At 47.5% G+C, this 70,895-nt stretch overlaps 1 protein-coding gene, 1 long non-coding RNA gene and 2 pseudogenes across 3 annotated transcripts; 3 read left to right on the top strand and 1 right to left on the bottom strand.

Moving 5' to 3' along the window:
• The first annotated feature begins 2,456 nt into the window (after nt 1-2,456).
• On the top strand, nt 2,457-10,906 carry LOC149119897 (uncharacterized). Its single transcript, XR_016227191.1, has 3 exons — nt 2,457-2,746; nt 9,472-9,543; nt 10,737-10,906. It is a non-coding gene; the product is annotated as an uncharacterized LOC149119897 (long non-coding RNA).
• Nucleotides 10,907-13,319: 2,413 nt separating this feature from the next.
• On the top strand, nt 13,320-20,507 carry LOC149119896 (coiled-coil domain-containing protein 85C pseudogene; annotated as a pseudogene).
• A 19,554-nt stretch (nt 20,508-40,061) lies between these two features.
• LOC149119895 (uncharacterized) lies at nt 40,062-70,012 on the top strand. Of its 2 annotated transcripts, none has more exons than XM_089323511.1 (3): nt 40,062-40,495; nt 63,967-64,108; nt 67,833-67,987. In XM_089323511.1, exons 1-3 carry the CDS (start codon nt 40,309-40,311, stop codon nt 67,900-67,902), a joined length of 399 nt encoding a protein of 132 aa, XP_089179637.1. In that variant the 5' UTR covers nt 40,062-40,308; the 3' UTR covers nt 67,903-67,987. The 2 variants fall into 2 exon arrangements, with proteins under 2 accessions (XP_089179637.1, XP_089179638.1); XM_089323512.1 differs by lacking the exon at nt 67,833-67,987 and adding an exon at nt 69,770-70,012 and having other exon boundaries at nt 40,067-40,495.
• On the bottom strand, nt 68,116-69,211 carry LOC127485380 (GPI-anchor transamidase component PIGT pseudogene; annotated as a pseudogene).
• Nucleotides 70,013-70,895: the final 883 nt, after the last annotated feature.

Genomic DNA, 70,895 nt, shown 5'->3' with positions numbered 1-70,895 from the left:
GAACCGGTGCCCATGTGGGATGCCAGCACTGCAGGAAGCAGCTTTACCTATGCCACAGCACTGGCCCCTGAATTCATTGTTAATAATATTGAGCTAGGGCCGGCGCCGCGGCTCACTAGGCTAATCCTCCGCCTAGCGGCGCCGGCACACCGGGTTCTAGTCCCGGTCGGGGCGCCGGATTCTGTCCCGGTTGCCCCTCTTCCAGGCCAGCCCTCTGCTGTGGCCAGGGAGTGCAGTGGAGGATGGCCCAGGTGCTTGGGCCCTGCACCCCATGGGAGACCAGGAAAAGCACCTGGCTCCTGGCTCCTGCCATCGGATCAGCGCGGTGCGCCGGCCGCAGCGCGCCGGCCGCGGCGGCCATTGGAGGGTGAACCAACGGCAAAGGAAGACCTTTCTCTCTGTCTCTCTCTCTCACTGTCCACTCTGCCTGTCAAAAAAAAAAAATTGAGCTAATACATGCTAGTGAATTTACTTGATTGGACAGACACAATTTTTAAACTGAAATGCTTTTGCTTCAAAGTCAAGTCAAGTTTTGGTATTGACTTCCAGGAAAATGAAATTTTGTCATTGAATTCATTTACAAGAAAACTTTTAAATATGTTTAGAACAACTTGCTATGTGAATCTACTTTTTCAACTGTAAATTTTATTAAGTCTCTATACAGATCAGGTATTTCTGACAGAAAGTTACCATATGAATTGAGATGTGACAGCAGTGTAAAACAGATACCAGACTTCAGTTATATTGGGGGGGGGGAATAATATAGGAAATCTCAACATTTTTACATTGATTACATATTTTTAATTGTGTTAAATAAAATATTCATGTTTCTTTTACCCTTTTAACTTTTTTTAATTTATTTGTTTTCATTTTTATTCTTACTTGAAAAGTAGCAAAACAGAGAGAGAGAAATCTTGCATCCATTGGTTCACTCCCCAAATGCCCACAACAGCCAGGGGCCCAGAACTCAACCCAGGTCTTCTCACATGGGTGGCAGACCCAAGCACTTAAGCCATCATCTGTTGCCTCCCAAGATGGACATTAACAGGAAACTGGACTACAGGAAACTGAATAACCAAGACTCGAACCAGGCACTCCAATATGGGATGCAGGAGCCCCAACCAGTGATATAACCACTGAGCCATATGTCCACCCCCTCTTTTACTTTGTTTTTTAATGTGGCTCATAGAAAATTTAAAGTACACCTGTGAATCCCATTAGACTTTCTATTGAGCAGCACTGTACTAAACGAGGGCCACATTATTTTGCTCAGGAAGCCCAACCCATAGATTTCTCTTTGTTTTCTTTTTTTCTTTTTTCTTTTTTCTTTTTTCTTTTTTCGACAGGCAGAGTTAGACAGTGAGAGAGAGACAGAGAGAAAGGTCTTCCTTTTTCCGTTGGTTCACCCCACAAATGGCCACTACAGCCAGCGCCTTGCAGCTGAAGCGCTGCACCAATCCAAAGCCAGGAGCCAGGTGCTTCCTCCCGGTCTCCCATGGGGTGCAGGGCCCAAGCACTTGGGCCATCCTCCACTGCACTCCTGGGCCATAGCAGAGAGCTGGACTGGAAGAGGAGCAACCAGGACAGAAATGGCGCCCCGACCGGGACTAGAACCCAGGGTGCCCGCGTCGCAGGTGGAGAGAATTAACCTAGTGAGCCGAGGCGCTGGCCCTATTTTGCTTTTTAGAAAGTTTTCATTTCTTTTTTTATTTGAAGATTTATTTGTTTATTGGAAAGGCAGGGATAGAGAGAGAGAGGAGAGAGATACTTCCATCTGCTGGTTCACCTCCCAAGTGGATGCAAGGAACCGGCGCCCGTATGGATGCTGACACTGCAGGCTGAGGCCCAACCATCTACGCCACAGCGCCTGCCCCGACCATAAGCTACTGACTGGGCCCCAAAACAGTCTTCCTGGCCCTTGTCAAAGACCCGGATGATTTGCTTACTGTGAGAATTAAATGGATTAATCTCTGGGAATGTAAAGTGCATGGGAGGAGATATGGCACGTAGAAAAAGCTGTAGCATACTAGTTACAATAGTAGTTCTTAGTACTATCCTCCAAAAAATTTGTATAAGCACAATTTAAGGGACAAACATGTCAATGGGAGTAATGGCGGGCCCAGATTTAAATGCATACATCACCAACGAAAGAGCAAAACTGCAGAACTGAGGAGCCTCTGAGGTCTTCCAAACAGGCCTGGGACTAGGACAAGCCAGTGAGGCACTTAACCTGGGCGCAAAATTCACTCGGAAGTCAGGAAAACGCAGTATTTTCACCAAGCAGAAACATTCAGACAGGAGCGGCGTCACTGACTTGGGAAACGCAGCAGACGCCAACATGGCTCGGAAAGACGTCATCACTATTCCGGCCCGCGTTCCGCCTCAGCCGCCCAACTGGACAGCCTTGGGTCCGGCCTAACAGCCATGCCACACCTTTGATTTTACTGCAAATCCGGAAGGCGGCCTTTGCGACCTGCGAGGCACTGGGCCGCAGGGCCTGACGGGACGCCCAGGCTGCCCCGCGGCCCTTCCCGAGGTGCCCTGCGGCGGCCGAGCTGGCGCCAGAGCTGAAGCCGTTGCCGCCTCTCCGGAGGTCAGCACAGAAATGCCCTCCGTGGTCCTCACGGAGCCTGAGCATCATTTTATTGTTTCAAACTGGACCGCCGTGGACATCGGCGTCTACAACACCGTGGACTCCGTGGTGATGGCGTTCTACTTGCTGCTGGTCCTGATCGTCGGGCTGGTGGTATGGCGGAACCCCAGGGCGGGTTTGTCCCTTCCGAACCAGGTCCTTAGCCGCATCTCGCATCAGGGCCCTCCGCACCCTGCCCTGTGCCGGACACTCAGCCTAGACCTCGCCACCCCGCCTCTGCCTAACTCTTCTTCCCTTCCCTGCCCCAAGAGTGTGGGCGAAAAGTCGGGTCTGTGCTGAACACGCATAGACTGTTGTCGGTAATCCCTACACTGCACCGTGTGACAGTTTACAGGGCATTTACATAAAATTTAAAGAAAGCAGAGAACGTGTCTAGGTTATGTACAAATTCTAGGCTATTGTGTATAAGGGACTTGGGCATCCTCAGATTTTGCTGCTCTGGGTGATCCCCCCAGGTGCACTTAGGGAACACTGCACTGTTTTTGGAACCGAGGTGCAGAGGGGGTTTAAGTAACAACCAGGAAATGATGGAGTTCAGGTCTGACCTGAGTCACCACTCTGCTTTGCTAGTAGGACTCCAGGGGACATGTGTAACTTGGGACTCTAAATGTTCCTTCAGATTTGATTAAGGAGTGTTTAACATTTTCCACAAGGTTTTCTTAAGAGAGTAGAGACTACCTCTCTTTTACTGCCATTCTTTTTTATTTTAAGATTTATTTATTTATTTATTTATTTATTTGAAAGAGTTACAGAGAGAGAGAGAGACAACTTCCATCTGCTGGTTCACTCCCCAGATGGCTGCAACAGCCAGGGATAGGCAGGAGCCAGGAGCTTCAACCAGGTCTCCCTTGTGGGTGGCAGGGGCCAAAGCATTTGGGCCATCTTCCACTGCTTTTCCCAATCTGTTAGCAGGGATCTGAATGGGAAGTGGAGCAGCCAGGACTCCAATTGGCACCCATATGGAATGTTGGCTTTGCAAGTGGCAGCTTTACCTGCTCTGCCCCAATACCGCCCCCACCACCACCACCACCACTCTTATACCAGAGCTTAACATGCCAGCACACAAAAAGATGTCATTGAACTCTTCTACCCAGGCCCAGATACTGCCCATGTTCCAACATAAAGTTAGGTTAGGTGCTGTGACAGCTTTGAGTGGTGTCACAGGAGCTCCACTGAGCAAAACCCAGGTGCCCTTCTGTAGCCCATGCCTGGCCTGCCTCACCAGGCAGGAGTGGTAGGTGACAGTGCCACCAATGGCTACCACTGGGACAGCTTCTGCCCTGATGACCTTCACTTCGGGGTGTCTCACCAGGTCACGCACAGGATCTTCCCTTGAAGTCCAGTCTTGAGGATTACATCATCACAGTGGACCCACTGCTAGCAGGCAGATACAGTGCAGGAGACATGGACTGCATCCTATTACAGGACTTAAGTACCAGAAGAGAAAACAGGCCCTTCATTCCAAGTAGGAAGGGAAAAGCCAGTTTATTTATCAGATGACTCAAGTGATTTTTTTCCCCCTCACTGGTCACCTTCTAGGTGGCCTAGGCAGGGACTCTGAATAGTGAACAGCTGTTTTGTGGACATCTGTTTGGGGATCCTCCCCTAGTCCTCTTACTGAATTGGGAATCCTACACAACTTGATTTTGGCCCTACATGGAGCCTACATCTGGTCAAGGTCAGAGGACGAGTAAGTCATCTGGTCACTTCCAAAGGAAGCCTGCTGTCCCTTCTGTTCTGGGAGCCCAGAAACATGCATAGATACCCAGAATTCCTTGGTCCCTTTCCTTCTTTATGTTTTCTTTCCCTTGGTTCTTAAAAAAAATAGTATTATTTGAGAGGGAGAGAGAGAGAACGAGTAAGCAAGTGAGCTCCTGACTGCTTAATCACTGCCCAAATGCCTCCAGTGGGCAGGCTGGGCTGAGCTGAAGCCGGGAGCCAGGAACTCAATCTAGGCCCCCCACATGGGTGTCAGGAACCCACACACTTAAGCCATCACCTGCAGCTTCCCAGGGTCTGCATTGTCAGGAAGCTGGAGGCAGAAGTCAAACCAAGGCACTCTGATACGAGGTATGAGCATCTCAACCAGTATCTTTTTTTTTTTTTTGACAGGCAGAGTGGACAGTGAGAGAGAGAGACAGTGAGAAAGGTCTTCCTTTGCCGTTGGTTCACCTTCCAATGGCCGCTGCGGCCGGCGCGCTGCGGCTGGCGCACCGCGCTGATCCGATGTCAGGAGCCAGGTACTTATCCTGGTCTCCCATGGGGTGCAGTGCCCAAGGACCTGGGCCATCTTCCACTGCACTCCCTGGCCACAGCAGAGAGCTTCAACCAGTATCTTAACCACTAGGCTGAATACCTGCCCCCTTGGCTCTTTATAAAAATCATGTATGGTATGATTACTTACACAATATTACCTGCTCACTGTGAGAAGTAAACAATCCATAAATATGGAAAGAATAAGTTATTCTTTCCCCCATCCATCCTCATCCATCTGTAACCAGAGTCCTGTATCCTTCCTTCTCTTTCTCAGTGCTATTGTGAGTTATAGTCTCTCTCACACACACACACACACACACACACACACAAAATGGGATCATTTCATACACATTATGCTTTACCTTACTTTCAGTTAATACGTTATGGAGAGTCTACAAATGAGTAGATACATATGTAGCTCGTGTTTTAATTAGCTGCATAAGAGTCATGCAAACGTGTACCATTCAGTTCTTTCCTACTAATAGACACTTTAGATTGTTGCCAAGTTTGTTTGATGTGTTGGCACAATTAACTTGGGTAGCATAGATTCCAAAAAATGGCAACTTCTGGGTCAGAAGTGTCTCATACACATATAAACACACACACACAGAGACAGACAGACAGAGGCAGACAGACAGACAGAGATTTTGAAAATGTAAAATGTGTGATTGGGGGGACAGTGTATGTTCCCATCTGCTAGTTTACTCCCTAAATTCCTAACAGTGGCTGGGGAGGGTGGGAGAGGCAGGGAACTAGAACTCAATCCAGGTCTCCCAAGTGGCAGGAACCAAACTGCTTGAGCCATCACCACTGGCTCCCAGAATCTTTAATAGCAGGAACGTGAAGTCAGGAGCCGGAGCTGTGGCTCATTCCCAGACACTCTGATGTAGGTTGTGGACATCCTAACTGGTATCTTAACCATAGGCCAACCACTCAGCCCTTTTTTGTGCATTTTTTCATCCCGTTGCTTCACTTGACTTTTGGTAACTTGTCTGTTATTTGAATTGTTAGTATGTTTTTCCCAAACTGTCATTTGTCTAGATCAGTGTTTCTCAAGCGTCAGGGCTAACAGGCATTTGGGGCTAGATATTTAATTCCTTGTGGTGGAGGGTCTGTCAGTGCATTGTAAGATATTTAGAACCTGATCCCTTCCCACTTGTGACTGTCAAAGCTGTCTCCAGATGTTGCCAGATGCTCCCTAAGGGGGTGGGGAAATCACCCCTGGTTGAGAACCACTGATCTTAATAGTGTCTTTTTGATATTAGAAATTTTATTAATTTTGCAGAAGTCAATTATTTTTCTCTTCCTTGTGATCTTCTAGATTTCCTGGCTCAGGAAATTTTTTCCCACTCCAAGATCGCACAAATATTATTCTAAAAATTTTAATAACATTTTTATAGATTTTTAAGTGGTTCAATCTCAGACCCTCTGGAATTTACCTTTATTATATGATAGATGAGAGGTGTTTTAATTTATTTTCTTCCCATTATTAAACAAACCGCCCTCTTCCCACAGGCCAGAAGTGTCCACGTTTGCACAGTTGGGCCTCCTTTCTGAAAACATTCATAAGCTTCTGACTGCTGAGCCCCACAGGGGCTGGGGAGTCTTACTCTGCCACTGGTGCCTTGGCTTTAAAAGATATTAACCCAGGGCATGGGGGCCTTGCACTTTTTTTGTTTGTTTTCTCTTTAATAATTTCAGCCCAGAAATCTTAGAGAAAGTTGGATGCATTTTCCACCCCATCAGCCTGGCTGCTGTGGTGTTGTATTTTCCAGAAAGAGAGCATGGAGGCTCCAACATCAGAATCAGCCCTTTAAGGCACTTTAGGTTGGCTGGAAAGCCCAGGGGGAACATATCAGGCATGGAAAGCCAAGACACTTGGGCAAAAGATGTCCTGCATAATGGACCCCTGTGTGGGTGAGACCCCAGTGGAAAGAAGGGGCCACCAAAGAAGGGTGTACTTTTCTCTGAAGGGAGGAGAGAACTTTGCTGATGGCCTTGCACAGCTAGTGGATCCAAAAGGCTTCCATAGGGGAGGCAGATCATCTCAAGAGCCTTGGGTGACTACTGATATCATACATAAGAGTCATATTTGTTAAATAAACAAGAGTCACTGTGCACTAACTTCCCACAAAGGACTTCTGTCTCACAAAGAGTGGTACCATGAAGCTCAATAGTAAAACTTGTTCTTTTAATATATTAAAAGGAGGATATTATCATGTCTCATAAGTAATAGTTATGTCTGAGAGTTCCAAAAGATCTATCAGCCCTTGTATAGACTGTTGAGGAACACTTCTCTCAGTTTTCTTTATGCCATTCGTTTATTTTTATTTTTATTTCTCAGATAAAACATGGGAGGGAGCAGGAAGCAGGGGAGAATGAGCGGGAAGGTGGGTACAGTGGGAAAAATTACTATGTACATAGTGTTGTATTTATGAGATACATACAAATGATAAATAAATAAATAAATAACATACATACATACATAGAGGAAGAAGTCAGGGGCATGTGCTTAAGTCACCTTCTTCCCCAGAATCTCTCCTTCTTGTTTGGTGCTTTTTAAAATTTTTTCTTTTAAAATTTATTTTATTTATTTGAAATGCTGATTTACACAGAGAGAGGGAAAGACAGAGATGTCTTCCATCACTGGTTCACTCACCAAATGGCTGCAATGGCCAGGGTTGAGCCAGGCCAAAGCCAGGAGCCAAGGGTTTCTTGTAGCTTTCCCACATGGATGCAGGGGCCCAAGGACTGGGCTGTCTTCTGCTGCTTTCCCAGGCCATTAGCAGGGAGCGGTCTTGTAAATGGAGCAGCTGGGACTTGAACTGGTGACTGTATGGGATGCTGGTACAGCAGGTGGTGGCTTAACCCACTACATCACAATGCCAGCCCCTGTTTGGTGCTTTTCCAATGGAAACAGAAAGCAATTTCTTTTGTCTTAAAATATTTTGTAAATTCCTTTTTAAAGTTCTAATGTGCCTCTACCAACACATTATTGATACCTTTCTTTAGAAGATCTTTTGGAGACATAGAGTGTTTGGCCTAAGCCTGGCCCAGTCCCAGCTGTTGTGGGCATTTGGGCCAAAAGATAGGAGCTCTCTCCTTGTCTGTCCCTCTCTTTCTCTCTGCCTTTCAAATGAAATGAATAAATAAATTTTAAAAATCAGCTATGGGGGCTGCCACTGTGGCACAGCAGGTTCAGCTACCACCTGCGACGCTGGCATCCCCTATGAGCACCAGTTTGAGTCCAGGCTGCTCCACATTCCATCCTGCTCCCTGCTAATGCACCCAGGAAGGCAACAGAGGATGGCCCAAGTACTTGTGCCCCTGGCACCCATGTGGAAGGCCTAGATGGAGTTCCAGGCTCCTGGCTTTGGCCTGGCTTCAGGCTGTTGGGGTGGCCACTTAGGGATTAAACTAGCAGATCGAAGATCTTTCTCTGTCTCTAACTTTGCCTTTCAAAAAAAATGAGCTATGCACATAGTACGCCCTGGATAACTGTTTTCTGAGTGGATAAAGTAAGATTAACTTAATATGTGTAGAAGTTACTTGTTTAGTTTAAGGATTTATGACATGAAGAGATTGCCTGCTTAAATGTAGACAGGGATGGGTACAGTGGCATAGTTGGTAAAACTGCCACCTACAGTGCCAGCATCCCATACAGCAGACAGTTCCAGTCCTGGGTGCTCCACCTCCAATCCGGCTCCCTGCTAATGACCTGAGAAAGCAGCAGAAGATGGCCCCAGGACCTGGGCCCCTACACCCACATGGGAGACCTAGAAGAAGCTCCTGGCTCCTGGCTTCAGCCTAGCCCAGCCTCAGAAGTTGTGACCATCTGGGAAATGAACGAGCAGATGGAAGATTCTCTCTCTCTCTCTCTCTCTCTCTCTCTCTAACTCAGCCTTTCAAATAAATACAATAAAACAGAGAAAGAGAGAAAGAAAAAGAAAGAGAGGATAATGCAGACACCTGGTGGTGGCAGTTTTGCTTTTTCTACGGAAAAACAGTTTTATCAACCAGCTGTCCTCTTTAGGTCATAACTCATCTTGGGAAATCCAGGAGAGTCCCAGCATTGTCTTCTGGCCCTAGCAGGTCTGGGAGTCAGAGCTGGGGCCCCTGAATAGAGAACAACTGAACACATTGGAAGGACCATGGCATGGCCATGTAACTTCCCCCCTGGAAGAAGCGAGGTGCGTATTTGGATTTGCCATTCCTGATTGATCTACACACTCAGTAAACTGTTTCCCTCCCAGGCTTTGCCAGAAACCATGGCACTGGCTAATTATTTGGAGAAAGACTTAAAGCAGTTTTGTCCTTAAGGGATGTCGAGGAAGAGACAGGGCCATGCAGTCTTGTAGCTGGAAGAGATTGTATCTCCAGCTCTGCAGCCAGAGGCATGGGTCTCAACTCAGGGGCATGGGTTCTGTCCTTCAAATGAAAGAAGGGAGGTGTGGATTTGCTAAATGAAGGCCATCTCCTTAAGAGACCTGTGTCTTTGGAGCAGTTTAGTCTCTTGTATTCCACTGGGATTTATTATTATTATTATTATTATTGTATTTTAGGCTGTGCTGTTCCGCAGACGTGCGACAATAGGAGACTTCTTCCTGGCTAGCCGAAATCTCACATGGTTCCCGGTGAGCAAGCCTCACATGTGGCATTCCACTCTGGGGGCCACATCTTAGTTGTTTATTACTTTAATTTACATGTTTTTACTTAGAATAATTTTAAGTTGTTAAATCTGAAATGCCATTTAATCAGTAGTTCCCATAACTCTTTTTGTTAAAGATTTTATTTATTTATTTGAGAGGTAGAGATACAGAGAGAGAGGGAGAGACAGAGAGAGAGAGAGAGATCTTTCATCTGCTGGTTCACTCCCCAAATGGCCACAATGGCCAGAGCTGGGCTGGCCAGGAGCCAGGAACTTCTTCCAGGTCTCCCACAAGTATGCAGGGGCCCAAGGACTTGGGCCATCTTCCACTGATCTCTCAGGCCATAAGCAGAGTGCTGGATTGGAAGAGGAGCAGTCAGAACAAGAACCAGTGCCCATATGGGATGCTGGCACCACACGTGGAGACTTAGCCTACTATGCCACAGTGCCAGCCCTTCCCTTAACTCAAGTTTCTTAATTAAATATTTCCATTCGTCAACTCAGTTTAGTTCAATAACCATTTATTAGGTACCCAGTAAGTATAAGGTGCTGTTCTAAGTTTCAAGACACAGACAAAAAATAGGTAACTCCACCCTCTGGAATGGGAGTTAGGTGCATATTGGTCTAATCAGAATACATTAGTCAGTACCGCACAGTGAGTCTGAAAGGAGGTGCGCAGGTAAACTCAGGCTTGCTGGGTGGAGGGAACACTTACTGAGAGATAGGAAAGGTCCTGGAGAGGTGGGGTTGTTTGAGCAGGATTTGGAGGTGGAGTAGCTGTTTTCCAGGTAGATGAAGTGTGAGAGCATTCCAGCAATGGGAGCAAAAGAGGCCAAACATGGAGGTGTGGAATAGCACAGTGCTGACGGTGGGGGCAGGGTAGAAGGCTAGAAATATGTTTTGTTTCTATATTAAATATTTATTTGTTATACAGAATTATTCCATCCAAGAAGAGGGACTCACAGTCCCCACAGCGGTACAAGCAGCTTTCTGTCCATGGGTAGGGGTCAGGGGCATCCTAGGGAGAAAGATGGGAACTGTGCCAAGCCTGAGCCATCTTTACAGTTTATTATTGTTATGTAAAAATCTACACATGGTGTCCACATAAGAATGTAAGGTACAAATAGGAAATTGTGCAAGAACCAAGCCCTTGTTTAATCGTTTATTCTTTGGCCTCAGATGTGAAGTCTTGTGGCACGTGTGCGGTTTTCACATGGGGCAACTTATCCTGCAGAGAAGCCCGGTCTCGGGAGGACAGACTGCCTTCCTTTGAGGGAAGAGGAAAGTGCAGCCATAAACAACCTAAAGAAATGGCCTTCCCCAGTTATCTGGGAGATTTGAGGAAATGCTTTTTCCTGATGTGAGCTTTCTGGTTTAGGCTTTAATTTTTTTTCTTTGTAAACCCAGTTGAGGAAGAGATTAATGTGAGACTCCTACTTTGTTTTTTGTTTGTTTGTTTGTTTGTTTTGAATGAGGACCCTTATCACCAGGATCTCTTCCTGGGCTACAAGACCTCCAGTCTTTTTTTTTTTAAGATGTATTTATTTATTTGAATGTCAGAGTTACAGGGAGAGAGGGTTCCATCTGCTGGTTCACTCCCAAGGTGGCTGCTGGGGCTGAGGCTGGGCCTGGTCAAAGCCAAGAGCCAGGAGCTTCTTCTGGGTCTCCCTCATGGGTGGAAGGAGCCCAAGCACTTGGGCCATTTTCTGCTCCTTTTCCCAGGCACATTAGCAGGGAGCTGGATCGGAAGTGGAGCAGCTGAAACTTGAGCCGGCATTCATATGGTATGATGGCATCACAGGTGGTGGCTTTGTCTGCTATGCCACAACACCAGTCCACTTCTAGTCTTTTGTCTGAACTTGTCTTTGACCGTAAAGTCATGTTTCCAGTACCCAGGAAAATGGGAACCACCATCCTGTGTCTTACACGATTGAGACACTTGAGGGAGTTTTCAATAGTTTAATGATTCCCAGTGTTTACATATCAATTTATTCATTTATTTGCTGTGACTTTTCAATGTAATTATTGCTGAATGAATAGACTGTATTGTAGCATATTTAAAGGAAATTGGAATGAAGTAAACATTTTATCACTCTTCTTTTTGTATTTTTTTTCAACCAGCAGATAGCTGATGGGTATCAGTGGTTCTTGCCAGGAACCCCAGTGACCTCCACAGCACCTATTCCCATGCCCAGTTCTCGGTGCTCCCACCCGGCTCAGATGTAGCTTTAGAAACCCGCAGTCCTTCCCTGTTGGGTTGACCATCACCCTTGCTCACGTCCACCACTGCACCAGCCCCTGCCCACGTCCTGGTCTCCCTAGCCTCTTAATGCTGAAGGTCCCCAGAACTCCTGATCTGACCTCTCCTCTGGAGTCACACTCAGCACTCGGCAGTCTCATCTGTTTCATGACTTCAGACCCCATTCCGTGCTCACAAGTCCCAAATGTGTATCTGAGCCCAGGTCTCCGGCTGGGGCTCAGACTGGTGTGTTGCATGGCCTGTTGGTTGTCTTCAGTTGAAAAGTTTATCAGAAATCTGACCTTGGACAGATCTCCGAGGGAACGCTGGGTTTTCCTCTGCGAATGTTCCCCATCATGTCAATAGCATCTCCATCCTTCTGGTTGCTCAGGTTGACCAACTTGGAGTCGTCCTCAGCCCTTCTTTCATTTCCTCACGTCCAGCACCCTGCCCATCAGGAAATCCTGCAGTTCTGCCTGAGGCTGCTTGGGATCTGACCATTTCCCTGGGTTCCAAGCTGCCACCCTCACTGTGGGATCCCTCCTTCTACCTGTGCGCTTCCACGCCTAGTCTCAACAACATGGCCAAAGAGAAGTTGTTTAAAAAGTCTCAGCAGACCGTGACATTTTTCTGCTTAAAATCCTCCAGAAACTCCCAGGTCACCCTGAATGAAAGTGCAGCAGTTGTAATAAGCTACATTAGGCCACAGCGGATCCACCCCTCCTTCCCTCCTGGGCTTGGCCTCTTAGGAGCTCTCCCCAGCTCTAGTCCATGTCCTTGAACGCTAGGGGCGAGGTCATGGAGACCAAGGACAGGATGGGCAGGATCCCGGCCGTGAATGGGCGCGGCGAGCGCCTGCTGCTGCACAAGGGCATCATGGACATCCTGCAGTCCTACAGGTTCATCAAGAAGCTGGAACACACCTGGAAGGTGCTGTCCACGACGGGGACACCATCTCCGTGCACCGCCCCAGCGTCTACGCCGAGCGCTTCTTCAAGTTCATGAGCAACACGGTCTTCCGGAAGAACTCCCTCAAGTCCTCGCGTCCAAGAAGGGGTGCGGCGCGTTGCTGGCCATGAAGCCCGTGGGCCCCACGGCCGCCTTCTTGGCCAGCCAGATCCCCAGCGAGCGGGAGGACGCGCAGTACGACCTGCGGGGGCCCGCAGCTACCCCAAGCTGGAGGTCGAAGGCCGGCCCGACCTCCTGCCCTGCACGCCGACTGGAAGAAGCCACGACGGCCTCCATCGCCACGACCCTGTCGTCCACCTCGCTGTCCATCTCGGAGCAGTCCCCGTCGGAGACATCTGAGCAACCGCGCGGTACAGGCGGCGCACGCAGTCCTCGGGGCACGACGGCCAGCCCCAGGAGGACCCGCAGCAGGTCACCGTGCAGGTGGAACCCACGTGCAGCGTGGAGATCATCGTCCCCAAGGAGGCGGCCGCGGGGGTGGAGGCCGCCTCGGAGCCCGCCAGCCAGGCCTCGGACGAGGACAGGCCAGCCGCTGACATCTACTTTTAACTTCTATGCACTCCCAGACCCGGAGCTCAGCGCCCGCCGCCGCCCGGAGGCGCTGCCCGGCCCCTGGACGGACGCGGACGGCCGAGCCTCCCAGCGCCCACCACCGCCGAGCGCCGACCCGCGTACCGCTGCTCTGGGTCCTCGCGGAGCGCACGCGCACGGAGATCTCCACACTGCTGGCCCGCCCCCGCCCCATCAGCACCAGCCCGCCTGGGCCAGGTCCCCGGGGGCGGGGGCAGGGGACCACAGGGACCAGGGAGGCCGTGTCCGCAGCCTGGGGTCGTCCAGAACCCGAGTCCAGGGACGCCCCCGGCGACAGACGCCTAGACCCTCTGGGGACCTTGTCTGAGGCTACAGAGCGAGGCCGGTGGGGCGGGGCCTGCCGCCGGGGGCGGGGCCTTTCCAGCGGGGCGTGGTCCGCCGTCTAGGGGCGGTCCTGTCGTCTAGAGGCGGGGCTTCTCTGTCGGGGGCGGCTGAGCCCGGCTCCTGGTAGGCAGCCCGAGGACCCCACTCCCAGATCTGCAAACTCCTTGGTGACACCCCCCCCACTCGCTCCTCCCCGTGGCTGCTAGCACGAGCGGTGGGCGGCGCCCGTACTCCAGTGCTGTACAACCTGGGCGAGCTGGGAACTCCCCGCGCCCCGCGCCCCTGCGCCCCCGCACCTGGCTCAGTGCAATACCCAGTCCCCAGGACCCTGCCACGGTAGTGTCGCCGCAGCCCCTCACCCCCGCCCGCCCCGGCCCCTCTGCTGGTTCAAGTGCATCGCCCGCGCCCACCCTGTCCGAAACCGCAGACCGTCTGCGTCTTGCACATCCTCAGCCCCCGCAGTCTGGGGCGGGACAATGCAGAGCGCGGCTTCCCGGCGGCCGCCTACTCCCCAGCCCTCTTTTTATGCTGAGATGTAATAAACTGGGTATCACTGTCAAAAAAAAAAAAAAAGCCTAAGGGTCTTTGCTCTTTTTTTTCAAGTCAAGAACTTTTTTGTTAAAGAGTTATTTATTTATTCCAAAAGCTGAGTTACAGAGAAAGAGAGAGTCTTCCATCCACTGGTTCACTCCCCAAATGGCTGCAACAGCCAGGGCTGGGCCAGGCCAAAGATAGGAGGCAGGAGCTTCTTCCAGGTCTCCCACGCTATTGCAGGGGCCCAAGGACGTCGGCCATCTTCCACTGCTTTCCCAGGCTACAGCAGAGAGCTGGATCAGAAGTGGAGAAGTGGAGCAGCCAGACACAAACCAGCACCCATATGGGATGCTGGCGCTGTAGGCAGTGGCTTACCCGGCTTTAGCACATCATTATCCCCTGAATGGTGACTTTTTAACTGGCATTTTCATTTAATAATATATGGAGACTGTCTTTCCACACCTATATAAACATAGACAGACACAGGTATTTTATACTTATATGCATGGTATTAAATTATGTAGACATTCCACTATTTATGAACTTATTAGGCAATTTAGATCATATGTAATTTTGTTCTATGACAAATATAGCAAGCATTCTTTTTTTATTTATTTATTTTGAGAGTCATAGTTACAGAAAGAAGGGAAGACACACAGAAATCTTTCATCTGCTGGTTCATTCCGCAGATGGCTGCAATGCCCAGGGCCTGAAGCTAGGAGCCTGGAGTTTCTTCCAGGTTTCCCATGAGGTCACAGGGGACAAACACTTGGGCCAGCTTCCACTGCATTAACAGGGAGCTTGATGGAAAATGCAGCAGCTGGGACATGAATCGGAACCCATATAGGATGCCAGTGTCACTTTCCCGGGACACCACCACACTGGCTCCTAACAGACATTCTTAATAGTATAAATAACTACCATTCTTCACTTATTAATATGCCTCCTCTAAGGCTTTTGCTTTGTTTGTTGCCTTATATTTTCCCCCGCTAAGGTGTTTGATACATTCATATTCTGAACTATGTCTAATTCGTGCATTTTACCTTGGATAGTTACTTTTTAAAAAAAATTCCTTTGTTGTGGCCAGTGCTGTGGCATAGCCAGTAAAGCTGCCACCTACAGGGCCAGCATCCCATAGGGGCACCAGTTTGAGTCCCAGCTGCTCCACTTCTGATTCAGCTCTCTGCTGTGGCCTGGGAAAGCAGTAGAAGATGGCGCAGGTCCTTGGGCCCCTGCACCAGCATTGGACATCCAGAGGAGGCTGTTGGCTCCTGGCTTCAGATCTGCGCAATTGTGGCCATTGCAGCCATCTGGGGAGTGAACCAGTGGTTGGAAGACCTCTCTCTCTCTGTCTGTCTGTCTCTGTCTCTGTCTGTCTGTCTCTCTCTCTGCCTCTCTATAACTCTGCCTTTCAAATAAATAAATGAATCCTTTTTAGAAATTATTTTGTTTAATGCTTTTGTTCTTGTATAACACTGTATCTTGTATTAACATTGTCAGTGCTATGTTCTTTTGTTTTCATTCACCTAAAAGGCTTTGTTGTTTGAAGCCTTTTTAAAATTTGCATTTTCATTTAAAAGGCAGAGGAACAGAGGGAGAGCTCCCACGCACGGACTGACTCCCCAGGCATCCACAACAGCTAGGGCTGGGCCAGGCCAGAACCAAAAGCCAGCAACTCAGTCCACATCTCTCACATGGGGGGTAGAGAAGCAATGACCTAAACCGTCATCTGCTGCCTCCCAAGGTGTGTGTTACCAGGAATCTGGATTGGAAGTGAAACCCGGGGGTCGGCACTGTGGCATAGTGGGTTAAAGCCCTGGCCTGTGGCGCCAGCATCCCATATGGGTGCCGATTCAAGTCCCAGCTGCTTCATTTCCGATCCAGCTCTCAGCTGTGGCCTGGGAGAGCAGCAGAGGATGGCCCAAGTGCTGGGGCCCCTGCACCCACGTGGGAGACCTGGAAGAAACTCCTGGCTCCTGGTTTCAGATTGGCTCAGCTAATTGTGTGGCTCAGCAGTTGTGGCCATTTGGGGAATGAACCAGCAGACGGAAGACCTGTCTTTCCCTCTCTCTGTCTGTAACTCCACCACTCAAATAAATAAATAAAAATCTTAAAAAAAAAGACACCTCGGGGCTGGCACTGTGGCATAGTAGGTAAAGTTGTCACCTGCAGTGCCAGTATCCCACATGGGTGCCGGTTCGAGTCCCAGCTGCTCCATTTCTGATCAAGGTCTCTGCTGTGACCTGGGAAAGCCCCAGAAGATGGCCAAAGCCCTTGGGCTCCTGGCTTTGCATTAGCTCAGCTCTGGCTATTGCAGCCATCTGGCAAGTGAACCAGTGGATGGAAGACCTCTCTTTCTCTCTCTCTGGCTCTACCTCTCTCTGTTACTCTGTCTTTCAAATAAATAAAATAAATCTTAAAAATAAAAAAGTTCTTGAAGGGCTGGTGTCCAGCTCTAATATAAGAGGGGAGCATCCCAAGCAGCATCTTCATTGCTACACTAAATGCCTGCCCCTCAACCTTTCTTTTTTTTTTATTAAGATTTATTTTATTTATTTGAAAGACAGAGTTCCAGAGGGAGGTAGAGACAGAGAGAGGGGTCTTCCATCCACTGGTTCACTCTCCAGATGTCTGCAACTGCTGGAGCTGGGCTGATCCAAAGCCAGGATCCAGGAGCTTCTTCCCGGTATCCCACGTGGGTTCAGTGTCCCAAGGACTTGGGCCATCTTCTACTGCTTTCCCAGGCCATAGCAGGGAGCTGGATCAGAAGTGGAGCAGCCAGGACTCAAACTGGTGCTCATATGGGATGCCGGCACTTCAGGCCAGGGCTTTAACCTGCTGCACCACAGTACTGACCCCTCAACCTTTCTTAATAACTTAGTTTTACATGTGTCTCATATCAAAAGCATAATATTTATTTTTTGTGATTTTTTAAGGTTTTCTTTCTTTTTTTTTCATTTGAAAGGCAGAGTTTCAGAGAGAGAAAAAGATCTTCCATCCACTGGTTCACTCCCCAAATGGCCACATCAGGCAGGGCCGGACCAGGCTGAAGCCAAGAGCCAGAAGGTCCATCTGGGTCTCCTACATGGGTGACAGGGGCCCAGGCACTTAGGCCATCTTCTGCTGCTTTCCCAGGCGCATCGTCAGGGAGCTGCATTCTAAGTGGAACAGCAGGAACTCAATCTAGTGTTCATATGGAATGCTGGCGTTAACAGGCAGCAGCTTAATTCACTGCCACAACACTGGCCCCAAGAGTCGGGTTTGGATTTTTTGCTTGTTTTTGAAATATTTGTTTATCTATTTCAAAGGCAGAGTTACAGAGGGAGAGGGCGAGGGAGGCAGAGACACAGAGAGAGCTCTTCCGTCCACTAGTTCACCCCCCCAAAATGGCCACAATGGCTGGATCTGAGCCGGTCGGGAGCCAGGAGCCAGAAGCTTCTTCTGGATCTCCTACAGGGGTGCAGGGGCCCAGGCACTTAGCCCATTTCCTAAGGGAGCAGGACCAGAAGTGGAGCTGCCAGGACTTGAACCGGCACCCACATGGGATACCAGCATTACAGGCAGCAGCCTCACCTGCTACACCACAACACAGGTGCCAAGTTTTGGTTTTGAATGGAGTGGTTACTTCCACTCCATTCGAAAGTTATTATTGCCTTGGGAGGTATTTTGTTCCTATTTAATGCCTCTGGGAATTTTTTTTTTTTGTAGATCCTCTTTTTTTTTTTTAACTTTTATTTAATGAATATAAATTTCCAAAGTACGATTTATGGATTACAATGGGTTCCCCCACATACCGTCCCTCCCACCCACTATCCTACCCTTTCCCACTCCTTCTCCCCTTCCATTCACATCAAGATTCATTTTCGATTATCTTAATATACAGAAGATCAGCTTAGTATACATTAAGTAAGGATTTCAACAGTTTGCTCTCACACAGAAACATAAAGTGAAAAATAATAGATGATTTTTTTTAAATGATGATGAAATCAGATCAGACCTATTGTCATGTTTAATCCCAGTGAGAGTCAAGTTGGGAGTTGATAATTTCTTTTTTTTTTTTTTTTTTTTTTTTTTACAGAGGATCAGTTTAGTATACACTAAGTAAAGATTTAGACAGTTTGCACCCCCATAAAAACACAAAGTGAAATATATTGTTTGAGTACTCGTTATAGCATTAAATCTCAATACACAGCACATTAAGGACAGAGATCCCACATGAGGAGTAAGTGCACAGTGACTCCTGTTGTTGACTTTACTAGTTGACACTCCTGTCTATGGCATCAGTAATCTCCCTATGCTCCGATCATGAGTTTCCAAGGCTATGGAAGCCCTCTGAGTTCTCCGATTCTTATCTTGTTTAGACAAGCTCATAGTCAAAGTGCAGGTTCTCTCCTCCCCTCAGAGAAAGGTACCTCCTTCTTTGATGACCTGTTCTTTCCACTGGGATCTCACTCGCAGAGATCTTTTGCCAGAGTGTCTTGGCTTTCCATGCCTGAAATACTCTCTGGGAATTTCTTTTATTTTGAATGTGACAGTTGCTGGCTGTAAGAAAACAAATGTTACAGTTCAAGTACAGAACTTGAATTTTTCTCCCTACTTCATCTTTATAACCATAATTCTGGTCCCCAGAAGAATTTTGTTCTATATACTGCCAAATATCTGCATATCTATCCTGCATATCTAAATGTGTCCCAAGTATCATAGACGTGTAGAATTTTAAGGAGATTATGTATTGTATATTATTATTTTTGTCACATAGTAGAGCTACCTTATTTTTGTAATCTACATTGTATTTCATCATATTCATGTTCCTTGTTTTAACTAGTGTCTTACAGATAATCAGGGGGGCTCGGGAGCGGGGCCGGGGGCGGGCCTCCACCTGCTTCTCCCCAGCGTGGTGAGCCCGGCTCAGCGGCCGCTAACGCTGCAGCCGTCCCCGCTCCTGAGTCCCCAGGCACGCGGGCTCCCCGGCGGCCCAGCGGGCGCTGCGTGAGGGCGCGGGAGGTGGCGCGGAGCGGGCCACACGCGCCCCCAGCTGCCCACCGGCCTGCGCGCGGACCGGCCTATCGCAGCCGCGGCGCGGGGAGCGCCGGCCCGGCGAGGGCGATGCCGCGGTGAGGGCCCCGCCATGGCGAAGCCCCGGCGGCGGCGGCGGCGGCGGCGGCGGCGGCGGCGGAGGAGGAGGAGGAGGAGGAGGAGCTGAGCCAGGTGCCGGACGAGGAGCTGCTGCCCTGGAGCAAGGAGGAGCTGGCGCGGCGGCCGAGGCGCATCGAGGGCGAGAGGGTGGGCCTCACGCTGGAGCGCGGCTGCCTGATGCGCGACGTGAACCGGCGGCTGCAGCAGCACCTGCTGGAGATCCGCGGCCTCCAGGACGTGAACCGGCGGCTGCAGGACGACGACCAGGAGCTGCGCCAGCTCTGCTGCTTCCTCGACGACGACCGGCAGAAGGGGCGCACGCCGGCGCCGTGTGGCACGAGGTGGCCCGCTCGCAGCAGAAGCTGCGGGAGCTCGAGGTGCGCCAGGAGGCCCTGCTGCGCGAGAACCTGGAGCGCGAGGAGCTGGTGCTGCTGCGGGGCGAGCGGCGGCGCGGGCTCCCGCAGCTCCATCGACAGCCAGGCCAGCCTGAGCGGGCCGCTGGCGGGCGGCGCGGCGGGCGCGGGGACCCGCGACACGGGCGACGGAGCAGCACCTGTGGTGCTGGCAGCGGCGGCAGCCCGGACCAGCACCGCCACCACCACGTCCCACCCGCGCTGCTGCCTCCCGGGCGCTCAAGGCCGGAGTCACGCGCCGGTCCCTGGACGGTCTCTCGGCGCCGCCGCATCACCGCAGCATCCCCAGTGGCTTGCACGATCCATCGTCCACCTACGTCAGGCAGCGGGAGTGCAAGGTGAAGCTGCTGGAGGGTGACAAACTCCTGGCACCCTCGGGCCCCGGAGAGTTCCGGACACTGCGGAAAGGCTCCCCAGCTCGCCGCCCTGCCGCCGCCCTACCAGGACGCCCTGCCGAATGGCCCGACCTGCCCTGTGCCTGAGCTGCCCTCGCCTGCCTCCTCCGGCTACAGCTCTGCCGGACAGAAGCCCGAGGCTGTTGTGCATGCGATGAAGATCCTGGAGGTGCACGAGAACCTGGACCGGCAGCTCCAGGACTGCTGCGAGGAGGACATGAGCGAGAAGGAGAAGGCCATCGGCCGCGAGATGTGCAACGTGGTCTGGAGGAAGCTGGGAGACGCCGCCAGCTCCAAGCCCTCCATCCGGCAGCATCTGGCTGGCAACCAGTTCAAGGGGCCCTTGTAGGGCCGCTCCTCCCCAGCCGTGGACTGGCAGGCCTGGAGCCCAGATGCAGCCTTCCTACCTGGGGGCGCACTGAGCATAGCATGCGGCGTGCCCCGCCTGGCCAGCCTCCATCTCCCACCTCACTCACCAGCAAATCCCAAGACGAGAAGCTGCCAACCTGTCTGTCTCTGGGCCCCAAGCCCTGGCTACATTAGCAAGAGGCCCGAGGCTGCTGCTGCTGCTGCTGTGACGGCCCCTGGCTCCTGGGCCCCGCCCTCCACAGGGGCCCTCACCAAGCCTCCACCCGGCTGCCCACACAGAGACCGACCCCACTGGAACCTGGGTCCTGGCGCCCATGACACCACCTCCACCAAGCCTTCACCTGCCCCGGCTCCCTGAGCACTGGGCTCCCTACGTCCTGGACAAGGAAACTCACCAAGTCCCTGGCTGGCCACAGGCTGCTCTGGGGTTCAGGCCCTTTCTTGGACGCCCCTGCTGTGCCCAGCTGCCCTGCTGCTCACCCCCTGCCCCCCAAGACAGCCGCCCTCTCTGTAACGTCCCGTGCCCTGTGCCCAGGGCTCGTCCCTTGCTGTGGTTTACACGATGGGCCCGGAGCCCGGGGCAGTCCCATGCAGTCTCTGAGCCGAGCCACGCGTCGTTCTCTCTGGAAAGTAGCACTGGGCCATGGCTGGGCCTGTGGTCAGCTGTGGCCTCCCCCAGGGACCCGGCCACACCCTGGGTCACTGTGAATAGAGCCGTGGGAGTGCAGGTTCTGGCTTTGATTTGCCGAGTGACCAGCAAGTCACTCAGCGTCTCTGGGCCCCTGAGGTCTCCATGGTTTCCTTCAGCCCTGCTCACGGTTCGAGCCCACACAGGTCTAGTGGGCTGGGTCGTGTTCACAGCCATGGAGCCGATGGAGAGGCTGCTGGGATGGGTCGGGCCCTAGCTGTGCCCTGCCACCTGGCGGCCTCGTCGCGGATACCATCACCTCCCCTCTGAGCCTCAGGGCTGCCGGCCACTGCTGAGGAGGCTCCGTGGGTCAGCTGTGAAAGGAAGGCAGGAACTGACATGTGAGGATGAGGCCCAGAGCGGGTGGTCATGTGGGCAGTGCGATGAGCTCCTGGGTCCTGGAGCCCTAGGACCGGACGGGCCACCTTGCCCACACTGTTTCAGCACCTTCCTCACTCTTCCACAGTACTGAGTGAGGTGCCCAGGGGCTGTGTGTGGCCGGCAGGTCCCATCTGGACCCCTGTGAGGCCTGGGGATCCAAGGCACGGGGTTGTTCCCACCGTGTATGCCTGCGGCACCGTTGGGTCCTAACTCAGTGGAAAGGCTCATGGCCCAGGGTGTGCTGAGTGGGCGCTGAACAGGGGACGGGCCGTGTGCAGTTCCAGGGAGCCCTCAGCTTTTTCTGGAAGGAGCTTCTATCACCAGGGCTGTGCTCTTGAAGCTGGGTGAACACCTGCTGGTCATGGCACTGGGCGATTCCTGCCCAGGTAGGCAGCTGGGCTGGGAGTGCCAGAGGCACCTTCTGGGTCCTGGAATCCACAGAGCCACAGAACAGCCCGGGAATGGGTGGGACTGCAGCTGCCCGGAGCAGAGTGTGTTGTGTGCATATCAGGCAACTGGGCCACCACTGAAATAAGTAATAAGTAGACTCCTGGGATCAGTCAGTCCCCTGCAGGTAGGCCTTGAAGCGACCTTCCCTTCCAGAGGGGAGTGACCCTGTCCCTAAAGCTGTGTGGTGTCCAGGGACCCGCAGAGCACATCCTGAGAGCCCTCCTGTCCCTTCCTGCCCCTGCTGGCGGCCCCTGGTTTGCGAGGGTGGAACTGCCCGTGGAACACATCTCAAATGGAGCCATGACTGCGCGCCTGGGTACAGCTGGTGGCCGTAGAGCCAGTGGCTGGGGCCTCAGGCGGCCATTTGGCCGTGGCTCAGGGTGATGCCCAGCTCTGCCACTAGCAGGGCGACACGGGGCCAACCCCTCCCTCTGGAGCCTCAGCTCTGAGCCCCTCATTGGGCTGGGGTGCTGAGACCCCCACCATGAAGGAGGCCACTGGCCCAGCCCCGCTCGGGGGCCTGCCACCCTGAAGTCAGAATCTGCTGAGTTTTTAGGCGGGCGTGTTTCTATCCACGAGTTCTCGCTACACACCGGTGTTTAAAGAGAAAAAAGTGACCTTTCATTTTTTTTTCTTGAGACTTGAGAGTGAGCAAACTGCATACCACTGATTTTTTAAAGAGCAGACTGCACGGCTGTGGAGTGGCACAGGTGTCTGTTCATGCTGTGCGGGCGCAGCGCTGGCTTCTGAGGCGGTGCCCGCGGTGAGACCTGCAGCTGCCCGCACGCAGCCAGAGCCGTGGGTGCCCGGCCCGTTTCTACCTTCTGTTAAACCACTTTGATTTGGGGAGAGAAAAGAATAGATATTTGAGAGGCAGAGTTACAGAGAGGCAGAGGCAGAGAGAGAGAGAGAGGTCTTCCATCCGCTGGTTCATTCCCCAGATGGCCGCTATAGCCGGAGCTGGGCTGATTCGAAGTCAAGAAACAGGAGCTTCTTCCAGGTCCCCACATGGGTGCAGGGGCCCAAGGACTTGGGCCATCCTCCACTGCTTTCTCAGGCCACAGCAGAGAGCTGGATTGGAAGTCGAGCATCAGGGACTCAAACAGGAACCCTCCATGGGATGCCGGTGCTGCAGGTGGTGGCCTTACCAGCTACGCCACCAGCGCCATGGAGTAGCAGGTAAAGCCATTGCCTGCAGTGCTGGCATCCCTTATGGGCTCCAATTCAAGTCCCAGCTGCTCTACTTCTGATACAGCTCTCTGCTGTGGCCTGGGAAAGCAGCAGAAGATGGCCCAAGTGCTTGGGACCCTGCACCCGCATGGGAGACCCAGAAGAAGCTCCTGGCTCCTGGCTTTGGATCTGCACAACTCCAGCCACTGCAGTCATTTGGGGAGTGAACCAGCAGATGGAGTCTCTCTCTCTCTCTCTCTCTCTCTCTCTCTCTCTCTCTCTCTGCCTCTCTGTAACTCTGCCTTTCAAATAAATGAATAAATCTTTAAATAAAAAAAGTTTTACATCCAGTTATTCTCCTACTGATACTATATTACTGGCAGCTTTTCTGTGTCACTGAGTAGAGATCTGCTTCATTTTTCTGTTTTTATATTTTAATAAACTTTTTAACTGTAAAGTTCACAAATCAGAGTGCAAAGACTAATAAAAGATCAAAGTAAAACCACTCTGGTACCCAGTACCCAGGTCAAGATGTTACACTTTTGTTTCCTTCCTTCCTAGACTAAAATTGTTGCTTTTCTTGCCTTATTACACTGGCTAGGACCTTAGTATAGTGTTGACTGGAAGTGGAGACCACAGGGTAGGTTTGGGGACAGTAGTTTAAATGCCACTTCAGATGCCTGTATCCCATAATGGAGTGCCTGGAGTTGAGTCCACTTCCAGGTCTAGCTTCCTGCTAGTCTGTACCCTCCCAGGCTGCTGCTGATGGCTCAGGCACTTGGGGCCCTGTCATCCACATGGAAGACTTGGGTGGAACTCTGGCTGAAGGCATTTGGGGAATGAACCAACAGATGAAAGATCTCTCTCTCTCTCTTTCTCTCTCTCTCTCTCTCTCTCTCTTTCTGCTTTTTAAATGAACAAAAAACAAACATTTGTTTAAAATCAAAAGTATGTATTCCTTAATCAAAGTTCATAAAGACTTTCCCATTTTCTTCTAATAACTTAGTAGTTTTATGTTTCACCTTAAAAAAAAATCCATATGGATTTTATTTTTATAAATGCCATGAAATGTCTTTATTAGTTTTTAGTTACTCAGTATCCTGTCATTGACTAGTCGTGGCTGCAAATGACCCTAAACCTGTTTCAATTATCAAGGCTATTTCAAAGGAATATGGTTTAATATGCCAAATAAAATTTGGTTATTTGTTTAGTTGAACAGGCACTCTAGTGCCTTTCAGGAAAAAAAATTTTTCCTTTAATGATAAAAATTTGTACCACTTAGGATATTGGGGAATAAATGCCATAGACTTGAGGAAAATTTCAACAATGAAGTTTTGTAAATATCTTGTTGGCATTGCATGAAATTCATTCATGTCATAGTCAAGATTCTTGAACTAATTTGTGGTGGTAGTTCCAACCTAGTGTAGGCAAACATGTACTTCCTTGGTTCACATAGCTGAAAAGGCCAAGAGCACACTACGTTCAGGCATAACTAGATCCAGGGTTCTGAATGAGGGGCCGGCGCCGTAGCACAGCAGGTCAAAGCCCTGGCCTGAAGCACCAGCATCCCATATGGGCGCCAATTCTAGTCCTGGATGCTCCTCTTCCAATCCAGCTCTCTGCTGTGGCCTGGAAAAGCAGTAGAAGATGGCCCAAGTCCTTGGGCCCCTGCACCCACGTGGGAGACCCAGAGGAAGCTCCTGGCTCCTGCATTCGGATCAGCGCAGTTCCGGCCGTTGCAGCCATCTGTTGAGTGAACCAGTGGATGGAAGACCCCTCTCTCTGTCTCTACCTCTCTCTGTAACTCTGTCTTTCAAATAAATTTTTAAAAAAACAGGGTTCTGAATGAACCAAGTATATGTAAGAGCTTCAAATTATCATGGCCCCAGAGAGCCTGGTGGAGGGAAGCAGTCATTCTCAGTCCCTCCAGCAGAAGAATCCTGGAGCAAATTCTGATTTGCCCAGCCTGGATCTCACGTCCAGTCCTCCTATATTGTCGCTCCCCCATTTGTGGAGGAATGACACCAGACCCTGCACTGTTCTTTCTGCCCAGCCCTTTCTGGGTTAGCTGCCGGCCCCTCACTCGCGGAGGAACGACGCCGTCCCGGGTTAGCTGGCGGCCCCTCCACCTCCATGGAGGGGCGGCACCCTCCGCCGCTTTCCCCGCTTCCGCAGAGGAGCGGCACACCGCCGGCCAGCTCTCTAGGGGGCTGCTCAGATGTTCCTCAGGTGTTCCTCCAGATGTTCCTCCAGATGTTCCTGGTGCATGTTGTCTCTCTCCTCCTTTATAGTCCTCTTCCACCAATCCCAATTCTGCTACCCACATGCCGAGCACGCTGCTCTCCTCCAATCAGGAGCAGGATCAGCTCCTGCAGCTCAAATTGGCGAGAGGCAGCTGTGTAGAAGTTTACTCCTCCCCAGTGCCATATTGTGGGAGATCAGATGCATAGAATAAGTCTTAATTCCAGTAATTTAGTCTAGTCTCAGTTGCTCCCCACACTATTTCAGTTTTTGCCCAGCATACAGGGAATGTGGGCCAGGCCTGAGTCCCGTGCTGGACTGGAGTGGGAGGCAGTTTGACTGGATCCCCCCAGACTACCCAGAATGGGATCCAACTGGAAAGAGAGATTCTGCGACCAGAAGCAGGCAGAGAGAGGTTGCTGGGCGCACAAACACCAAGGCCTGTTCCTCTTAGCACATAAGGCCTGGACTGTGTCACCCTGATGTACTTTATGGATGAGACACAACCAATCCCAGTGAGTCTGGTTTTGCCATCTCAGTTCTTCAGTCGTATGTGAACACTCTGTTTAAGGAGCTGACGAGTGTGATCTTTTTCAGCCTTTGTTGCAGTGGGAGGATACCAGGAGCTGCTGAATAAGTACTTTGATGCCATCCCCAGTGTCATCAGTGATGGCAACTGGACTGCCAAGCCAGAGTGCTACCTCCCTCGCCCGGATGCTTTCCACATTTTCCGTGATCCCGTCTCTGGGGACATCCCCTGGCCAGGACTCCTCTTCGGTGTCTCTTCCCTCACCTTCTACTTCTGGAGTGCGGATCAGGTAATTAGAGGCCTTGTCACTAAAACCACTGCTCATGGGGTCTTGGGGGTGTGCCCGACATTCCAGGCCCCAGCACAGTCTGCAGCTAGAAGGAACTGTGGACCTGTCCACTCTGTGGTCAGATTTCCCCGACCAATTTGTATTTATTGCCCAAATAGCAGTGTAAGAAGTTCCATGTAAATGTGATTTTCAGGGTGGTTGTTTGACACAGTGGTTCTTGGGATGTCTGCATCCTGTATTGGAGTGCCTGGGTTTGAGTGTCGGCTCCACTTCTGATCCCAGCTTCCTGCTCACGTGCAGCCTGGGAAGCAGCAGATGAAGGCGCAAGCAGCTGGGCTGCTGCCAGCCACGTGGGAGACCTGGACTGAGTTCCCAGCTCCTGGCTTCAGCCATTGCAAATAACTTAGGGAGTGAATCAGTGGATGGAAGATCTCTCTCTCTCTCTCTCTCTCTCTCTCTCTCTCTCTCCCTGCATTTGTCTCTTTCCCTTTCAAATAAAATGAAAATAAATAAATACAAATTAAACTGTTTCTTCCACAGCCCCATCTACAACATATCAACTCTTGAATTTTTTCCTATCATTGTCTAAAAAGCATAATTTTGTTGGAAATGAAAAGTGGCTTTTTTTTTGCTCTGCTTGTAACAGTGATACATTCTTTTAAAATTTCATTATAGTGAAATGTATATCAGAAGAATGATGATGAGGCATCTATGTGACCAGTACCCCAGTTAAGAACCAGCACATAGGGGCCGGCGCCGTAGGTCAGTAGGTTAATCCTCCACCTGCGGTGCCGGCATCCCATATGGGCGCCGGGTTCTGTCCCAGCTGCTCCTCTTCCAGTACAGCTCTGTCTGTGGCCTGGGAAGGCAGTGGAGGATGGCCCAGATGCTTGGGCCCTGCACCCATGTGGGAGAACAGGGGGAAGCACCTGGCTCCTGGCTTCAGATCAGCATAGCTCTGGCCACTGCAGCTGTTTGGGGAGTGAACCAATGGAAGGAAGACCTCTCTCTCTCTCTCTCTCTCTCTCTCACTGTAACTCTACCTGTCAAATAAATACAAAAAATCTTAAAAAAAAAAAAAAGGAACCAGCACATAGCCATTACCTGAGAATAAAAATGCCACATCCTCACTGGCAGAGAGTCACACTATAAAGAAAAGTTCAAACATGAAATCACCAAAATCCCGTCAGAAAGTGATACACAGTATCTTAGTGAACCTGCTGCCAGAAGCCTTTTAGTGCATAAAGCAAATAGGCATGTATGCATTATTTTACATAACTAGAATTATGCTGATGCTGTTCTCTGACATCTCTTGGTTTTCTTTTAACTCATAAACATGTTTCAAACATCTTTTCATGTCAGTAAACAACTATAAACATTTTCCTTTTTAGGGATTTTTAAAATTTTTATTGGAGAGGCAGAGACAGACAGATAAAATAAAAAGTGCTCCCATCTATCTGCTGGTTCTCTCCCCATCCCCAGATGCCCACAGATGGCCAGGGCTGGGCCACACAGAACTGGGAGGCAGGAACTCAATCCAGGTCTCCCGCATGGGTGATGGGAACCCACCCACCTGAGCCATCACCTGCTGCTCCCAGAGTGCACATGAGCAGGAGTGGGGCTGGGACTCAAACCCAGGCACTCCACATGGGTGCACGTGTCCTGACAGCACCTACCCAGCAGCCTGATTGTCCACCTCAAGACCTCATTTCAGGATGGTAGCCCCTCTGTTGTGTATGGCTACCAGAACAAAGTCAGCAGTGAGTTCACGGGTGTGATTTCCAGTGTTCACCATCACAGTCCCTGATACTCCATTCTTGGGTGTGATCTCTGTTCCACCTGTCTGACCCCTAGTGACCTTATATGCTTGGTTCTTCTGATAAGTAATGCTTCTAAATGACATGTCCTAATTCTTTTTTAACTTTTATTTAATGAATATGAATTTCCAAAGTACAACTTATGGATTACAATGGCTTCCCCCCCATACCGTCCCTCCCACCCACAACCCTCCCCCCTCCCACTCCCTCTCCCCTTCCATTCACATCAAGATTCATTTTCGATTATCTTAATATACAGAAGATCAGCTTAGTATACATCAAGTAAGGATTTCAACAGTTTGCTCCCACACAGAAACATAAAGTGAAAAATAATAGATGATTTTTTTAAAATGATGATGAAATCAGATCAGACCTATTGTCATGTTTAATCCCAGTGAGAGTCAAGTTGGGAATTGATAATTTCTTTTTTCTTATAGAAGATCAGTTTAGTATACAATAAGTAAAGATTTCAACAGTTTGCACCACCATAGAAACACAAAGTGAAATATACTGTTTGAGTACTCGTTATAGCATTAAATCTCAATGTACAGCACATTAAGGACAGAGATCCTACATGAGGAGTAAGTGCACAGTGACTCCTGTTGTTGACTTTACAAATTGACACTCCTGTCTATGGCATCAGTAATCTCCCTATGCTCCAGTCATGAGTTTCCAAGGCTATGGAAGCCTTTTGAGTTCTCCGACTCTTATCTTGTTTAAACAAGGTCATAGTCAAAGTGGAGGTTCTCTCCTCCCTTCAGAGGAAGGTACCTCCTTCTTTGAAGACCTGTTCTTTCCACTGGGATCTCACTCACAGAGATCTTTTTGCCAGAGTGTCTTGGCTTTCCATGCCTGAAATACTCTCATGGGCTTTTCAGCCAGATCGGAATGCCTTTAGGGCTGATTCTGAGGCCAGAGTGCTATTTAGGACATCTGCCATTCTATGAGTCTGCTGAGTATCTCACTTCCCATGTTGGATCACTCTCCCCTTTATTTATTCTATTGGTTAGTGTTAGCAGGTACTAGACTTGTTTATGTGCTCCCTTTGACGCTTAGTGCTTTCATTATGATCAATTGTGAACTGAAATTGATCACTTGGAATAGTGAGATGGCATTGGTACATGCCACCTTGATGGGATTGAATTGGAATCCCCTGGTATGTTTCTAACTCTACCATTTGGGGCAAATCAGCTTGAGCATGTCCCAAATTATACCTCTCTTCCCTCTCTTATTCCCACTCTTATGTTTAACAGGGATCACATTTCAGTTAATTTTCAACACTTAAGAATAACTGTGTGATAATTACAGAATTAAACCAGTCATATTAAGTAGAACAGACAAAAAAAATATTAAGAGGGATAATGTATTAAGTTGTTCATTAACAGTCAGGGCTATGCTGATCAAGTGACCATTTCTCATAGTGTCCATTTCACTTCAACAGGTTTCCTTTTTGGTGTTCAGTCAGTTGTCACTGATCAGGGAGAACATATGGTATTTGTCCCTTTGGGACTGGCTTACTTCACTCAGCATTATGTTCCAGATTCCTCCATTTTGTTGCAAATGACTGGATTTCATTGTTTCTTACTGCGGTATAGTATTCTAAAGAATACATATCCCATAATTTCTTTATCCAGTCTACCGTTGATGGGCATTTAGGTTGGTTCCAGGTCTTGGCTATTGTGAATTGTGCTGCAATAAACATTAGGGTGCAGACCGCTTTTTTGTTTGTCAATTTAAACTCCTTTGGGTAAATTCCAAGGAGTGGGATGGCTGGGTTGAATGGTAGGGTTATCTTCAGGTTTCTGAGGAATCTCCAGACTGACTTCTATAGTGGCTTGACCAGTTTGCATTCCCACCAACAGTGGGTTAGTGTCCCTTTTTCCCCACATCCTCGCCAGCATCTGTTGTTGGTAGATTTCTGTATGTGAGCCATTCTAACCGGGGTGAGGTGAAACCTCATTGTGGTTTTGATTTGCATTTCCCTGATTGCTAGTGACCTTGAACATTCTTTCATGTGCCTGTTGGCCATTTGGATTTCCTCTTTTGAAAAATGTCTATTGAGGTCCTTGGCCCATCTCTTAAGTGGGTTGTTGGTTTTGTTTTTGTGGAGTTTCTTGATCTCTTTGTAGATTCTGGTTATTAACCCTTTATCTGTTGCATAGTTTGCAAATATTTTTTCCCATTCTGTCGGTTGCCTCTTCACTCTCCTGACTGTTTCTTTTGCAGTACAGAAACTTCTCAATTTGATGCAATCCCAATAGTTGATTTTGGCTTTGACTACCTGTGCCTCCCGGGACTTTTCCAGAAATTCTTTGCCTGTGCCAATATCTTGAAGGGTTTCTCCAATGTTCTCTAATAACTTGATGGTGTCAGGACGTAGATTTAGGTCTTCAATCCACGTTGAGTGGATTTTTGTATAAGGTGTAAGGTAGGGGTCTTGCTTCATGATTCTGCACGTGGAAATCCAGTTTTCCCAGCACCATTTTTTTTATCTTTTATTTAATGAATATAAATTTCCAAAGTACGACTCATGGGTTACAATGGCTTCCCCCCCATACCGTCCCTCCCACCCACAACCCTCCCCTTTCCCACTCCCTCTCCCCTTCCATTCACATCAAGATTCATTTTCGATTATCTTAATATACAGAAGATCAGCTTAGTATACCTTAAGTAAGGATTTCAACAGTTTGCTCCCACACAGAAACATAAAGTGAAAAATAATAGATGATTTTTTTAAATGATGATGAAATCAGATCAGACCTATTGTCATGTTTAATCCCAGTGAGAGTCAAGTTGGGAATTGATAATTTCTTTTTTTTTTTTTACAGAAGATCAGTTTAGTGTACATTAAGTAAAGATTTCAATCGTTTGCACCCCCATAGAAACACAAAGTGAAATATACTGTTTGAGTACTCGTTATAGCATTAAGCCTCAGTGTACAGCATATTGAGGACAGAGATCCTACATGAGGAGTAAGCCAGCACCATTTATTGAATAGACTGTCCTTGCTCCAGGAATTGGTTTTAGATCCTTGATCAAATATAAGTTGGCTGTAGATGTTTGGGTTGATTTCTGGTGTTTCAATTCTGTTCCATTGGTCTATCCATCTGTTTCTATACCAGTACCATGCTGTTTTGATTACAACTGCCCTGTAGTATGTCCTGAAATCTGGTATTGTGATGCCTCCGGTTTTGTTTTTGTTGTACAAGATTGCTTTAGCTATTCGAGGTCTCTTGTGCCTCCATATGAATTTCAGCATCATTTTTTCCAGATCTGAGAAGAATGTATTTGGTATCTTGATTGGGATTGCATTGAATCTATAAATTGCTTTTGGGAGAATGGACATTTTGATGATGTTGATTCTTCCTATCCATGAGCATGGAAGATTTTTCCATTTCTTGGTATCCTCTTCTATTTCTTTCTTTAAGGTTTTGTAATTCTCATCGTAGAGATCTTTAACGTCCTTGGTTAAGTTTATTCCAAGGTATTTGATTGTTTTTGTAGCTATTGTGAATGGGATTGATCTTAGCAGTTCTTTCTCAGTCATGGCATTGCTTGTGTATACAAAGGCTGTTGATTTTTGTGCATTGATTTTATATCCTGCCACTTTGCCAAACTCCTCTATGAGTTCCAATAGTCTCTTAGTAGAGTTCTTTGGATCCTCTAAGTAAAGAATCATATGGTCTGCAAAGAGGGATAGTTTGACTTCTTCCTTCTCAATTTGTATCCCTTTAATTTCTTTTTCTTGCCTGATGGCTCTGACTAAAACTTCCAGAACTATGTTAAATAGCAGTGGTGAGAGTGGGCATCCCTGCCTGGTGCCAGATTTCAGTGGAAATGCTTCCAACTTTTCCCCATTCAATAGGATGCTGGCCGTGGGTTTTTCATAAATTGTTTTGATTATATTGAGGAATGTTCCTTCTATACCCAATTTGCTTAGAGTTTTCATTATGAAAGGCTGTTGAATTTTATCAAATGCTTTCCCTGAATCTATTGAGATAATCATATGGTTTTTCTTTTGCAGTCTGTTAATGTGGTGAATCACATTGATTGATTTGCGAATGTTGAAACATCCCTGCATACCAGGGATGAATCCCACTTGGTCTGCGTGGATGATCTTTCTGATGTGTTGTTGTACTCTATTGGCCAGAATTTTATTGAGGATTTTTGCGTCTATGTTCATCAGGGATATTGGTCTGTAATTTTCTTTCAGTGCTGCATCTTTCTCTGGCTTAGGGATTAAGGTGATGCTGGCTTCATAGAAAGAATTTGGGAGGATTCCCTCTTTTTCGATTGTTCTGAATAGTTTGAGAAGAAATGGGATTAGTTCTTCTTTAAATGTCTGGTAGAATTCAGCAGTGAATCCATCTGGTCCTGGGCTTTTCTTTGTTGGGAGGACCTTAATTACTGTTTCAATTTCTGTTTCAGTTATGGGTCTATTTAGGTTTTCTATGTCTTCATGGTTCACTTTTGGTAGATTGCATGTGTCCAGGAATCTATCCATTTCTGATAGGTTTTCCTGTTTGCTGGCATACAGGTCCTTGTAGTAATTTCTGATGATTCTTTTTATTTCTGTGGTGTCTGTTGTTACGTTTCCTTTTTCATCTCTGATTTTATTGATTTGCGTCATTTCTCTTCTTTTTTTAGTGAGTTGGGCCAATGGGGTGTCAATTTTGTTTATATTTTCAAAATCCAGCTTCTCGCTTGGCTGATTTTTTGTAGTGTTTTTTTGGATTCAATCCTGTTAATTTCTTCTCTGGTTTTAATTATTTCTCTTCTCCTACTAGATTTGGGTTTGGTTTGCTGCAGTTTTTCTAGGTCCTTGAGATGCGCTGAAAGCTCATTTATTTGGTACCTTTCCAATTTCTTGATATAGGCACCTATTGCTATATTGTTTATTTTTTATTATTATTTTTTATTTATTTATTTTTTGACAGGCAGAGTGGACAGTGAGAGAGACAGAGAGAAAGGTCTTCCTTTGCCGTTGGTTCACCCTCCAATGGCCACCGCGGCCGGTGCGCTGCGGCCGGCGCACCGCGCTGATCCGATGGCAGGAGCCAGGAGCCAGGTGCTTTTCCTGGTCTCCCATGGGGTGCAGGGCCCAAGCACCTGGGCCATCCTCCACTGCACTCCCTGGCCACAGCAGAGGGCTGGCCTGGAAGAGGGGCAACCGGGACAGAATCCGGCGCCCTGACCGGGACTAGAACCCGGTGTGCCGGCGCCGCAAGGCAGAGGATTAGCCTAGTGAGCCACGGCGCCGGCCACCTATTGCTATAAACTTGCCTCTCAATACTGCTTTTGCTGTATCCCATAAGTTTTGATATGTTGTGTTCTTGTCTTCATTTACTTCCAGAAAGTTTTTGATTTCTCTTTTGATTTCTTGAATGACCCAGTGTTCATTCAGGAGCATGTTGTTCAGTCTCCATGTGTTTGCATACTTTCTGGGTTTTCCTGAGTTGCTAATTTCCAGCTTCATTCCACTGTGGTCTGAGAAGCTGCATGGTATGATTCTAATTCTTTTAAATTTGCTGAGACTTGCTTTATGGCCTAGTATGTGGTCAATCCTAGAGAAGGTTCCATGCACTGCTGAGAAGAATGTGAAGTCTTTAATGTAGGGTTGAATGTTCTGTAGATATCTGTTAGATCCATTTGGGCAATAGTGTCAATTAAATCTGCTGTTTCCTTGTTGATCTTCTGTCCGGATGATCTGTCTATTTCTGAGAGTGGAGTATTGAAGTCCCCCAGTACTATTGTATTGGAATCTAAATCTCCCTTTAAGTCCCTTAACATATCTTTTAAATAGACCAGTGCCCTGTAATTAGGTGCATATACATTTATAATAGTTACATCTTCCTGTTGAATTGAACCCTTAATCATTATATAGTGTCCCTCTTTGTCTCTCTTAACAGTTTTTATATTAAAGTTTATTTTGTCTGATATTAATATGGCTACACCTGCTTTTTTTGGTTTCTGTTGGCATGGAATATCTTTTTCCAACCTTTCACTTTCAGTCTGCATGCCTCTTTGTTAGAGAGATGTGTTTCTTGTAGGCAACAAATAGTTGGGTTGTGTTCTTTGAGCCAGTCAGCCAAACGGTGTCTTTTAACTGAAGAATTCAGACCATTAATGTTTAATGTGACTATTGATAGGTAGTGACTTTGCCCTGCCATTTTCCCGGAAATATTTTTGAGTATATGCTTTGAGCTTCCCATGCTCTTTTACTGGTAGGTGTTCTTCCTTTCCCTTCTTTCATATTGATGGCCGTGTTTCTGTGTTTCTGAGTGTAGCACATCTTTAAGTATCTTGCAGGGCCGGATGAGTGGCGGCAATCTCTTTCAATTTCTGTTTGCTGTGAAAGGTCTTTATTTCACCTTCATTCACAAATGAGAGCTTGGCAGGATATAATATTCTGGGCTGGCAATTTTTCTCTCTTAGCACCTGTGCTATGTTCGCCATTCACTCCTAGCCTGTAGTGTTTCTGATGAGAAGTCTGCTGTGAGTCTGATTGGAGATCCTCTGAGAGTAATCTGACGTTTCTCTCTTGCACATTTTAGGATCTTTTCTTTATGTTTCACTGTGGTAAGTTTAATTACCACGTGTCGTGGTGAGGATCTCTTTTGGTCTTGTTTACTGGGGCTTCTATGAGCTTCCTGTACTAGGATGTCTCTGTCCTTCTCTAAACCTGGAAAGTTCTCTGCTAGTATCTCACTAAAAAGGCCTTCTAATCCTTTCTCTCTCTCCATGCCTTCAGGAACTCCTAGAACCCGAACGTTGGTTTTTTTAATAGTATCCTGTAGATTCCCAACAATATTTTTTAGATTTCTAATTTCCTCTTCTTTTCTTTGGTTTGACTGTATCCTTTCCCGTTCTCTGTCTTCTAAGTCCGATATTCTCTCTTCTGCTTCACCCATTCTGTTTTTAAGGCTTTCTAATGTGTTTGTCATTTGATCTATTGAGCTCTTCATTTCATTTTGATTTCTCTTCACTATCACACTTTCCTGCTCTACTAGTTTCTGCGTTTCATTTGGATTCTTCCTTAAAATTTCATTTTCACGAGAGAGTTTTTCAATCTTGTCCAATAAGGATTTCTGTCGTTCAAGGATTTGCTTTTGAAAACTTCTAAATGTTCTTATCATAAATTTTTTGAAATCCGTATCTTGCATTTCTTCTATCTCATCATCTTCATAATCTTGGTTTGGGGTGTTTTGTTTATTTGGAGGCATCATAGTGTCATCGTTGATCTTGTTCCCTCGATTTCTGTGTTTGTTACTTGGCATAGTTAATTCTTCTTTCGTCACTGTGCGTTTTTTTTTTTTAATTTTATACTATGTCCGTGTTAAGTGGACTGCCTGCTGTTGGAGGAGCCTTGGAGGCTTGAGATGGGTGCGGCCTGAGAGCTCTGCTTAGTTCTTCCTGGTTAAGGGTGTGCAAATGTGACACCCTCAGGTTATGCGTGGTAAATCTCTATTTATTTATTTATTTATTTATTTTATTTATTCAGGGGGTAAGTAACACCGCATGGCACGGCTGTGCAGAATTGATGGTATTTAGCTTCCAGTCTCTGGCTTCTACCCAGAGTCTGTTTAGGCTCCTCTGGACTCCCACTGGGTTGCCTAGGCTACTGAATTGTAGTGACTCAGTTCCTTAGCTCTCCCCCGTTGATACGTAAATCCAGAGAGGGGGCCTGCTCTTTGTCTCTTGTAAATTCTTCAAGCGTTGCAGCCTTGCAACCTTTGCAAGGTTAGGGGAAAGAGAAACCCCCAAGCTTTTTTTTTTTCCCTTCTTTCAGGTAGTGAGTTTGCTGCACTTTCCGGCCCCCCTCTAGATTCTGACCCCCGTTTCCCCACTAATGTCTCGGGTTATTGAGCTCACCTCCCCTTCCAGCGCCAATGTGTGGACTCAGAGCCCTGGACGTCCCAAGTCTCCCCGCTGTTGTCTGTGTGGCATGCACTCCCCTTCGAGCACTGGCGCGCAGACCCTGCGGCTTCCGCGGCTCGGTCCCGTGGCTTGGCTTCCGCACGGTGGGCGACCTTGTTCTCCCAGTAGGTCCTCCGATTCACAGCCACTCGATCCAGAAGAGTTTCCTCTGCAATGTTTTCCTGGTTCTTTTTTCTGAGGCTACCGTAACTCCCCTTCTATTAAACTAAATTTTCCCGGACTATCGGTGTGCGCCCTCACTATTCCGCCATCTTGGCTCCGCCCCACATGTCCTAATTCTTTATCATTTATGTTCAGAAATGCAAATTCTTTAAAGATTTATTTATTTATTTGAAAGAGTTACACAGAGAGAGGAAAGGCAGAGACAGAGGTCTTCCATCCAGCGGTTCACTCCCCAATGGCTGCAATAGCCAGAGCTGTGCTGATCTGAAGCCAGGAGCCAGAAGCTTCTTCTGGGTCTCCCACATGGGTGCAGGGACCCAAGGTCTTGGGCCATCTTCTACTGCTTTCCCAGGCAATAGCAGAGAGTGGGATGGGAAGTGGAGCAGCTGGGTTTCAAACTGGCGCCCATATGGGATAACGGCGCTTCAGACCAGGGCGTTAACCCACTGCACCACAGTGCCAGGAACGCAAATTTAAATTTCTTCTTTTGTCAGCTACCTAGATACTAGCATTAATACTAAAAACTTTAGGCCGGCGCCGCGGCTCAATAGGCTAATCCTCTGCCTGCGGCACCTGCTCCCTGTGTTCTAGTCCCGGTTGGGGCACCGGATTCTTTCCCGGTTGCCTCTCTTCCAGTCCAGCTCTCTGCTGTGGCCTGGGTGTGCAGTGGAAGATGGCCCAAGTGCTTAGGCCCTGCACCCCTTGGGAGACCAGGAGAAGCACCTGGCTCCTGCCTTCGGATCAGCATGGTGCGCTGGCCACAGCGCGCCAGCCACAGCAGCCATTGGAGAGTGAACCAACAGCAAAATGGAAGACCTTGCTCTAGTTTCTCTCTCACTGTTCACTCTGCCTCTTAAAAAAAGAAAAAATACTAAGAACTTTATATAAATTTTAATTTACATAGTATATCATCTATGAATAAAGAAAAGCTGAATCTTTGTTTCTCTTCTTGAGCCTTTAGCTTCTTTGTCTTTTCTCACGGTGCCAGCTTGGACATCCACATGTAACAACATTAGCTGTAGTCAGAGATGTCAGTACTCCCTCTGGAAGCAACCATGACAGAAAAGTCAGAGCCCTCCAGAATCCAAGTGGTGCAACTAACAGGCTAGGTTATACAGTGATATCAATTTGTGTATCTTAGTTGTATAAAATTTTCTATACCAAGCAAACGAAATATTAACATTCTTTTCAAGCATATTTACATTTTAAAAAATTGGCCATAATTAGGCTATAAAAGAGGTTTTAGATTACTAATCAGTGGGTAGATACCAAACACTGTTCAGACTAATGAAAATTAGAAAGTAAAAGCTAAAGAACAGTTTCTAAAATCGCTTGAATCTGAAAATTAAGTAGCATGTTATTAAGTAGCTTGGGGACTGGAAAATCAAAAGATCACATTTGGAACTGAATGGCAATGAAAACACTGCGTGTCAACTTTTTTTAAAAAAAAGATTCATTTATTTGAAAGTCAGAGCTACACAGAGAGAGAAGGGGGGAGAGAGAGAGAGTGAGAGAGAGAGAGAGAGAGAGAAAGTCTTCCATCCTCTGGTTCACTCTCCAATTGGCCACAGCAGCCAGAGTTGCTCTGATCTGAAGCCAGGATCCAGGAGGTTCTTCCAGGTCTCCCACGCGGGTGCAGGGGCCCAAGGACTTGGGCCATGTTCTACTGCTTTCCCAGGCCATAGCAGAGAGCTGGATGGGAAGTGGAGCAGCTGGGTCTCGAACCAGCGCCCATATGGGATGCTCACACTGCAGGTGGTGGCATTACATGCTATGCCACAGAGCCGGCCCCTGCGTGTCAACTTTTAGGGCATATTGCAAACAGTACATTAAATGTACATTTTGGGAGATGTGAAAAGTTAGCTGTAATACGCTAAACATTGAAATCCAGAAATTGCATAAAGAGCGGTAGACCAAAAAAGATTAACAAGAAGACAGATATATAAGGAGAAATAAAATAATAAAGACGATTAGTCAGCTTCTGTTACTGTAATGAAATGCCCAAGGCAAACTAACTGTATGAAGTAAGCAGGTTTATTTAGCTCACAGGTTTGGAGGCTAAAAGCCCAAACAGCATAACCTGACTCTGGTGAGGGCTCCACGGCACATGGGTTGTGGAAGAAGGGATCACATCTCAACAGTGGGAGCCAGAACAAGATGGAGCTTCACAGTCCCTTCTGAGAGTAGTGCCCCCATCTGACCTCGGGACTTCCTACTGGGCCTCGCCTCTTAAAGGTCCTACCTCCCAAACATGCCACAGTGCGGGCCAAGCCTCCGACACATTAATGAACCTAAGGCTGGACGGGGCGGTGGCAGGGGTGGGGATAGTGATAGAGATCAGAAAAGTGCACAGTGAAAAAGTACAGATGGTCAGGAAACCAAGACCTGGTTCTTTCGAGACTGATGAGGTAGACATCTTCTAAGAGAATGGGAGAAAAATGAGATGCTTAAAATACCAAACAGAAAGCAGGGAGCAAAAGCAAAGAATCTTTTAGAAATTACTTTTAAATATTATGAATACATGTGTATTGATACATTTCTTTTAAAAAAAAAGATTTATTTATTTATTTATTTGAAAGGCAGAGTTACAGAGAGAGGCAGAGGCAGAGAGAGACAGAGAGAGAAAAGTCTTCCACCCGCTGGTTCACTCTCCAAACAGCCACAACAGCTGGAGCTGTGCTGATCCAAAGCCAGGAGCCAGGAGCTTCCTCTGGGTCTCCCACCTGGGTGCAGGGCCTGAAGACTTGGGCATCCTCTACTGCTTTCCCAGGCCACAGCAGAGAGCTGGATCTGATGTAGAGCAGCCAGGACTCAAACCAGCGCCCATATGGGATGCTGGCACCACAGGCGGCGGCTTTATGTGCTACACCACAGTTGCGGCCCTTTGATACATTTCTAAACCTATCTTCAATGCATAAATTCCTGGGAAATTATGTATTGGCATTTTGGGCAAAAGAAGAAATTTTGGATGCAAAAATAAAGCAACTAATGGCTAGAAAATAGTAATCAAAGCATCTCTCCCAGAGCTCTAAGCCAGATAGCTTTGCTAATAAAGTCTACTAAATGTCTAATCTTTTACAAGGTGTTCCAGAAAATAAATAAAAGCAAAAACTGCCCATATCATTTCGTGATTCCGGGGTAATCTTGATTCCAAAGCTGTGAGGAAAATACAAGACAGCAAGCCCGGGGGAAACCTCCTGAGCAGGGATCCCCATTCTCTCAGCCTGTGAAAAGCGGCTTTCAATCCATTCACGTCTCCAAATTTCTTAGTTTTGTCCGCTACCTTTAGCAAATGCTCCATTATTTATTTTCTCCTGACAGGCGGATAAATAGAGATCTTGCACGCACTGGGGTCCCGGCCCCCACTGAACAGGGAGTCGCCTGCACCGAGGTAGCCGCAGCCCGGCACGGGCCGTGCAAGCAGAGGCACTGGTGAGCGGACTGCAGGCCACTGCTGGGGTCTGGCAAGGGTCCAGTCCAAAAGGCAAGGCCAACTGAGCCTGGGAGGACAGAGGTCAGGTGGGGAGGGTGCTTGCGGAGCCCTGGTGCAGGGAACCTGGGAGAGAGATGGGGACCTGCCTGCCGGGGCTCCCCGGGCAGGCGGGGTCCAGGTCAGGCGGCCTTGCCAGCAGCGGCTCCTCAGGGCGCTCGCGGGCAGGGCCGTCACGGGCGGCGGGGGCTGCTCCCTTCTCCCCGGGCGCCGGCTGCAGGCACCCCTGCTGTCAGCGCCCGGCTTCTGGGGCAGCCGGGAGGGGCCGGACACTCAGGCTTCCTGGGCCAGCAGCCGCCGGGTCGCAGGAGCGCCCTCTTCAGGCAGGGAGCTGTGGTGCCGTGCTCCCGCTGCCCCGCATCACTGCGCAGGCGCAGAGAACAACCCGCGCCACTTCTGGATGCTCAGCAGCCGTGGAGCGGCTTGGGGACGGCTCCCAGGGCTGGCCGCCTTTGCGCAGTCGCAAGCGGTCCTTTCTGATTGGTTGGTGCCTTCCACAGTACCCAATGGAAGTGAACCTCTCAGGAGCCCTTATTTGAATAGCGGGGCTATAAAAGCTCTGTCCGGGGCTGCGTCAGCCGTCTTGTTGTGGTTATTTTCTGAGGCGGAGGGTTGTCGCCTGCAGGATGTCCAGCGCGCCCGGCTTGACCTTCAGGACCGGAAGACGCTGTGGAGAGGCCCGAGGGAAGAAAGGGCCGGCACACGGACACGAGGGCTCCAGGTGCCGGGCGGGTCCGCCTCCCGCCTGGAGAACGGCCCTGGTGCCCGGTGCCGCGTGTCGCGTCGCCATCCCCGCGCTGCCCCTGAGGCCCGGTGAGTCCTGTGGTCAGCGTCTGAGGGGGCGTCGCGGGGTGGGGGTCGTGACCGGAGGCCCGGGACGCTCTCCCGGGGGTGGGAGCCGGGAGGAAGCCTCCAGGACGCTGGGAGTGTGCGTGTCGGGGACTCGGTGCTGCTCGGGGGGCGGCTGGTCTGCTGGGTGTCCTGCTGCGGGTGCTGCCGGGCCGGTGAGTTCCTGAAGTTGGAATAGAGGGAGGAGTTTTTTTTTTTTTTCGTTGGTCATGGTTAAATTCCACGTGAGAATTACAACCTGCGCTGTTTTCATTAAGATTGTGTGTGTGTGTGCGTGTGTATGTGTGCGTGTGTGTGGTGTGTTGTGTAAGGTTTCTTGCAACGCTTCTGTTTCTCATGGTTTGGGTTTCTCGTTGGGGAAGTTTTGGGTGCAGAATCATGTTAAGTCCTGGGAGATGGTTTTTAGGGTGAATAGCATTCATATTTAGGGCGTGTTCTTGCGGTGTTGGTTTGTATAACTGCGTGGCTACTGAAGGGCGTCCTGTAACTTGGTCCTGTAACTTGCAGTATTTTTCTGTGTTTAGCTTATTTCACTCAACATGATGTCCTCCAGTTGCAGTCTTTTTAAAAAAAAAAGTATTTATTTGAAATACAGAGTTGGGGCTGGGGGAGAGAGGCAAACAGACAGACACAGATCTTCTGTCTGCTGGTTCACTCCCCAAATGGCCACAATGCCCAGGACTGGGCCAGTCCAAAATCAGGACCAGGCCCTTCACCTGACTCTCCCATGTGGGTGCAGGATCCCAAGCGCCTGGGCCATCCTCTGCTGCTTTCCTAGGTGCATTAGCAGGTTCTAGACTGAACGTGGAGTACCTGGGACCTGAACCAGTACCCATATGGCATGCCGATGTTGCAGACAGCAACTGTGCTGCTCTACTATGCTACAACGTTGGCCCAACTGCTTTTGCTTTATCCATTTGTCTGATGATGGACACCTTGGTCAATTGGGTATTTTGGCTATTGTGAACACTGTTATACACATGGTGGACACGGCTTTCACACAGTGTGCTTATATCTTTTGGGTATGTACCCAGTTGTGGGATTGCTGGATCATATGGCAAATGCATTTCTGGTTTTTTTTTTAAAGAAATATCTATAAGGCCGGCGCCACGGCTCACTAGGCTAATCCTCCGCCTTGCAGCGCTGGCACACTGGGTTCTAGTCCCTGTCAGGGCGCCAGATTCTGTCCCGGTTGCTCCTCTTCCAGGCCAGCTCTCTGCTGTGGCCAGGGAGTGCAGTGGAGGATGGCCCAAGTGCTTGGGCCCTGCACCCCTTGGGAGACCAGGAGAAGCACCTGGCTCCTGCCTTCGGATCAGCATGGTGCGCTGGCCGCGGCGGCCATTGGAGGGTGAACCAATGGCAAAAGGAAGACCTTTCTCTCTGTCTCTCTCACTGTCCACTCTGCCTGTCCAAAAAAAAAAATATCTATAGTGTTTTTCCACAGTGGTTGCTCTAATTTACATTCACACTAACGGTATGTAGGAGTTCCCCTTTCTCCATTGTCTTGCCAGCATTTGTTGCTCTTTTGGATAATAGCCATCTGACAGGAGTGAGGTGATATCTTATCATAGCTGTTGTTGTTGTTTTGAAAGATGTATTTATTTGAAAGGGTTACAGAGAGGCAGTGAGAGAGAGGTCTTCTATCCGATGGTTCACCCCCCAGATGGCGGCAAAGGTCGGAGCTGTGCTGATCTAAAGCCAGGTGCTTCTTCCTGAACTTTCACGCGGGTGCAGGTGCCCAAGGACTTGGGCCATCTTCTGATGCTTTCCCAGGCCCTAGCAGAAAGCTGGATCTGAGATGGAGCATCCGGGAGTTGAACCGGTGCCGCTTTAGCAGCCATGGCACAGAGCCGGCCCCTTATGATAATTTTGGTTTGTTCTCCTGCGAGGCCCGCAGTGCTGGGATGATGGAGCGACAGCATTCTTCAAGAAGCACCGGAGACAAGTTTCGGTGAACTTGTCTGTTTACTGACAACCAATCTCAAGCTTTTAAAGGGCAGGCAGAGGTGGCGTAGCTAATTCAGGGCAACACTGATTCTGTAGGGTAAAGCTGATGTGATATAAGGTAAAGCTGTGCTTCTCCAATCAGCTTGAAAGTCATGTAGCCTTTGTAGTCTCCCAGGTGGTCCTGATGGGCCTGGGCCACACCAGGGAGCTGCTTACCTGATTGGCAATTACAAGGCCCTTGAACAGGAAGTGTGGGGTGGGGGAATGTGCCTGGGGCTCCTGCCCCCTGCCAGCAGTCAGGTCATAGGGTCCTTCCTGGGAGGCATGGTGTGCCACACCCTCTTCACCTCCTGCATGGGCTAGGCAGGCAGTCTCCCAGCCAGGCACATGGTCACACTGCTAATGATATTGAGCATTGTTTTCATATATTTTTGGCTATTTGTATTTCTTATTTTAAGAACTATCTGTCCAGGTCCTCTGCTCATTCCTTAACTGAAATGGTTATTATTCTGTTCTTCAGTCTTTCATTGTTATTATCTTTATTGTTACTGAAATTATCTGGGGAATTAGATGGCTACTTATGTGGTTAACAAGGGAAATTAGGAAAGAAGAAATATTGTTCAACAGATTTTTTTAGAATCTTTATTTGAAAGTGGGAAATATTTGGGAGTCACTTTCTCCAGTCAGATTATATACAATAAAAGTGATTTTAGGCTTGTTGAGAGGTTGAAATGTGATAGGTAGTGCATAATTTTCGGGAAGAACTGCACATAATTAGAGAACATGAATGCATGAGAGTAAGATTTGTTTTTGGGAATGTTGATTTGTTGTATTGCTGTGGTCCTAAAATGCTTATGATGGAGCTGATAGTTTTGTGTAAAATGTTAAGTTATTTGGTAGATGGCTACAGGAGTGATATTGTGGGAGATGAGGAAGCCTGCAGAAAACCCTCCCAATTGCAAGGCATCTGACTGAGTTAATTAGGAACAGGTCATTATAAATAAATTGGATCTGAGAATCAGGGATGTGTCAACAATGCATAGAAAGTGCTGTGAGTGCTGTGGACAGCTGGTCAGGAGGGGGCAATGCGTGTGATTAAGAAGCTTCAGGCGGTGGTTTAGGATGTGTTTGTGGGTTGAATGATTGAGTCTTTAGAGTAGAAGCCATTCAGGAGAGGAATGCCTGTTAGTGCAAGGCTATCAATAATAAGAGATGAATTATTTCTGTGTTTCAGATATCCTGTTCATTGTTAAGGTTGTGGGTCTTATCTCTGGAGCTTATAAATAATACAGCTTTGAGGAATGGGTGTGTACAGATCTGTAGAAATGATAGGCATGGCTGGTTACATGCCAGTGGTAACTATTTTTAAACTCAGATGTTTCAATTTTATTCACTTACCACATATATTAACGATTAACTGGAACCACCTGGAAATATGTAGCTACAGTGTGTTCTTGCAGAGTATTAGAAATAGAAGCTGTGAAAGCAAGCTGATCTGGGTTAGAATCCTAACTTTGATTTTCTAGCGTCAGGTCTTAAGCTTGGGCGAGGCAATTAACCACAGAGAATTCTAGAACTGTTAGAGGAGCATGACTCCTAAATGTAATTATAGCTGTTGTGGGGCTAATGAATGTTAAGACTAATGTAGCTAAACAAGAAGGTGTAAGAATAAGTGGGCCACTGTAATACTGACTGTTAACTAGATGGCTAAGATTGTGGGTTGAAAAAATAGACTAATACAGGAATAAGTGGGACTGGTGTGCCCTGAGGGAATAAGTGGGCTGTTGATGCTTTTGTTTTATGGCAGAAGCCAGTAAAGTCTGCTCCTGCTCATGGTGGTATAGCTGTTTCTAAATTTATTGATAACTAGGTTTGGGTGTAAATGAGGTAATAGTCTTGGTAGATTTGTTGAAGCAATGAATATAGTGAGTGAGTAGTATTAGAGGTCCGATTCATCTTTAATGTTGTGTATTGTCTTTAAGAATGAGTTGCATTAGTTACTGTTGAATGGAGACTGATTGCTCTATAGGAGGTTGGGGGAGGGGAATAAAATATTAGGGAATAAGATATTGAGAATTACAAGGGCTAATATTGTTGGGGTAATGAAAGGGGCAAATAAGTTTTGCTTGTCCTAATGGGATTTCATGTTATGATGATGCAATCACTTTTGTTGTGGACTTAATGGTGTAGGTATTTGGAGAACTTCAGTTGGAATAAAATGAATATTGCTACCTACAATCATTGGGATAATAGGGAGAGAGCATGTTGATATATCTAATTGTGGCATTTCATTTTGGAGGTTATTCTCGATCTTTAACTTAAAACATTAATGCTAACTAGCTACATAATGATGATATGACAAAGGTATTGATCAATTTTCAAAGTGCTTTTGTGGTACTGAATGTACAATAGGCATGATGTTGCAGTTGGACCCACAAATTAGGGGATGCCGGCCCTAAAGTAGACTGGATGTAGTGAATGGGAGGGTTCCTTGATTGAAATATACTGGAATGGCATCTGTTTTTAGGTTTAATAATGGATGGCTGGTGAGTGCAAAACATCCTTGGTTGAAATTAGTATACAGATTGGCATTTCTTTTTTTTTTTTTTTGACAGAGTGGACAGTGAGAGAGAGAGAAAGGTCTTCCTTTTTTGCTGTTGGTTCACCCTCCAATGGCCACTGCGGCCGGCGCACTGCACTGATCCGAAGGCAGGAGCCAGGTACTTATCCTGGTCTCCCATGGGGTGCAGGACCCAAGCACTTGGGCCATCCTCCACTGCACTCCCTGGCCACAGCAGAGAGCTGGCCTGGAAGAGGGGCAACCGGGACAGAATCCGGCGCCCCGACTGGGACTAGAACCCAGTGTGCCGGCGCCGCAAGGCGGAGGATTAGCCTAGTGAGCCACGGCGCCGGCCAGATTGGCATTTCTGTACATAGAACTACTCAATTATCTTAAGCATAGTTCTGATTTTAAATCTGTTTTGGGAATTACAGGAGGCAGAGTTTATCTTCACAGCTTCAGTAACACTGATGTCCTGCAGATTTCATCGTTAGGGAGGGGTTGTTAATTTTATCTGTTATGTATAGAGCTCATGAGGATGGAAGGGCAAATTAAGATTAGTGTAATAACTGGTGAAATGTTCTCGGCTGTTTCTACTTGGGCATTTATGGGACTTGTGTTGTTTACTTTATGTGGGGAGCAACTGAGACTAGACTAAATTACTGGAACTGCTAAGACTAACTGTGCATCTGATCTCCCATCATATGGCGCTGAGAGAGAGTAAACAACTTCCACACAGCTGCCTCACCAATTCGACTAACAAGCTGCAGGAGCTGATCCTGCCCCTGATTGGAGGAGAGCAGCGTGCTCGGCATGTGGGTAGCAGAGTTGGGATTGGTGGAAGAGGACTATAAAGGAGGAGAGAGACAACATGCAGGAGGAACATCTGAGGAACCCCTGAGAGCCGGCTGGCGGTGTACCGCTCCTCCGTGGAGGAGGAGCCGGGAAAGCGGCGGGGGTGCTGCCCCTCCGTGGAGGCGGGGTGGGGGGGGGCGGGTGAAGTGGCAGCAAACCCGGGAAGGGCCGGGCAAAGAGAACAGCGCAGGGTCCGGTGTCGTTCCTCCACGAGTGGGGGAGCGACAACTTTAGTTATTAATATATTGAAATAATGTAAAGAACTAAATTAATTGAGAGAGATTGTTATTGTGTGATTATGAAATAGAGTAGTTCTGCAATAAGTGATGTAGCATCTCAAAGTCTAGTTGGAATTGGTGTGTCATAAAGAGATAAATGAATTCAAGGTGGGTTAACCTTGGCAAATTTGTATAACATTTTTACTTGCAGCTTTATTGAGAAAGTCACAGTGATATATGGCCAGATTCCAATCAGTTGTAGGGGGTTTGGTTCCTTCCTTATTTTAGGATCCTACATAAATATCTCTTCAAGTACATGATATGGTATTGGGCACTATGTGAAATCATTCAAGGTTCGTGGTTGAGATCAGGTATGGACGCTTCTCATTTTGAGGCAAAACTTTCTCAAATAACAAAAATTAAGACTACCATGGCTGTTAATAAAGGAGCCCATTGTTGATATGGTATTTCATTTTGTATATGCATCAAGATTGTCTTCTGCCTATAATCCCAGAAAATGTTTGGAAAAAATATTTGCAACTACAAATATAACTGCAAAGTGAATTTTAGCTCAGGTAGAATTGAGTGTACATTCTGAAAATGATAGGAATCTGAGTGAATCCTCCTTTGATTGCAAATAGAGCTTCTGTTGGAAAGATGCAATAGAGCTGTGCGTCATGAAGAACAGTACTTAACAGCTGGCTAGCACAATTCCTGTGAACACCTCTGACTGTAAGTAGGAAGATGAAATCCAGGGTTCATAATGTGCCTGGGCTCTTTTGATACTGCCTCCATATATGGTTGCTAGTGAAATAAATGCTTTTATTTCCGTGGGAGTAGCGATAATTATGGTACTTGTGTGAAATATGCTCTGGTGTTAATGTCTGTTCCTACTGTAAGTATATGGGGAGCTAGGAAGTCAGTCTTTAAAAACCAATATTGGGGCCGGCGCTGCGGCTCACTAGGCTAATCCTCTGCCTGCAGCGCTGACACTCTGGGTTCTACTCCCAGTTGGGGTGCCGGTTCTGTCCTGGTTGCTCCTCTTCCAGTCCAGCTCTCTGCTGTGGCCCGGGAGTGCAGTGGAGGATGGCCCAAGTGCTTGGGCCCTGCATCCGCATGGGAGACCAGGAGGAAGTGCTTGGCTCCTGGCTTCAGATCGGCACAGCACGCCGGCCGTGGCGGCCATTTGGGGGGTGAACCAACGGAAGGAAGACCTTTCTCTCTCTCTCTCACTATCTAACTCTCTCTGTCAAAAAAAGAGGCAATATTGGAGCCATTGCTGTGGTGCAGTAGATTAATCCTCTGCCTGCAGGGCCGGTATCCCATATGGACACCAGTTCTAGTCCCAGCTGCTCCTCTTCCAAGCCATCTCTTTTATATGGCCTGGAAAAGCAGTAGAAAATGGCCCAAATTCTTGGGCCCTTGCACCCACGAGGGAAACCTGGAAGAAACTCCTGGCTTTAGATCAGTGCAGCTCCAGCCATTGTGGCCATCTGGGGAGTGAACCAGTAGAAGGAAGACCTTTCTCTCTGTCAGTCCCTCTCACTGCCTGTAACTCAACCTCTTAAATAAGTAAATAAAATTAAAAAAAAAAAACAATGTTCATTCAAGCTCATACTCTTATTCCCTCAGAACAACAGATTCCAGAGGGTTAAATTATTCCAGAAACAGGTCAGATCAGAGTATATACTTTGGGTTGGCCAAAGAATAAGAATATGTGTTGGTATAAACTTGGGTATTCTCCTCTAGCCATGTCAAAGTATGTGGTGTCTAGGTTCCAGTATGTTGTAATCACTGCTACTCATATAGAAAGAATAGTAGGAGATTGCTGTAATTCATACTGGTCATACAAAGAGTGGTGTTTGATATTGGGATAGCACAGGTGGTTACATTTAATAATTGTGATGATGCAGTTAATGGTTTCAGGAATTGATACAACACCTGCCAGCTGAAGTGAAAAGATGGTTCAGTCTATGGGAGCACCCGCATGTTCAGGATTACAGGCCAGGGGTGGGGAGCTGTCCCTCCTGCTCCCAACCCAGCTTCTGCTATAGGGGAATTGAGTAGGGAAAATGTGTTGTGTGTAATAATCAAAACCTCATGTTATTTATTCAATGAAGAATTATACTTTGGACTCTGATTATAATATCTACTAGAAAGAAAAGGTTGGTGACTGCATTCCCCAAGGGCTGAGAAGGAGGCTTTGTGTGCCTTCTCCAGGACAGTTCTTAGAAATAGCACAGAGGCTTTCATTTTCTCACTCAAAGTTTTAGCAAATTTTACAAACACACTCAGCGGGAAGAATATGCAGAGTGTCGGGATCTTGGCAGTCCTGCACTGGAGCAGGCCAGTGCTCTTGGGACCCAGCCGCAGCGTGAGCTACTGTAACCCTGCCTTCTTTCATTGAAGTTGTTCATTTCCCCTACAGTGTTGCGATAGCTACAGACATCTTTCCAAGCAGGTGTCTTAAAACTCACAACATTATTTGAAATTTGCACTACCAGTATGAACAGTGGTTTTTAACTTTTGACGTTACTGGAATTAGAGAAGGTGAGCTTTTTAAAAAGTAGTACAAGTCATTAGGATGACTCTCCTGCGTGCCTCCTTTCCATGAGGGACAATGACTGTGTGTCACTGATCCTCTTGGCTACAAGACTCAGGCTTCTTGTCCTCATAGGAGGGCAACTTTGAGGGTGGAGTGAATTCAGAAACCATGTGGTTTCCAGAGGCTCCTGAACTCACTCACTGCAGCAAAACCTGCAGACTCTTGAATCCTCCCAGTGTCTGCCTCCTTGATATTTCCTATCATACACAGTATGAAGTATCATAGGTCATTGATACTGCACACAGCCTCAGAGCCATCCATAGCTCAACCCATTTAACAACAATACCTTCAAAATTATGTGATATAATTACTCTAAAAGGACAAAATCCAAAGTGGGGAGACTGGGCAAAATCCTGGTGGTTGCTGTTAGAGGTTTTTGGGCATGTGACACAGGATGAGGAGCACTGTGATTTCTTGGAGTGATTCAGAAAATTAGAGGGAAAAGTTTGCTAAAGATCTCATAACTAGATTGTCTTGATTGGCTTCAAGTTAGCCAGGGTCTGTCCCTTGTACTGTAGACTGATGTGGTCATGAACTTCATAATGAAGGAGTTCATATACTTGTGATTCTAGAGAGAAAGTGTGAAGGTCTGAGCTCATGAGTGTGCTGACTGCAAAATCATTAGAGAACCAGCCACAGAAGTTTTTCATCTGCTTTGGTTCTTTTGGTTACAGGAGGAAAATTCGTCTGGGAAGATTCAAGCTCCTTTAGTTTGTGATTTCCTTTTAGATCTGCAGATGATTATTAAATCTTAATGCCACCACAGGTAGCAGGCTATTCAGAAGACAGTGGGTTGTTGTTGTGCGCATTGACTTTCTGTGGGTTTATAATTTCCATGACCATTCGAAGGGAAACTTATCTCATGGGTCTGGAGATAACTGTGTTGCAGTTATTCTGTTGGAATATGAGCAAGAGAAAAATAAGCAAACAAGTCAATAAATGCTTTGTGAAATATCAAGACTGAAAGGTTCCAATAAAGACAAGAGAGAAAGGATGGGAGTCTTAGACTGGCAGCAGTTTGAGGAAGGGGTCTCTGAGGGATTGACACTGAACCAGACACCAGCATAGTATATTTGGGGTGGGAGTAGGTTTGTGGTCATCAGGGTGGAAGTGAATCCCAATGTTAGTTCTCAGTATGGAGAAAACACCCCTTGGTTGTGTTAGTGATGTTCTCAGGGGTTGTGTCACTCATGAATTCCTGGATGTCTGGCGGAGCAGCTATGAAGGACTGGGCGACTGGGGGATGCATTCGTATTTGGGAGAGAAAGTGATGTCTTGGTTTTGTGCTGTAGGAGAATACCTCAAATATTTTGTAAAAGGAATAGATATTGGATGCAGTGGTTAAAATGCCAGTTGGGACTCCCTCACACGTCGCAATGCCTAGATTTGATTCCTGGATCTGCTCCAGATTGCAGCTTCATGCTAATAACACCCTGGGAGGCAGCAGGTAACTGATGGCTCAAGAAGTTGAGTTTCTGCCACTCAGATGAGAGAACTGGATTGAGTTCCTGATCCTGGCTTTAGCCTGGCCCAGCCCCAGCTATTGCAAGTTTTGGGGAATAAACCAGCACATGGGAGGGCTCTCTTTTTATGTCTGTTTCTGTGTCTCTGCCTGTGAAAAAAAACCCACAATAATTGAAAAAATACACATTGAATACATTTAATTGTAGGGCAGTAGCTGTTCTTATGATAGAAGAGTTAAGCCATTTTAAGGGGGAAATTGCTTTTGATCCTTGTAAGTCAAAACTCGAGGGGAATGTAACTTTTCGGTTTCATTATGAAGGGAAAGACATAGATTACAGTAGTGGAGCCTTGGAAATTATTTTGGTAGGAGATTTTCTTTCTAGCTAAAGGATGCTTAGTGAGTTGAAGTGATGAGAGCTTGCCTGCTGATGTGATGGAGAAGTTGGTTGTTATTGGTATCAGAAATTCTGAAAAATTTAAAGATAAATGGATAAATTACTTCTAAAACTCTAGAAGGGAGTTACCTAGGATAGATGTGACCTTTCAGATACAACAATGAGTGAAAATTGCAAGTTCATGGAAGACTATTTGAAGGTGGAGCCAAGATGGCGGAATAGTGGGGACGTGCACTGATAGTCCGGGAAAAGATAGGTTGATAAAAGAGGAATTACAGTAATCACAGGGAAAGGCTCGGGGGGAAAAATGCAGAGGAAACTCTTCTGGATCTAGTGGATGTGACGCAGACAATCAGCGGGGAGAGCAGGGACGCCCATGGCTCCGAGACCACACATCGGCACTGGAAGGGGAGGTAAGCTCAGTAACTGAGACATTGGCGGGGGAAACGGTGGTGGACAGAGCCCAGAGGGAACTGGGCTTGAGGCCCCACTGGGGAAAGTTCACCAGACTGACTACAGGAGAGAAGAGAAGGAAAAAAGAGGGGGGGGACTGGTACGGACGAGTTTGTCTCTCTGCCGACCTTGCAGAGGCGAGCAAGAGACAAAGAGCAGGCGCCATTCTGGATATACGTAACAGGTGTGTGACCTCAGTGCTGTGAGTGACCTCAGGACTGTGAGCAACCTCAGAGCTATGCGTGACATCAGAGCTGTGCGCGACCTCAGGGCTGTGTACAAACTCAGAGCTCAATGTGACAGACCTGTGCCTGCCCTCAGTCAAACGGAAAAACCTGAGTCTGAGGGGGTGAAATATCAGGAGGTTAGGATTTAGTGAAAGGGTAGAGCTAATGAACTGAGGCGGGGGGTAGGGAAGGGTGATAGAACTCACGGAGGTCACGTGAGTGCTCTCCAGAGATGCTACAGTTTGGTAACCTAGGCAACCTGGTGGGAGACTGCAGGAGAAATTGAGCCCACACTGAGGGCAAAACAGATTCTTTGGGTGGTCTGTGGGGAAAAAGCAGACGAATGATATACACATAGAAGCCAGAGATCAGAAGCTAAATACCATCAATTCTGCTCAGCTGTGCGGTATTACTTCCCTCCAGAATAATAAACAAATAAATAAATAAAAGAGAATTACCACGCCTAACCTGAGTGTGTCACCTTTGGCACACCCTTAACCCTGAAGAACTAAGCAGAGCTCTCTGACCACACCCATCTCAAGCCTCCAAGGCTCCTCCAACAGCAGGCAGTCCACTTAACACAGACATAGTATAAAAAAAAAAAACACACCACAGTGAGGGAAGAAGAATTCACAATGCCAAGCAACAAACACAAAAACTGAGGGAAAGGATCAATGAAGACACTATGACACCTCCAAATGAACAAAACACCCCAAGCCAAGATTATGAAGATGATGAGATAGAAGAAATGCAAGATACGAATCTCAAAAAATGTATGATAAGAACATTTAGAAGTTTTCAAAAGCAAATTCTTGAACTACAGAAATCCTTATAGGACAGGATAGAAAATCTCGTGAAAATGAAATCTTAAGGAGGAATCAAAATGAAATGCAGAAACTAGTAGAACAGGAAAGTGTGATAGTGAAGAGAAATCAAAATTAAATGAAGAACTCAATAGATCAAATGACAAACACATTAGAGAGTCTAAACAGTCAGTGAAACAGAAGAGAGAATATCGGACTTACAAGATAGAGCACAGGAAAGGATACAGTCAAACCAAAGAAAAGAAGAGGAAATTAGAAATCTAAAAAATATTGTTGGGAATCTATAGGATACTATTAAAAAACCCAACATTCGAGTTCTAGGAGTTCCTGAAGGCATGGAGAGAGAGAAAGGATTAGAAGGCCTTTTTAGTGAGATACTAGCAGAGAACTTCCTGGGTTTGGAGAAGGACAGAGACATCCTAGTACAGGAAGCTCATAGAACCCCTAGTAAACATGACCAAAAGAGATCCTCACCATGACACATTGTGATTAAACTCACCACAGTGAAGCATAAAGAAAAGATCCTAAAATGTGCAAGAGAGAAACGTCAGATTACTCTCAGAGGATCTCCAATCAGACTCACAGCTGACTTCTCATCAGAAACCCTACAAGCTAGGAGTGAATGGCGAGATATAGCTCAGGTACTAAGAGAACAACTGCCAGCCCAGAATATTATATCCTGCTAAGCTCTCATTTAGGAATGAAGGTGAAATAAAGATCTTTCATAGCAAACAGAAAGTGAAAGAGTTTGCCGCCACTCGTCCGGCCCTGCAAAAGAAGCTTAAAGATGTGTTACACTCAGAAACACAGAAACACGGCCATCAGTATGAAAGAAGGTAAAGGATAGGTAAAGGCATAGGATGATCAAAGCATATACTAGAAAATATCTTTGGGAAAATGGCAGGGCAAAGTCACCACTTATCAATAGTCACATTGAACATTAATGGACTTAACTCTCCAGTTAAAAGGTACAGATTGGCTGAATGGATTAGGGAACAAAACCCATCTATTTGCTGCCTACAAGAAACACATCTTTCATTTTTCTTTTTCTCTTTTTCTTTTTTCTTTTTTTTTCCTGCTTGGGACACCTGCATTCCATATTAGAGTGCCTGGTTTGAGCCTTGACTATTCCATACATCTGATCCAGCCTTCTGCTAATGTGCCTGAGAGGCAGTAGGTGATGGCTTAAGTGTTGAGTTTCTGCTACCCATGTGAGGAGACCCAGATGGAGTTCTTGGCTCCTGGCCTTTGGCGTGGTCTAGCCCTGGTTATTTTTTTTAACTTTTATTTAATGAATATAAATTTCCAAAGTACAGAATATGGATTACAATGGCTTCCCCCCATAACGTCCCTCCAACCCGCAACCCTCCCCTTATCCACTCCCTCTCCCCTTCCATTCACATCAAGATTCATTTTCGATTCTCTTTATATACAGAAGATCAGTTTAGCATACATTAAGTAAAGATTTCAACAGTTTGCTCCCACACAGAAACATAAAGTGTAAAATACTGTTTGAGTACTAGTTATAGCATTGAATCTCAATATACAGCACACTAAGGACAAAGATCCTACATGAGGAGTAAGTGCACAGTGACTCCTGTTGGTGACTTAACAAATTGACACTCTTGTTTATGGCCTCAGTAATCACCCTAGGCTCTTGTCATGAGCTGCCAAGGCTATGGAAGCCCCCTGGGTTCACTGACTCTGATCATTTTTAGACAAGGCCATGTTCAAAGTGGAAGTTCTGTCCTCCCTTCAGAGAAAGGTACCTCCTTCTTTGACCCATTCTTTCCACTGGGATTTCACTCGTGGAGATCTTTCATTTAGGTTTTTTTTTTCCCCCAGAGTGTCTTGACTTTCCATGCCTGAAATACTTTTCATGGGCATTTCAGCCAGATCTGAATGCCTTAAGGGCTGATTCTGAGGCCAGAGTGCTGTTTAGGACATTTGCCATTCTATGGGTCTGCTGTGTATCTCACTTCCCATGTTGGATCATTCTCTCCCTTTTTGATTCTATCAGCTAGTATTTGCAGACATTATTGTTGTTTATGAAGAAACACATCTTTCTAACATAGATGCATGCAGACTGAAAGTGCCGGCAACACGGCTCACTAGGCTAATCCTCCAACTTGCGGCGCCGACACACCGGGTTCTAGTCCCAGTCGGGGCGCCGGATTCTGTCCCGGTTGCCCCTCTTCCATGCCAGCTCTCTGCTGTGGCCAGGGAGTGCAGAGGATGGCAGCCCAAATCCTTGGGCCCTGCACCCGTATGGAAGACCAGGAGAAGCACCTGGCTCCTGCCATCGGATCAGTGCAGTGGGCCGGCCACAGCATGCCAGCTGTGGTGGCCATTGGAGGGTGAACCAACGGCAAAGGGAGACCTTTCTTGCTGTCTCTCTCTCTCACTGTCCACTCTGCCTGTCAAAAAATAAATAAATAATAAATAAATAAATAAAGATGCATGCAGACTGAAAGTGAAAGGTTGGAAAAAGATATTCCATGCGAACAGAAACCAAAAAAAAGCAGGTATAGCCATATTAATATCAGACAAAATAAACTTTAACACAAAAACTGTTAAGAGAGACAAAGAAGGGCACTATATAATGATTAAGCATTCAATTCAACAGGAAGATGTAACTATTATAAATGTATATGCACCTAATTACAGGGCACCGGTCTATTTAAAAGATATGCTAAGGGACTTAAAGGGAGACTTAGATTCCAATACAATAGTACTGGGGGACTTCAATACTCCACTCTCAGAAATAGACAGATCATCCGGCCAGAAGATCAACAAGGAAACAGCAGATTTAATTGACACTATTGCCCAAATGGATCTAACAGATATCTACAGAACTTTCAATCCTACATCTAAAGACTTTACATTCTTCTCAGCAGTGCATGGAACCTTCTCTAGGATTGACGACGTACTAGGCCATAAAGCAAGTCTCAGCAAATTTAAAAGAATTACAATCATACCATGCAGCTTCTCAGACCACAGTGGAATGAAGCTGGAAATTAGCAACTCAGGAAACCCTAGAGAGTATGCAAACACATGGAGACTGAACAACATGCTCCTGAATGAACACTGGGTCATAGAAGAAATCAAAAGAGAAACCAAAAACTTTCTGGAAGCAAATGAGGATAACAACACAACATATCAAAACTTAAGGGATATGGAAAAAGCAGTATTGAGAGGCAAATTTATAGCAATAGGTGCCTATATCAAGAAATTGGAAAGGCACCAAATAAATGGGCTTTCAGCTCATCTCAAGGACCTAGAAAAACTGCAGCAAACCAGACCCAAATCTATTAGGAGAAGAGAAATAATTAAAATCAGAGAAGAAATCCACAGGATTGAATCCAAAAAAAAAAAATTACAAAAAATCAGCCAAGTGAAGAGCTGGTTTTTTGAAAAAAATAAACAAAATTGACACCCCATTGGCCCGACTAACTAAAAAAAGAAAAGACCCAAATCAATAAAATCAGAAATGAAAAGGAAATGTAACAACAGACACCACAGAAATTAAAAGAATCATCAGAAATTACTACAAAGAGTTGTATGCCAGCAAACAGGAAAATCTAACAGAAATGGATAGATTCCTGAACACATGCAATCTACCTAAATTGAACTGTGAGCCGGTGCCACGGCTCACTAGGCTAATCCTCCACCTTGTGGCACCGGCACACCGGGTTCTAGTCCCGGTCAGGGCGCCAGATTCTGTCCTGGTTGCCCCTCTTCCAGCCCAGCTCTCTGCTGTGGCCCAGGAGTGCAGTGGAGGATGGCCCAAGTGCTTGGGCCCTGCACCCCACGTGAGACCAGGAGAAGCACCTGGCTCCTGCCATCGGATCAGCGCGGTGCGCCGGCTGCAGCGTGCCGGCCACGGCGGCCATTGGAGAGTGAACCAACGGCAAAAGGAAGACCTTTCTCTCTGTCTCTGTCTCTCACTGTCCACTCTGCCTGTCAAAAATAAAAAAAATAAATAAATAAATGAGAAATAAATTGAACTGTGAAGACATGGAAAACCTAAATAGACCCATAACTGAGACAGAAATTGAAACAGTAATAAAGGCCCTCCCAACAAAGAAAAGCCCAGGACTAGATGGATTCACTGCTGAATTCTACCAAACATTTAAAGAAGAACTAATTCCATTTCTTAAACTATTCAGAACAATTGAAAATGATGGAATCCTCCCAAATTCTTTCCATGAAGCCAGCATCACCTTAATCCCTAAGCCAGAGAAAGATGCAGCATTGAAAGAGAATTATAGACCAATATCCCTGATGAACATAGACGCAAAAATCCTCAATAAAATTCTCGCCAATAGAATACAACACATCTGAAAAATCATTCACCCAGACGAAGTGGGATTTATCCCTGGTATGCAGGGATGGTTCAATGTTCCCAAATCAATGTGATACACCACATTAACAAACTGCAGAAGAAAAACCATATGATTATCTCAATAGATGCCCAGAAAGCATTGGATAAAATTCAACACCCTTTTGTGGGGCTCCATGGGATGCGCAGCCATGGAGCCCCCACGTCATGCTCAGTCTGATAGCTGTTGCTGTGTCTTTATCACAAGGCGAATGTTGCTAGTTTTGGTTAGGGCAATGCTTTCCCACGGTCGGGACTTTCCAGAGGAGTTGAGAATGTTGTAAACAACAAGATGGCGCCGAGGACCGTGCGGTGAGCCTGCCTGCTGTGTGACACCTCATCTGATTGGCCCAAGGACGCGTGCACACTGCGTGAACAGAGGGCGGATTGGAGTGTTCCGTGCATGGACTTGAGCCCGCTTGCAATTGGCTGGATTTTGTATATAAGCTGTGTGCTGAGGAAGGAGGGGGCTTTTCTTTCCACTCTCCTCCCTTCATTCTTTCTCTGTCGCTGTTATTTTCTTATTAAAAGTCTACTGAAGACCGATAAGCTGCGAACAGTGTCGTTCCTTTGCGGGCAAGGGAGCAACACCTTTCATAATGAAAACTCTAAGCAAATTGGGTATAGAAGCAACATTCTTCAATACAAGCAAGGCAATTTATGAAAAACCCACGGCCAGCATCCTATTGAATGGGGAAAAGTTGGAAGCATTTCCACTGAGATCTGGCACCAGGCAGGGATGCCCACTCTCACCACTGCTATTTAACATAGTTCTGGAAGTTTTAGCCAGAGCCATCAGGCAAGAAAAAGAAATTAAAGGGATACAAATTGAGAAGGAAGAAGTCAAACTATCCCTCTTTGCAGACGATATGATTCTTTATTTAGGGGATCCAAAGAACTCTACTAAGAGACTATTGGAACTCATAGAAGAGTTTGGAAAAGTGGCAGGATATAAAATCAATGCACAAAAATCAACAGCCTTTATATACACAAGTGATGCCACAGCTGAGAAAGAACTGCCGAGATCAATCCCATTCACAGTAGCTACAAAGGGCGGTGCCACGGCTCAATAGGCTAATCCTCCGCCTGTGGCGCAGGCACACCGGGTTCTAGTCCTGGTCGGGGCGCTGGATTCTGTCCCGGTTGCCCCTCTTCCATGCCAGCTCTCTGCTGTGGCCCGGGAGTGCAGTGGAGGATGGCCCAAGTGCTTGGGCCCTGCACCCGCATGGGAGACCAGGAGAAGCACCTGGCTCCTGCCTTCGGATCAGTGCAGTGCGCTGGCCGCAGCGGCCATTGGAGGGTGAACCAATGGTAAAAGGAAGACCTTTCTCTCTGTCTGTCTCTCTCTCTCACTGTCCACTCTGCCTGTCAAAATATTAAAAAAAAAAAAGAGAGAGAACGCATCTGGTACAGTGTTTAAGATGCCACGTGGGGTCGGGATGCCTGCATCCCATGTCAGAGTGCCTGGGTTCAAGAGCCAGCTCCACAATAGCTACAAAAACAATCAAATACCTTGGAATAAACTTAACCAAGGACGTTAAAGATCTCTACGATGAGAATTACAAAACCTTAAAGAAAGAAATAGAAGAGGATACCAAAAAATGGAAAAACCTTCCATGCTCATGGACTGGAAGAATCAACATCATCAAAATGTCCATTCTCCCAAAAGCAATTTATAGATTCAATGCAATCCCAATCAAGATACCAAAGACATTCTTCTCAGATCTAGAAAAAATGATGCTGAAATTCATATGGAGACACAGGAAACCTCGAATAGCTAAAACAATCTTGTACAACAAAAACAAAGTTGGAGGCATCACAATACTAGGTTTCAGGACATACTACAGGGCAGTTGTAATCAAAACAGCATGGTACTGGTACAGAAACAGATGGATAGACCAATGGAACAGAATTGAAACACCAGAAATCAACCCAAACATCTACAGCTAACTTATATTTGATCAAGGATCTAAAACCATTTCCTGGAGAAAGGACAGTCTATTCAATAAATGGTGCTGGGAGAACTGGATTTCCACGTGCAGAAGCATGAAGCAAGACCCCTACCTTACACCTTACACAAAAATCCACTCAACATGGATTAAAGACCTAAATCTACGACCCGACACCATCAAGTTATTAGAGAACATTGGAGAAACCCTTCAAGATATTGGCACAGGCAAAGACTTCCTGGAAAAGACCTGGGAGGCGCAGGCAGTCAAAGCCAAAATTAACTATTGGGATTGCATCAAATTGAGAAGTTTCTGTACTGCAAAAGAGACAGTCAGGAGAGTGAAGAGACAACCGACAGAATGGGAAAAAATATTTGCAAACTATGCAACAGATAAAGGGTTAATAACCAGAATCTACAAAGAGATCAAGAAGCTCCACAACAACAAAACAACCCATTTAAGAGACGGGCCAAGGACCTCAATAGACATTTTTCTTTTTTTTTTTTTTTTTTTTTTTTTTTTTTTTTTTTTTTTTGACAGGCAGAGTGGACAGTGAGAGAGAGAGACAGGGAGAAAGGTCTTCCTTTGCCGTTGGTTCACCCTCCAATGGCCGCCGCAGCCGGCGCGCTGCGACCGGCACACCACACTGATCCGATGGCAGGAGCCAGGAGCCAGGTGCTTTTCCTGGTCTCCCATGGGGTGCAGGGCCCAAGCACCTGGGCCATCCTCCACTGCACTCCCTGGCCACAGCAGAGGGCTGGCCTGGAAGAGGGGCAACCGGGACAGAATCCGACGCCCCGACCGGGACTAGAACCCGGTGTGCCGGCGCCGCAAGGCGGAGGATTAGCCTAGTGAGCCGCGGCGCCGGCCATCAATAGACATTTTTCAAAAGAGGAAATCCAAATGGCCAACAGGCACATGAAAAAATGTTCAAGATCACTAGCAATCAGGGAAATGCAAATTAAAACCACAATGAGGTTTCACCTCTCCCCGGTTAGAATGGCTCACATACAGAAATCTACCAACAACAGATGCTGGTGAGGATGTGGGGAAAAAGGGACACTAACCCACTGTTGGTGGGAAGGCAAACTGGTCAAGCCACTATGGAAGTCAGTCTGGATATTCCTCAGATACCTGAAGATAACCCTACCGTTCCACCCACCCATCCCACTCCTTGGAATTTACCCAAAGGAATTTAAATTGACAAACAAAAATGCGGTCTGCACCCTAATGTTTATTGCAGCACAATTCACAATAGCCAAGACCTGGAACCAACCTAAATGCCCATCAACGGTAGACTGGATAAAGAAATTATGGGATATATACTCTATAGAATACTATACAGCAGCAAAAAAACAATGAAATCTGGTCATTTGCAACAAAATGGAGGAATCTGGAACACATCATGCTGAGTGGAAGAAGCCAGTCCCAAAGGGACAAATACCATATGTTCTCCCTGATCGGTGACAACTGACTGAGCACCAAAAAGGAAACCTGATGAAGTGAAATGGACACTATGAGAAACGGTGACTCAATCAGCCATTACCCTGACTGTTGATGAACAACTTAATATGTTATCCCTCTCAGTATTTTGTCTATTCTACTTAATACTATTGGTTTAGTTCTGTAATTAATAGACAGTTATTCTTAAGTATTGAAACTTAACTGAAAAGTGATCCCTGTTAAATATAAGAGAGGGAATAAGAGAGGGAAGGGATGTATAATTTGGGACTTGCTCAAGCCGACTTGCCCCAAACGGTAGAGTTAGAAACATACCAGGGGATTCCAATTTCATCCCGTCAAGGTGGCATGTACCAATGCCATCTCACTAGTCCAAGTGATCAATTTCAGTTCACAATTGATCATAATGATAGGACTAAGAATCAGAGAGATCACATAATGAAGACTAGTGTCTGAAAATACTAACAGATAGAACAAAAAAGGGAGAGAATGATCCAACATGGGAAGTGGGATGCACAGCAGACTCATAGAATGGCAAATGTCCTAAACAGCACTCTGGCCTCAGAATCAGCCCTAACAGCATTCGGATCCGCCTGAAAAGCCCATGAGAGTATTTCAGGCATGGAAAGCCAAGACACTCTGTCAAAAAAAAAAATACACTAAATGAAAGATCTCCACGAGAGAGATCCCAGTGGAAAGAACGGGTCATCAAGGAAGGAGGTGCCTTTCTCTGAAGGGAGGAAAAAACTTCCACTTTGACTATGACCTTGTCTAAATAAGGTAAGAGTCAGTGAACTCAAAAGGCTTCCATAGCCTTGGAAGCTCATGACTGGAGCATAGGGAAATTACTGAGGCCATAAACAAGAGTGTCAATTTGTTAAGTCAACAACAGGAGTCACTGTGCCCTTACTCCACATGTAGGATCTCTGTCCTTAATGTGCTGTACATTGTGACTTAAGGCTATAACTAGTACTCAATCAGTATTTTTCACTTTGTGTTTGTATGTGGGTGCAAACTGTTGAAATCTTTACTTAATATATACTAAACAGATCTTCTGTATATAACGAGAATTGAAAATGAATCTTGATGTGAATGGAAGGGGGGAGGGAGCAGGAAAGGAGAGGGTTGCAGGTGGGAGGGAAGTTTTGGGGGAGGGAAGCCATTGTAATACATAAGCTGTTCTTTGGAAATTTATATTCATGAAATAAAAGTTTTAAAAAAGACCTTGTCTAAATAAGGTAAGAGTCAGTGAACTCAAAAGGCTTCCATAGCCTTGGAAACTCATGACTGGTGCATAGGGAGACTACTGATGCCATAGACAGGAGTGTCAATTGGTAAAGTCAACAACAGGAGTCACTGTGCACTTACTCCTCATGTAGGATCTCTGTCCTTAATGTGCTGTACATTGAGATTTAATGCTATAACGATTACTCAAATAGTATATTTCACTCTGTGTTTCTATGGGGGTGCAAACTGTTGAAATCTTTATGTATACTAAACTGATCCTCTGTAAAAAAAAAAAAAAAAAGAAATTATCAACTCCCAACTTGAATCTCACTGGGATTAAACATGACAATAGGTCTGATCTGATTTCATCATCATTTAAAAAATCATCTATTATTTTTCACTTTATGTTTCTGGGAGCAAACTGTTGAAATCCTTACTTAATGTATACTAAGCTGATCTTCTGTATATTAAGATAATCGAAAATTAATCTTGATGTGAATTGAAGGGGAGAGGGAGTGGGAAAGGGGAGGGTAGTGGGTGGGAGGGACGGTATGTGGGGGAAGCCATTGTAATCCATAAATCGTACTTTGGAAATTTATATTCATTAAATAAAAGTTAAAAAAAGATAAAGTTACAAAAATGCACAAAAAAAGACTATTTGAAAATATGGCATGACTTAGAGGTATTTTTTTTGACAGGCAGAGTGGACAGTGAGAGAGAGAGAGACAGAGAGAAAGGTCTTCCTTTGCTGTTGGTTCACCCTCCAGTGGCTGCCACGGCCAGTGCGCTGCAGCCAGCATACTATGCCTGTCCGATGGCAGGAGCCAGGTGCTTCTCCTGTTCTCCCATGGGGTGCAGGGCCCAAGCACTTGGGCCATCCTCCACTGCACTCCCGGGCCACAGCAGAGAGCTGGCTTGGAAGAGGGGCAACCGGGACAGAATCCAGTGCCCCGACCGGGACTAGAACCCGGTGTGCCGGTGCCACAAGGTGGAGGATTAGCCTAGTGAGCCGTGGCGCTGGCTCTCTATCTGGGTCTCTTACATGGTGCAGAAACCCACATACTTAACCCATCATCACTGTCCCCCAGAGTGTGCCTTAGCAGGTAGCTGGAATCAAAAGCGAGAGCCGGAACCCAGCCCACCCTGGGCGCTGCAGTATGGGATGTGGCATCCCAGGTAGTGTTACCTGCCAGATGCCTGCCGCTCCAATAGGAATCATAGACTGCGGTTTGGCTCATTTTATATTTGTGTTAGAACAAACACCTTGTTTTCTTGCAAAGCTCTTCAGAAGCAGCCAACCCTGTTTCAGTCTGGAGGTGCAGTAGGACATGATGGAGGTTGTTCAGCCTCATGGCTGAGTTTACCTTTCCCCATCTTTCAGTGAGTGTCCAACCCTCTGTCCTTCCAGGAAGGGAGCCACGTGTCCAGCCTGATGCCCAGTCCCCTAATTAAGCCTCTAGTTACTCCTCACAGAAACCACAACTAGGCTAAGTGAGGGAAGGCCAGTTTGTCACTGGGTTTCTCTTCAGTGTGAGTTCTCTGATGGTATGTACTTCTGTGGCAAGACGTGGCATTTTTTGCATTTGTATGGATACAGTTTCTTTCCAGGATGAATTTGCTGGTACTGGGTTATGTGGTGTGTTCCATCACAAAGCTTTTCCACATTGGTCACATTCTGCAGTATAGATCCTTCCTCTTCTGTTGAATAAAGGATTGTCTGTGGGTGTCGGTTTCCCTACATTCCACAGCTGCATAGGGCTTTCCTCCAGTGCGTGGTCTCAGGTGGTAAGAAGATGAATGCTGGGGTAAAGACTTCTGCACATTCTTCACACTCAGATGGTTTTCTCCAGTGTGAATCCTCTAGTTCCAAACATCTGACACTGACTGAAGTCTGGACTAGCTCCACCACCACTATTTTGGCGTTGAGTGAAAACTAAACCGCAGCTAAGCTATTGTCCACACTTCTCACAACTGGCATGGGGTTTCAATCACATACATTTTCTGATAATTCTCTAGGCTACATGAAAAGCTCTTGTCATCATTGTCTTCTTTATGTACTATTCTCTCCAAAGGAAATTTGTTTTGAGTCACGAAATTTGACTGCAACCCTTATGTTCACAAATATTCTCTCAAGTCAAACTTTTCTTCCAGGTAACTGCCCATTGTGCTAAAATAGCTTTCTACACGGCTAAGAGCTTTGGGACTTTTTTCGTGGAGTAGAAGATTCCACTCCTTTTACCTCTGTTATTCTTTGAGAACACTCTTTAGACATCACTCACGTCAAATTTGACAAGATTCTGACTTGCAGATCTGGTCTTCCGGTCTGAACAAAATAAAAAAATGGAGGTTATCTGATCAGATCAGTTAGAGAGATGAGATGTGTGAGGCAGCCCAAGTCACATGCAATATGCTACTATTGCTAAATTCTTTTGTTTATAAAAATTCTTTTTGAAAGAATTAGAGATCAGACATCTGCTGGTTCACTCCCTAAATGGCCATGGGGACTGTGCCAAGCTGAAGCCAGGATCCAGGAGCTTCTTCCAGGACTTCCATGTGGGTGCAGGGCATCAGGCACTTGGGTCATTCTCCACTGCTTTCCTAGGCACATTGGCAGGGAGCTCCATTGGAAGTGGAATAGCTGGAACTCGAACTGACGCCCATTTGGGAGGCCTGTGTCACAGGCAGAGGCCTAACCTGCTATGCCACAATGCCAGTCCCACTTCTATTACTTTTACAGTGGCAGGATTTCAACGGATTTTAAAAAATTGAACTAAAACTACCTCAACTAAAAATTGAGGTAATTTAGGCTTCCATGCAGTTGTAAGAAATATAACCCATGTTCCCCTTTTCTACTTTATTCCATTTGTAGCATCTTACAAAATGAAAGAACAATGTCAAAACCAGGATATTATCATGGAGAGAGTCAAGATATGGAATTTCCCATCTCCAGAAGATTCTTCAAATTCAGGTTTTACAGGGACACCCATCTCCCTTCTACCTCCACTTCCTACGTAAGTGTTGGAAACCCTCAGCCTGTTCTCCATCTGCATTCTTTGCCACTTAAGGACTGATATCTCAGCAGACATTACAGAGTATATAATCTGAGATCGGCTTTCTTCACTCTGTAGTTTAAACTCCTCCCCCCCCACTTATCATCAATCCATCCCTTTTATTCCTGAGTAGTATAAGGGTGCTTTGAAAAGTTCCTGGAAAATGGAATTAAAAGGTAAGTTTATTTTGGTGCAAAAGTTTTTGAAATCCATGCATTCTGATACTCCATACTATAAGTGTCCACACAGTTTATTTAACTGTTCAACTGCTGACACATATCTAGACTGCTCAGGGTTTTCTCTATAAAAAAAGCAGCTACATATATCAATGTGCTGGATTAGAATAAATTAACAGGGGCCGGCACTGTGGCATGGTGGGTAGAGCTGCCAACTGTGATGATGGGATCCCATATGGACCGGTTAGGGTCCTGACTACTCCACTTCCAATCCAACTCCCTGCTGGTGTGCCTGGGAAAGCAGTGGAGAATGGCTCAAGTCCTTGGAAACCCTGTGCCCACAAGGGAGACTTAAAGGAGGCTCCTGGCTTCAGCCTGGCCCAGCCCTGACTGTTGTAGCTATTTTGGGAGTGAACAAGCAGAAGGAAGATCTCTCTCTCTCCCTCCTTCTGTCTTTCTCTGTAACTCTTTCAAATAAATCTTAAAAATGAAACAGGTTTGCTGGCGCTGCGGCTCACTAGGCTAATCCTCTGCCTTGCGGCGCTAGCACACCAGGTTCTAGTCCCGGTCAGGGCACCAGATTCTGTCCCGGTTGCCCCTCTTCCAGGCCAGCTCTCTGCTGTGGCCTGGGAGTGCAGTGGAGGATGGCCCAAGTACTTGGGCCCTGCACCCCATGGGAGACCAGGATAAGTACCTGGCTCCTGCCCTCAGATCAGCGTAGTGCGCCAGCCGCAGTGCGCCGGCCGCGGCGGCCATTGGAGGGTGAACCAACAGCAAAGGAAGACCTCTCTCTCGGTCTCTCTCACTGTCCACTCTGCCTGTCAAAAAAATAAAATAAAATAAAAAAAACAGGTTTGTTGAGATATAATTCCCACCCCTCACAATTTATCCATTTAAAGTGCACAACTCTTTTTAGTATATTCATGGAGTTGTAAAAAAAAAACCATAAACAATTTAATACAGTTTTTTGATTCATTTTGTATTTAATCCCTAAGTTATAAGAGAAACAGGCAATTTTGTAGAAATCAGAAGACACCAGTATCCTTGTGATCCCATCTCAGATGTTTCTGTGGTCATCTGGACTCACTCTACAATAGAAAGGGTGCACTTTTGAACTCCCAGAATAATTTTGAAAACCCAGAATAATTGTGTGGGTGCATAGTTACACATATTGCTTCACTGAATCATGCCATGTGTATGACCACACACCCCTCATTTCCCACGTGATGATCATTGTCGTGAATCCCTTGTGATTTTAATATCCCTCTTTTCAAGCATTATATGCGTATGTATATAATGTCTATGAGAAAAGTGATATGGCAAAATGTTAAAACTTGTTGCATCTTAAAACTGAAAAAAAAATTCATAGGAAAGAAAGGAAAGCAGCAGGTAAGCAGTGGGCCTGTCTGTTTTGGATGTGTCGGCAGCAAATAGGCAGGCTTTGGTCCAGGAAGACTTTGTCATAGAAGGGGGGATGGTGCCATTCACATCCCATTCTGCCTGCTTATGCTCTTGAAGCTTTCACAGTGACCATCTTCCGTGGCCTGCTCACTATCAGGACGCTTAGGTCAGGTGGTTCAGAGGAGACCTCCTGGGGCTCTGGCTGCTAGTTCACTCCCCAAGTGGTGACTACAGTCAGGACTGGGCCTGGACAAAGCCAGGAGCTTCTTCCCAATCTCTCACATGGGTACAGGGGCCCAAGTTCTTGGGCTATCTTCTGCTGCTTTCCCAGGTACCTTGGCAGGGAACTGGAAGTGGAGCAGCCGGGACACAAACCAGCATCCATATGGGATGCCGGCATCACAGGCAGAGGCTTAACTTGCTATGCTACAACACCAGCCCCGTTCTGAACCATTTTTAAACTTGATTTTTATTGACTTAAATGGGTGAGGGCAAGGGCGAGGGCAAAGGAGAGAGAGAGGGAGGGGGAGGGGGAGGGAGGAAAGGGAGATGAAGAACAAGGGTGAGCAAGTGAGCAAATGAATGAATGAATGAATGAATATCTTCCATTTGCTGGATCATTCCTCAAAGGCCCACAGTAGCCAGAGATGGCACAGGCTGAAGCCAGGAGCCCAGAAGTATATCTGTTTACCATGTGGGTGACAGGAATCAACTACAGGAGTCAACTACCCTGCCTCCTAGGGTGCGCATCAGCAGGAAGCCAGAATTGTGAGGGGAGCCGAGTTCCTGATAAGAGATGTAGGCATCCTTGGCTGGCACCATGGCTCAGTAGGCTAATCCTCTGCCTGCGGCGCCAGTACTCTGGACTCTAGTCCCAGTTGGGGCACTGGTTCTGTCCTGGCTGCTCCTCTTCCAGTACAGCTCTCTGTTGTGGTCCAGGAAGGCAGTGGAGGATGGCCCAAGTGCTTGGGCCCTGCACCTGCATGGGAGACCAGGAGAAAGCACCTGGCTCCTGGCTTTGGAACGGCGCAGCGCACCAGCCGTAACAGCCATTTGGGGGGTGAACCAACATAAGGAAGACCTTTCTCTTTCACTGTTTAACTCTGCCAGTCAAAAAAAAAAAAAGATATGTAGGCATCCTAAGCAGCCTGCCTCCATATGCATATAAAAAGTCATCAGCGGGGCTGGTGCCATGGCTCACTTGGTTAATCCTCCACCTGCAGTGATGGCATCCCATATTGGCACCAGGTTCTAGTCCCAGTTGCTCCACTTCCAGTCCAGCTCTCTGTTGTCACCCAGGAGGGCAGTGGAGGATGGCCCAAGTGCTTGAGCTCCTGCACCCACATGGGAGACCAGGAGGAGGCAACTGGCTCCTGGCTTCAGATCGGCACAGTGCTGGCTGTAGCGGCCACTTGGGGGGTGAACCAACGGAAGGAAGACCCTTCTCTCTGTCTCTCTCTCACTGTCTGTAACTCTACCTGTCAAATAAATTTTTAAAAAAGTCATCAGAAAGTTCATGAAAAAATGCGGTTTTATGAAAAAAAAAACTACATGCACGTATTTAAAAAATATTTTGCACCAAAGTAAACCTTTAAATAATCATTTATTTAAAATGCAGAAAGCTACACATAGACAGAACTCTTCCATCACTGGGTACTTCTCTAAATGCCCACAAAGGCCAGGGCTGGACCAAGCCAAAGTTGGCAGCCAGGACCTTAGTCTACCCAAATGAGGATGGACTGGGTCCGAGGAAAGGTAAGTGCACCACTCACCTGTTCCCCAGCCTCCCGATCCTGGAGACAGACACAGAGGGAAGTCAAGTCAAGCAAGAACTTGTTTATTGCATGCATAACAAAGCCTTTTGAAGCACAAAACTGCAGAGTCATTGGGGCAGGGCATAAGGACCAACCAATCACTTAAAAGGTCAGTTTACAGGCCGTTTTTTTATAGGACTAGCCATATGTCTATACACTCATCATCAGTTGTCGTCACTTCCCCTGATGTTGTGTAGCCAATTAGCTTTGGTGGTAAACAACTTTGCGTTCCGCCCACCTTACTTCCTTTGGGTGCCATCTTTGAATTGCCTCATGTGTCTAATTTCCCCGCAGGTCCCTCCTTTTTTGTTTCAGCCGATCGCCCACCTCGTTTGAGGTTCGAGCATATGGACACCTCCATTAGGAAGTACGTCCTGGCTACACAGAGGTTTTATTATTATTATTATTATTAATTTTGTCATACTGACCTGTACTTCCTGGAGCCCCTCTTTTGTTTTATTAAAAATGAAGCTCCTACGCCAACCCCTGTGGCACCCAAACCTATGAGTGTGGTTACTGCCACAGCGGTCATAACCTCTCATTGCTGACGCCGGTGTAGGCACACCGCCACTTCTTCATTTGGGTGATACAGTACGTGGGGGATGAGGATCATTAGCATGCAGGAATCATTGCTGTGTACCAATACCCCTGTCAAAATACAAAGTGTGAGTCCTGTAGCCCTGCATGGCCAAAACATCCCTCCCTTCTGGGGTGCCACCCATTGGCCTAAGGTCTCATTAACAATTTGACATCCGTTCCAGATATTTTCCTGAGACCCTTCTGACTAATCCAGTGACCCATCCCTGTAGTCTCACACCCCCATTGAGATGGGGGCTGGTCCCCCCTTTTTGTTTTAAAAGTTTTTCATTTAGGCCAGCCTCTTGGCCAGGCTGCCGGTGCTAGGCTCCTCAATGTGGAAGGTTCTGGTGAGGAGGTTGTAGAAGGAGCCGTAGCACACAGCCACCACAGTGCATGTGAGGCATATCACATTGTAGGGCATGCTGAAGTCCGGCGTTGGCAGGCTCACCAGCAGTGGCTCCATGTACAGTGTCGCACAAAGTAGCTGGGGCCATTGAAGACCGGGAATAGGGTACTGAAGAGGGGGCTCTCTTCCCAGTCCACTGGTGTGGCTGCCACCAAACTGGGCACAATGGCACTGAGGATGGGTGGGCTGACAGAGAAGCCGTGGTTGGGGTCTGGAGTGTACTCGGTCCACGTGAGCAAGGCTCACTCAAACTGGATGGAGATCTTGGTGACTGAGCTGGCGGGCAGCTGAATGAGCATCTCCAGGAGGTGGGGCTGCAGGCAGTCCTGGGCAGGCTGGTAGTGGATGTAACTTGGTTTGTTCTCCTTGCCCTTGGATGTGATGGTGAGCGTGTGCACGTAGAGCCGCAGGTACCAGGGCACAGTGTCCAGCAGCAGCACGGGGAAGGCGCGGTATGGGTGGGTGTTGTACAGCAGGGTGCTCAGCTGCCCCTTCTGCAGCCCGTAGCCACTCACATAGTGCTGGGCGTGCAGGAAGGGCACCGGTGGGGCCTTGCTCTCTGGGGTCTCTTCCACTTGAGCTGGAGGCTGAGAGAGCTGTTGATCAGGGCTGTGTCGAGCAGGTAGACTGCATAGGTCTTTCAGCTGTCCCGGATGACATCCTGGTACGTGGTAGTGGGTAATGGTGTGCATCAGCGGTGTGATCAGGGCCTCGGCCTGCAGGTGGAAGTGGTCCAGTGTGGCCCATGCTAGGGTGGTGGCGCACAGTGGCAAAGGGAGATTTGGCTCCATGGAGGAGCAAACAAGGCCAACAGCGGGGTAGGTGTGGTGCTAAGGGTGAGGCCCTGAGATGACAGGGGCAGCCAGTTTCCAAAGGTGGGGTCCCAAGCTCAGCTCCTACAGGGGAAGCCCTCCAAGGGGACACGGGGTCTGGGCTGACTTTTAAGAGGCAGCGGGCTAAGAAAAAGACCACCTGGGAGTCTGAAAGAGAAAGGGGAGGAAGATGATGCGACGGGCTGTGCAGGCATGGTCGTGGTTCTTAGCATTCTGCAGCAGAGGCTGGTAACTGGATGGCCAGTAGAACATTCACTGGGCGGTATCGGTGTGGATATGGCCAAGAAAGAGCTCCTCCACCAGATGGTCCAGGTTGTGGCGCAGGTACTGCTTCTCCACCCAGACCAGCTGCAGCTCGTGCATGTGAAGTTCAAGGCTTTGGTGTACTCTCAGCCATTCTCCTCCCACCACAGGTTGTAAGCCACGTCCTGCACCCAGGGGTCCCCGTGGCCAGGAAGCCTGGGCACGTGTGGTTCATGCACTGGCTGAGCTGCTCAGTGACTGCCTCCAAGTGGCAGATGACCTGCATGGTGTGCAGCTGGCAGTCAGCTTCGCTGCCACCATGGATGATCCAGGAGGCCTGGCGGAGGTGGATCTTGCCTCAGATGATGAGGGTGTAGGTGGGGTTTGTTGCTGCCATAATAAAACTGGTAGACCTGAAAGGTGTTGTTGTCGTAGAATCTGTAAGACTGGGTGATGAACTCTGGACCCGATCTGACTTCGGGTCTGACTCCACCTGGCCCATGGAGACCCAGTGGCCCTCAGTGGTGGGTGGCATCTGCACGGTGATGTGCACGCCATTGTGCAGATGTTTCAGCATGTGATGGCACTGGGATTCCTTGAAAGCCCTCCAGGCGCTCTTGTCCAAGGACCTAGGATGGGTCCTGCTGTCTAGATGAGGGAGAGCAGAACCCTCTCCCAGCCTGTGCAGCAGGAGGGCCGGGAACAGGTATCTGAACAGGAGGCGACACGGCCAGGACATCTCCAGTGCTCCTCGGGGCGCGCCCGCTCGCCACGCTCCAAACTGGTGCTTGTGCAGCCCCGCAACTCGGCGCGCACCACCCTCCGCCTCCAGCTGGGTCCAGGAGTGCTCAGGCATGGGGCGTGTGCCGACACCACTCCTCAGCTGTAGCCTGCAGGCAGCCAGAATAGACCCTGGCCTCAGGCGGCTGCAGAGCACCCCATACCCGGTGGGCACAGTGCAGTGGTGCGAGGCGCACACTTGCTCGGCACTGTCAGGCCAGGGTCCATGGCCGGCCCGCGTCCACATCATGGCCTCTTGGCGAGCCACCCCGGCCTCTCCTCGCCCGGCCCTGCGTCCCCTGCTTTGTTCGGCAGTGGAGAGAGGGGCCCAGAGCTGCAGCCCTCCCCTTCCCCCACCTGCGGCCCCTGCCCAAGCTGCCAGCCCCAGCACTTACTGCCATCATCCTCTGGGTCCGCGCTGCCGCTCGACCCAGCAGGTGGCAGCTGTCGGCCCCATGCCCAGGCCACTGCTGGCCCGGGGCCACCCCTACCACTGCCACTCCAGCTCCTGTGGTC

Source organism: Oryctolagus cuniculus, chromosome 21 (assembly GCF_051225735.1).
Source record: "Oryctolagus cuniculus isolate XC-2025 breed Fujian yellow rabbit chromosome 21, ASM5122573v1, whole genome shotgun sequence".
Classification (NCBI taxonomy): domain Eukaryota; kingdom Metazoa; phylum Chordata; class Mammalia; order Lagomorpha; family Leporidae; genus Oryctolagus; species Oryctolagus cuniculus.
Note: the sequence above shows the minus strand (reverse complement) of the source record. Positions and strands in the feature narration are given on the sequence as shown.

What these genes read in the sequence shown, in the direction of transcription:
- LOC149119895 (XM_089323511.1), top strand. Translation starts at nt 40,309, where the DNA reads ATGTCCAGCGCGCCCGGCTTGACCTTCAGGACCGGAAGACGCTGTGGA. An exon ending in CGCGCTGCCCCTGAGGCCCG is followed by an intron (nt 40,496 to 63,966) that starts GTGAGTCCTGTG and finishes TTCCATTTGTAG; the next exon opens with CATCTTACAAAATGAAAGAA. An exon ending in CTTCTACCTCCACTTCCTAC is followed by an intron (nt 64,109 to 67,832) that starts GTAAGTGTTGGA and finishes ATTTCCCCGCAG; the next exon opens with GTCCCTCCTTTTTTGTTTCA.